Raw genomic sequence first — 72,089 nt, forward strand, 5'->3', positions numbered from 1 at the left:
GTCTTCGAGGAATTGTCTTCCAAGTTTCTTCCTGCGAGTCTTGATCTCTTGGTTTAGCTAAGAGATCTATCTTCTTGGTAGATTTTTCATATCCATCTTCTTTAATTGTCATAAAATGACTCGATTTCTTTATGCATTTTTCTTTGTAACCAAGACTAGTCTTGTCATTGTATGACCATTGGTTGTTGATAAGTTCATCCAAAGTCTTTGAACTATTGGCATAGTTTTGAAATGATTTTCCATTATTTACTTCCTTTTGTAGAGCAACTATTTCAGCTTCCAATGATTCTCTTTCCTTGTTGTTTTCCCTTAATTATTTCCTAATAGATTCTTCAATTCACTTGTATTCTTCAACCTTGATTTTAAGGTTGAGGACATGTTCTCTTTCTATTTTTAATTCCTCTTCAAGAGCGTTGACATGCTTCTTCTTGGATTTGAGCTCTTTAATAACCCTGATCACTTTGTTTTGAAATTCAACCTCAGTCATTTCTTTTTCTTCGTCTCTTGCTTCGTAAGGTGCCTCTTGCTTATTGTGCTTAGTCATAAACAATACTCTTTTATTTAATTCTTCTTCATTATCACTAGCTTCCTCAGATGAGGAACTATCTTCCTTGGTGAAGAAACTTTTCTTAAACCATTTCTTCTTGCCTTGTTTCTTGAACTTCCTATGGCCTTTCTTTCCATTTGTAATACCCTCTTTTTTATGAGGACATTTGGCTACAAAATTCCCAACCTCACCACAGTAAAAACATATTAATGGAAGTTTACCTTTGCATTTTCCTGTACCTGTTCTCATTTTCTGCGTGAAGTAGGCAAATTATTGATCTAAAAATTTTTCATCCTCTTCTTCCTTTTCTTCATCCTTAAAACTAGAAGTTTTTTCTTTTTGAGTCTGCTTGTCCTTACCATTCTTCTTGGATGTAGCAAATGTTGTTTCTATGTGAGATGTGTCGTCCTCTTCTTAAATCCTCATTTCAAATTCCATAATAATTCCATGCAATTCATCTATGCTAAGATTTGTTAGATTCAATCTATCTTCCACGACAGATACCTTAGGGTTAAATCTTAATGGTAAGGTTCTGAGGATCTTTAGCAGTTTTGCAACTCAATACCTTAAGATAAAAAAATTCGATCAACCCACTAATAATAAGATATTTAGCCTTTGCATCATATACCATATTTTTCTTACCTTGTTCATCCTGGGTCGGTGTGAAGCCTTTGTCAATGATTTCCCATACTTCGTATTCTTGCACCAGCAAATGAACTTGCATTCTTCCACTCCAAAGTGCATAGTTATTTCCATTGAACAAAGGAACTCTATTCATAGTATACCCCATGATATCCTTCCCATTGTTAGACGGTTGTTGAAGGAACCAAGCTCTGATACCAATTGTTGCAAATATTAAGAGGGGGTGAATTAGTATTCCTTAGAAATTAGAACTTTTAAATATTTTCATAGCATTAGTTAGTATTCAATTATTATTAATGTTTATGCAATAATAACAGTAAATAAAATAACATAGTAAGCACAATAAATTTAGGTGGAAAACCCCCACTAGGTCAAAAACCACTGAACGCTTTTCTAATAAATTCTTTAATCTTCAACCCCAACTGAAATGAAAGCAATAACTTCCTAGAATTCTAAAGAAGCATTCTTCTCTAGCTACCACTGGAAGGACAACCTAATGCCCTAGTTTCTTTAATAATGAACTAAATGGATTCCCTAACAACCTAGCAAGCCAAAACTTGCCCTAGCATCACCCTACCACCCTGAAGTGTTCACAGGCCCCAACTTGTAGGCAACATCATATACCTACCTAACACCTCCCTACCACCCTATAATGACTGAAATAAGACAAGACTATGGATTCCCAAAATAGGGACTCCTATACCTCCCAACACTCCCTCTTCAACTCTAGGCATAATGACTCTTTCACAAATGACTCTTTTACAATCTTTACAATGATGACTCTTTTACAACTTTACAATGATGACTCTTTTAGAAATGACTCTTTTACAATGATGACTCTTCTATAAATGCCTCTTTTATGATGATGACTCTTTTACAAATTTATAATGATGACTCTTGGCCTTAAAAATACTTCATGATATCTGGATGGCTATCATGTCTTCAAGGATGTCCTCCTACAATGCTTCCTTTGATTTGATACTTCTTCTCTTGAATTCTTGCTTGATGTTGTACTTGAACGATCTTCTACTTGCATCCAAAACTTGCTCAGAAAAACCAATCCCAAAACAAAACAAAATACCCTTCAACCTACCGCTGCCTACAAAACACATGTAAGTGCATAATAATGAATAAATACAAATTAAAATTACAATATGTACCTGAAGTTTTCTTGTCACTTTTGTTGTTGACTTGTTGCAGCGGTAAACAAAGACTCCCACTCTTGATATAGGCCTTGATTCTATGAAAGACTATGTCTAAAATTGACTTAAAGATATATACAATAAAAACTGATGACAGACACTAGACTTGTGATGTACCATGTTCTAAGTACACCAATGGATATCATTCTCTCAACTATGATAAGAAAAGTAACATGAACATACAACATCATATAGATTTAGAAGACTTGGTGTATAATCAAGAATATGTAGCATCAAATGTGCAGTATCAAGAATAGGACATCTGAAATGTGGTATCAAAACTAACTATGACATATAGAGACATAGAGATATAATTGATACCCTGCATATAATTACGTTTCCCTGCAAAAAAATATGTGAAACATGATACTAAAAATTCAAATGTAAAAACTAATCATGCATACCTTGTTGTAGGAGACTTACCGTTGACTATTGATGTGTGTTCCTTACTGCAGTGATCCTTGAATGCATGATTTTCTTGCCTTGTAGGAGATCGATATTGAATCTGCTGTATATATGTAATTTTGGATCTCCATGGTAATAAATTTCATCCTGTGGTATCCCTTTGAGTCCTCTTTCCAACCCCATAGGTCTAATCAAGATTGGATTCTTCAAGAAAGAGTTATTCCCAATCTCCCATGATGACCTGATTATAGACTGGTTCCATAGATTTAACTTCTACAAAGTGTCATGTGTCACTGTTCTGACCTTCAGCCCTCAAAATGATACCCAACAAACTAAATTTCATCCTCCTTTTGTCACTATTTACGAAATTTGAATCCAATTCTCAGATAGAAAGTGATGACGATTTTCCCAACATCACCTGTTTGACATGGAATTCAGGAGCTTGCAAAAACTCTAAATTCCTCAGATCATATCTCCAAAAATATAGCAAACCAATATCGGAAATTCGGTCACGAGGTTCAGCAATATTTTTGCTCAAATAATTTTAAATTTCAGCTTTTGAATCTTCGCAGAAAAAGAGCTATAGCAAAAATTCCACGATGACCTGTTTGAAGCCAAAATCTCTACTAGAGGAGGATATGAGGGTGACTATTTATATGAATGTCTTGACTTGAAAGGGTCTTCACCAAGTGAACATTGGATAGATTTAAGGATAAAAAAACATTATTAATTATTTACTATTCAATGACCACAACCAATTATAACTTTCATGCCACAACCCCATAGGGTTTTAGCCCACTAACTAGTGTTACTAACTTCAAACACGAATATCTCTCAAACCATGAAGAAATACGTGGTGTACCATATATCAACGAAAAAATCTCAAGGATTAGAATCCATATAGAATATCCTTGACTCATAATAGAGTAAGTTTTCAAGTCAAAATTCCCATGCATGATTGTGATATCCCCTAGTGCTACTTGGGTTGACATCAATGACAACCACTGATCAACAATAAGTGTGATGAGAAGAAATTATTTTACATAGATTGTGAAGAGGATTAATAAAAGGAAAAAGAAACAGGAAAATAAGAGGATATACACCAATAACCAAACCCATATAAATAAGAAATGAATCTGACCATATCTTGTAATGCATTTGAGAAATTACCACTCCTCAAACTCTCAAAATAGAAGGAAATATCAAGAAGAAAAGGGTAATAGTGTTGATTGATTTGGTTACTACCCATCATTTTATTCATTATAAGATAGCCAAGGAATTGAATTGCTTCCTATATCTAGCACAAGAGTGTCAAGTGATGGTTGCAAATGGAGGAACCATAAATTTCTCTCGAAAGTGCCATAATATCAAGCTATCCATGGGAGAATATGTATTGAATAGCCCAATGGTTACAATCTTTGGGTAAAATAGCTTTTAATTTTCAAGAAAGTCTTTTGAAATGTTTTTGGAAAGGAAAGGAAGTTGAATTAATGGGTTGTTGGGCATGGGACCCCCCCGCAGCATGTTTTGGGGCTCAAAGCCCAAGTTTTGGTCAATTGTATCATAAGACTCCGCGAAGTGCGGGCGCGAAGTGCGGGCGCGAAGCGCGAAGTGTACAATCGATTCATAGAATGGTATGCCCTAAGCATTGTATTGTAATTTAATGTAAAGTTGTGTCGGCCTACCCATGGTCCATTGTTGGGTAGCAGATCCCCCCCATAGCATGTTTTTGGGGCTTGAAGCCCAAATTTTGGTCAAGTGGAATGTAAAGACCCCGCGAAATGCAAGTGCAAAGCATGAGAGTCTAGGGTTGTCCGCCCTAAGATAATGTAATTTAATGTAAAGTGTGTCGGCCTACCCATGGTCCATGGACCATGGGATTGTATAAATAGAGTGAGGCTCTAAGTGTAAAGGAAGTCATAGTTTTGAGAAGTAACAGATAGATGCAAAGGCATGGTTAGAAGATAGAAGTGAATCTGAAGTTAATTGGGTCGTAGTGGTAGGTATAGGCTCTACAGCTAAGTACGCAGAGGCCTAGTAGAGTCCACAGCTAAGCGCATGGACCACTGCAGCTAAGTGAACAGGACAAAGTTGAGTCTGTAATTGAACTTGAGTTTTAATAAATATAAGATTGATTTAGAATATTGAGCGTCTGTTTGTAGATATATATCTCTATATTCTTGTTATCTTTATGCATTTATCTTGTTTTCAAGTACTCGCGCTAATTTGGAACTTGAATAAGTGATAAGAATATTGGGCCCGCACAAACTAATTTAAGAACTAATATAATAGCACAGTAAGGATCAGATTGGAATAATACGAAGGTGCGCACGGGTTGCGTAGAATAGAAAGCTGCGCAAAGCAGCACAACACACAGGTTAGAATCACGAACCCCCAGAAACCTCATCAAGATATCCCTAGGGTGTGGAAACCTGGTTCCAACAACCTCCCATACTAGTTCAAGTGAGACCTCAGTCTGCACTCTGCGAACTTTTGCCGAAAGGGCTAGTAGTACTGGGATTTGCTTGGCTAAACTCACTACTGAACCTGGGTGAGGCCCTACGTAGCCAACAAATGGTTCTATTGTCGGGACCAGGATCTACCTAAGGGATGTCTGATGTCATGCCACTGGAACCGAACAAACAAGGAAATTGAAGAGTGGTTGGACAAGAATATTCACGAGTTCATGACACAGCAAAAAAGAAATCCACAGGTATCTGAGAAAAGGTGGTTGGATCGCTACGTGTATAGAGCAATCCATGAGATATTCTTTGCATCCTTTCCTTCCAATATATACAAGTGGATCGCGAGGTTAGCCGACAGCCAGGGAAGATGTAAGCTTCACCAACAGATAATGTGGACTCTGGAACTAGTGCGCAGACTAGAGGCATCAGAAGATAAGATCGCACGAGTTGTGGACCATTAGCTCAACCAGAAAATAGGGTGATTTATCACTGATTTTTTGATAGACACGACCATGAGCTATAGCAAAGCAGAACGAACTTTTCTCAAGGGACCGCATGGTAAGTACATTAAATCTTTAAATACCTAGATTAAGATGTTGTTATGTGAAAAGCGGGTTATGTGAATACATTAATGTTTGGAATGACATGAAGTAGAAAGATCTACAAAGGTAGCGAGGGATTAGGAAATAGTCCCTTAATTTCACCTTCGTGAGAGAGTGAGGAAGAGCTCGCTTGGGTCTCTTCGAGAAGTGTGGTCAGTTTGATAGGGTAGCGCATTCTGCAGTTACCACCCTCAACCATCCCACCACCCACTTCACCTCCCTCACCTCCATATCCACCCACTCCACCTCCACCAACCCCACAGTTCAGCATGGTGAGTGCGATCAAGCTACCCGTATTCAGAGGAGTAGGGAATGAAGATTTGGACCAATACTAGTTCATGGTAAGAGCAGTGTGTGAAGTGCAAGGGGTTACGAATGACAACATTAAGAAGTCTACATCGGTGAGAGCGTTGCAGGATTGCGTGTTGACATGGTATATCAAGCACTCTAATGATCACCCAAATGTAGGAATTGCAGAGATCCAGAATCCATTGAACGGAGAATTTTGCTGGTCGAAATCAAAGACATAGTCAATCATCAGGTTTAAAGAGATCATGATTCTTCTAGGAGAAACCCCCTGGGAACTGGATCAGTGACTAAAGAGTACGATTCATGAGGCTAATATGATGCTCACGGATGCGCAACATCGTGTATAGTTTGTGGCATCTCTGACACCGCAACTGATGGCACTATCACAAGAGAAACTTTTTACTTAGGAAAAAGCGTTTGAAATGGCAATGAGGTTGCATGAGACACCAATACAAGATCTAGGGCTGGAATTTCAACAAATCCACACGTAACTATAGAATCTTCGCCTGGAAATGCAGAGCTTGAAGTAGGATAGGGCACCATGGCTAGAGGCGCATTAGGAAGTATGGTGCATAAAATGCAAGGACCAGGGTCATGAAAAGGATCATTGTACAGTATTCACGAGCTACTTGGCAAGAGGGGGACAAATGTTGTTAAAACTGGAGGAACAGGCAGGGCCAAGTGCGACGTCCATGTTATGGTGCCCGATCTGTCAGATAGGAGGAAAACACATGACAGATAATTGTCATTTGTTGCAGAAGTATACGCAAACTTCCTAGCAGTTGTTTTGTAATTTCTACAGGATAGTAGGACATGATGAGTGCACTTGTCATAGTTACGAATTAATGATGAACCAGACCCCAACATATAGGATGCAGACAGAAACCCAAACCCACGACCCAGCTGCGGGGATGGTGCGCGCTGGATTTTAGGGGCGAGGTCGAGGACGAGGAGGAATGGGACCCAGAAGGGACTGCAAATAGTTAATTTTTTACAATTGTGTAAGACCACGGCACTACACCCATGATTGTACCAACCTGACGAGAATATCATGTTCATACTATGCTCAGTTTGATCATGAAATGGTAGATTGTCTTACGTTGATCACACAGATGCACGAAAGAGGGGTACTCCAGCCTCCTCCAACTCAAAATATCCAAATGATGAGATCTGAACCGTGTGAAGAAGACCCAAATGTGAATATGGTGCTCAGAAGCGGTGCGACCCCAGGGGAGGATAAGGGGAATCAGCTTGAGGAAGATACATGGGTTCACAAGGCTCCTACAAAGGAACATGAGTTTAACTTAGAACGCACAAAGGAGACGTTCGTGGAAGCTAAGAAGAGCTTCGCGGAGACCTCCACTTCAAGTAGTAAGTATCAACCAGAGCCAAGGATGGATCCTTATATGCTTGCTACCTTTCTGGAGACATGCATGAAACTATTGCACGACAATAAGGTAGTTAAGAGACTACAGGAGTTGATCACTAGGTGTGTAGGGTCAGGGGAACTACGCGTAGTCCAGAAAATAGGAATGCATGCATTGCACACCAGGAAGGAAATGAGATTGATGGTGCAGATTGGTGAGTATGAAATGGATCAAGTAATCCTAGACCTAGGTTCAGATGTGAATGTGTTACCGAAGCAGATATGGAAACGTATGGGCAAGCCCACATTATAGTGGTGACCCATTCAATTACAAATGGAAAACCAACAAATCCCATGGGGAGATTGCAAAGGGTAACAATTGATATCGAAGGTGCGAGCACACAGATGGACTTTTAAGTTATAGAGATTGTCGATTATAGCAATCCTTATCCTGCGTTTCTAGTGTTATTGGGAAATCTAGTGTCCACTCAGAGCTGCTAGTCCCACTAAGACTGGTAGCTATCTTAGAAACAAACAAACTCAAACTACTTTCGTTTTCCTTTATGACAATTAGATAAGAGTGGAATGAAGGACACCAACCTCAGTCTTGCGCTTGGTTCCTTGCTCGATTCCTCTCCATCCTGAAAAATCTTTGTCGCTTCTCCTTCGTCTACCCAGCTTCAAAGAGCACCTGTAGAATCAAAGTAGCATAATACTATCGAAGAACAGAGATCTACAATCATAAACAATATAGGACCAGATATATATTTACCACACAAATGCATATATCATCAAACATACAAGAATTTGGAGGAAAACTTGAATAGCTTTATTAATAATCAAGAATAGAAAAGAGGATTACAGCCAATTGTTCTGACCTAGTGTCATCCTCCAGCATGAAAGCCCTTCTTTCACCTCATGAAAAGCTTAGATCACCCAACACTATGATATTCCAATAAGAAACCAACATCACTTCCTTACAAGATACAAAATTCCAGCCTCTGGATCTCTGGGATGAGGGATCCATATATAGATGATTACAGGGGGGTGAGTCCGCTTCTGGGATTTTGATTAGTGTCCTCTCTCTGATATTTCTTGATTCCACTTGGAGATTGATGATCTCTTACTAATCCCTGGGCGACTTCAGAGAGGCAAGTGTCACAGGAGAAGTTTCTGGAAGATTCCATGATCATCCACCTTCCAAACTGTCTTTGACATTTGTCCACTCTCACCCATCGCACCCCATAGAAGGGCTTTTCAGTATGCATTGCACCTCCTGTGTGAACTAGGTGGGATGCATCGCACTTTGACCATGGAGTAGGTGAGATGGTCCAGTTTTGACCAGTTCTGAGCAGTTTCCTGTGGAGAACTTCTGGGAGATAATGTAATCAGCTGACCTTGTTCCTTTAGGGTACGAAATAACACTTTTAGGGACTTAGGAGCCCTTGGTTTATGGACATGTTTGATTGGGGTTGCAGTGCCCAAAAATGTTTATAACAGTTGCCCCCTAAAGCATGAGGTCATTAATCTTTTGATGTCGGGTGAAATGCTTTTTCATGAGGATATGAAGTTTTTTTGAGCTGGAAGGCGACCTGTAATAAGATAAAATACAATACATTATCTTCATAATATTTTTCATGATCTAGCTGAGGCGGGAATTCCCATGCTCAGCTTTATAAATTCATTTCATGTACATAAGACAGACAACCGTCTGCGCAGGAGACTCTGATAGATTCATCATCCTTTGATTCGGATGATCATCTGTGCAGCAATAATGTACATTTGATGTCTTTATTTTCCTGAATATATCACATCCCGGATGGATGAAACTAGATCCGGAGTCTTCAAACTCATTCAATCTTCACTCGGAGTACAAGTCGATCCATGTGAAAGATGTTCTAGAGTCAAACATGGAAAGACATCGCTTGATTACCAGCCAATGATGTAAGTTGTTAACAGACACGAGAGGAATCATTGATAATGATGATGACCCTCAAGGTACTACAGTAAAATTCGCATGGTGTGAAAAGGGACTTGGCGTCGAACACCATGCAAAATCTTTTGGTCGAAGGCCAATGATGTAAACCTGTCGCCAGAAGTGAGAAACTTGCCATTGAGGCATGCAAGCTTCAAAGTACTAAAATGGTTGTTCCTAAGTCGACTTCTTGGATAATGAGCTGATGTCGACAAGAGGTGACCCATCGTAGGAGGGCCTTAATGAATCTCACATCTACGACATGGAATGGAGTAAATGATTTTGGAGGTGAAAACGATCTGATGATACAAGGTTCAGGGTGGCAGTCATGAAAGAATGGAGCGTGAATGTATTGCAGCAGATGAGACATAGGTGAATTCTTTGAGTGACTTCTCTTGAACATACCGGCGACACTAACATGGATTGGTAGTGTTAACCCAAAATATAGATGGTGTGGTGGACCAATGGTGATATGACAGGTGAACGGAACAACCCAACCCGACTCGAATGCGGAGTGAAAGTGTCATGTTCAAGAGTGACTTGCTACCAATAAAGTTTCTTCAAGTTTTCTTCCCAATTTTTCCCCAGTCATTGCTGACTAGTACCTCTTTATTTTTTTCAAGCTTGAGGAGGATAACATATGCTTGTCCTATAATTTTCCCTTCGAGCAAACTCGTCGCTATGTTTTAATGAGCCCAGCGACAGTGAAACTCGTTCTTGTCTGTATGGACAAGTTTTTCACTATTTGGTTTTAACGAGTTTAACGACAAAGAAAACTCGGTCCTTTTCAATTTTAGAGAGTCTGAAAGGGACGTAAAGGAAACTCCAATAATCCTTTTTCGTCATATAATCACTTAAGTCCGAAAAAGTATAAAACAATACGAAAGGGATGAATTTTCGGTAATTTTAACGAGCCGAAAAAAACAAGCACTCGATATTTTTGTGTAATAATCCCTTAGGTCCAAAAAGATTAAAATCTAGAGGAGGGATAGCACTTCCGGTCGTTTTAACGAGATGGAGAGGCCAATTTCTCGACAATCTTTTCATATTTTATGAGTCAGGTGAAAAGAGCTTAAAGGAGACTCATTTTTGAGGAACGAGTGATAATTTCAGGTAGCAGCTGATTCCAGGTAAGGTTTGGAATTTTCCAATCACGGAAATGTCACAAGGATGGCTAACAGGATCACTCTTCGCAGCTGTTCCTCAAAAGGGGTAAACAATCAAATGGAGGTGAATGATCGGCTAAAACAAAGTGGAGGTGATGATGAGAACATGACCAGGGCTCAAAAGTTGATGATAATGCATTCACAATGGTAATTTACTGGAAATGGGTTCATTTTTTAATGAGCTGAAAATCTGGGGGAACGTTTTCTCATTGCTTATTTTTAATTTTAAACGATCTTGAACTCCACATAAAAATTGTTCGTGCCAGTCGTATAATAAGGATGTCTCATCGATAGGTTCAATTTTCAGGGAGCTTGCACTATTCGAAACTATACTCTGGCACCTCTCGCATGCAAGCTAGGAATGACCAACTAAGCCCCTCTACTTAACTACCAAGATCACTACCAAGGTTAGGTAGGCAACTTTTTCCTTTACTTTGTCGGTGCCATGGTGGCCCCTACGAAGATGAATGGTCGATTTGACCACTCACCCGACCTAGGCGGTTAAGTCAACTGAATCATATAGTTAACATTAGTTGGTCATTTCTCACTTGCTCACAAGAGGTTTGCATGCCCCTAGGTATAGCGAAGTAGAGTTTCTAGGTTACCCCTCAATTCACAGACAAAATGTTTGTTCTATCGGGAAAGGCCTACCTTTTCACGAAGGTATCTTATCCAGTCTAATCCCCTCTTCCTATATGGACAGTGATCAGACCAGTCATATATCCTTCACGGAAACCTACCCTATATCTAGAGTTTCCCTACCGAAGTAGAGCAGGGTGCATGCCCCCTAGGTTTCAGTCATGTCCTCCTGAATCACTCGCGCTCTTCAGGTGGGTGGACTGGGGACTGATGAGACATTCCTTGCATGAAAAGACCATTTAGGGATGGTATTTGACTATTAGCCATGTGTGAGCCGAGAAATGACAGTTGGTCTACGAGATTGACCACTCTACCTTCGTGTGGAAAACACATTACTCTAAAGAGTGAGGAGACAATGGCTCCCATGTAATAAATATAGTCATGCCCAAGGAGTAGATTATAATCCAGAGGTCCTTAGACTACCATTACGTTCATGTGAACATTTTTCCTTCTCAATGTCATTGGCACATTGGGAAGGATCCCTAACGGTCGACTGATTCCTTTGTCAAAGCCTATCAGATTTCTCATCTCAGGCAGAAGCGATGGCGAACCAAGCGCTTTCCAAGTAGTTGAGGAAAGGATACTCACAGAAGCTCCTTCATCTATGATGGTGTTATCACAAAACCAGTACTAGGGGCTGCAACCAAGCAAAGTTTCATGTAACTGTTTCAGACCATACTTTAGATTAGGAATTAGCCTTCCTAATCAGAGAGGGCTCTCTCACAACTCTTGATAAAATCCTTCAAACACTAGATGGCTAACTCTTTATTCACTTATGAAAGCATAACTGGTTGGAAACACATCAAACTGGCTCTCATTGGGCTATGGAGTCTATAATATTAAGTAAACAAGGAAAACACAGTGATCTCATGGAAATCAAGGCTCTTAGCATTACATGTCAAACATACTCCACCAAAACATAGCTTGCTGAATACACAGGAAGTCAGAGCATATAATTATGAATTCTGAGTGATTGCATACAACAAGACTATAAAATAACATAAAGTATAAAACACCATCACTACATTTGAACATGACAATCCTTCGAGAATCTTGAGAAGAGAATAACTCTGTTTTACTATTACTGTCAAAAAGGTCTTACAATGGCCCAAAACAACACTGTTTTTCTATAAAGTATCCAACCTTTTTTACATAAAAGTTATTCCTATATATAGCCAATCAAAACACTACTGCACGAGACTCCTCAACAAGCATGAAGGGAGCTCGGAATTTTGACATTAATGACCTTAACTATATCATAAACAAACTAATTGATTACAAGAGATATGGTGCTACGAAAACAGAGGACTCTGTCACATTGGCACTTTAAGTCTTTCTCCTCGTATACTTTGCTGCGTTCTCAGAGCTTGCCACCTGTAGCATTACAATAATAACCAAACCCAAACTGAAAGCAGATTCAATGTATGGACAGCTCCGGATACCTGATGCATAGATGATTCATCAACCAATAAGAAAATGAAGCCTATATTCTCGGTTGCTGCCTCCCATCGGTGTTCATGTATTAATGATCCAGTTTCAAGCCATTTAATCCTTGGATAGTCCCGTGTGACTGAAGAAAACTCATGATCTGGCCATCCCATAACTAGACAAGTGTATCACTTAACACCTCAGCAGCTCTATCACAACCCTAAAAACTCGGACATAAAGTGAAACTTTCAATAAGAAACAAAACTTCACCTTTTCTTCGAATATTTACACCTGGCAACCTTTTTAAATATCTGACTGACCTTCTATAACCTCCATGCTGGCATTAAGTCATCTTCTTTAAATATTTGCTGACCTCAGCATTCAAACTCAAGTTTTTAACATAACCAGTCATCTACAGCAGTTTCGTAGCGCGCTACGAAACTGCTGTAGGTCATCAAAATTAAATACATGAACCTTAAAGCAACAATAACTCAAGTCTGTGATTTCTTCAGTCATTCTATACAGGTGTAAAGACATCAAAAAGTCTCAAAAAGATTTTAAAAAGACGATGGCCAAAATATATCAAAATTTGGAAAACACATCCCTTCTTGAATCATTTAGCTAGTTTGTCTAGCTTCTCTTTCAGGCTGATGACTTCTTCCTTCAACTTCTTGTTCTCTGCTCTTAGACCTGCATTTATTTGTTTCATAGTCTTCGCCTGCTTCAGAGCTGGCACTGTCCATACATAGGCATCAGATACTGAGCTAGCTTGACTGATCAAACTTGTTTTACCTTTCATTACAGCTTTCTTATAGCTTGTATATCTTACTGCCTTTTCTTTAAAAACATTTTGAACCTGAGGTATTTCCTTACTTGCTTCAGCTTGTTTCTTAATGGCAATCACATTTCCACTTTGACTGATAACAACCTTATTATCCTTGTTCTTGTTTTTAGCTGCTTGGACTATTTCAGAGAAGACTTCAAGTGCCTCTGTCCTAGGCATCTCTGAAGATGCTTTCTCTTTCTGAGCGTTTTCCACTTCTTTCATTTGCCTTCTAGTCATTGGTCTGCGTGGTTTAAAGGCATACTCTTCACTTGGTTCTTCAAACTTTAATCTTTTAGAAGCCTTTGACTTCTTAGAACTTTCAGGTGAGGATTGTGTTAGATCAATATGCATTGGTGATACCAATTGATCTTGCTCAATTTCAAGTGGTTCAATTTGAATTGGATGGTCTTGCTCTAATTCAATGGCTTCCAGTAAGTCATTTAAACTGCCCTTAGAAATAGGACTCTCTTCCACAGGGGCTGACTTTCCTTTTTCTTTGCTTAGCTGGCCTCTAGTTCTCACCCTTGAAACCCTTTCAACTTCACTAGATTTAATTTCATCCTTTCTTTTGTGAGTCTTCTGTTTTGATGACTGAGGTGTTTCTTTAGGAGATGACTTAGGGGTTTCCTTTTCAGATACTCTAGATGATTTTGAAGTTTTATCTACTGATGCTTCAGGTGTTTCTTTGACTGTTACAGACCTCTCTGATTTCTTTGTTTTAGCTTTGGGCTTCTTATGGTCTGTTATTTCTTTCCTAATCTCAGCCAAAGTAGTTTCCTCACTCTTTTCTTCTCTTTCTCTTACAGGTAATGGAGTTAGGCCCGTTTTACTTGGGAAACCGGCCATGAACACAAATGAATCCCAGTCTTTACCAATTTTATGTAGGCTATCCAACACCAGTAATTTAACCAGACCATGATGAAAAAGAGATGTTTCATAAGCTTCCTTCTTTAACTGAATCTTATCACACATCTTGCTAATACTTCTGAATAAGTAAAAAGGTATGTCTATTGAGCTCTTACCAGTGAAGTGTAGCAGCAGCTTAAAATGGTATGAGTAGACTTTGTTGTACCGACCCTCAGACGTCAGGTACTTCTGGATACATGTCAATAGCATAGCATAATTCTCCTTTAGATAGCTCCTTGGGACAGCTTTAGTAAGATCTTCGTCTACATATGGTGCCTTCAAGAACTCCTTGCACGGACCCATGTCAAACTTGAAATTCTTGAACCACTCTTGGCCACCCCTCGGGATTTCTGTGACAGAAGAAATGACTTCAGGGGACACCGGAAACTCCAACATGGCCACCTTCGAATTCAGTCCAGTGAAGTTCAATGCAAATGCCTTGGTCACTTCTGCATGTCCACCCTTTAATTTTTCACAAAATTGCCAGCAACCAGCACTTCTAAACGCCTTTGCTACCTCCTCATCCCTGAGGGTTACATCTAACCCCTCCGGCTCTGTTCTCACACATTTACCCGAACGATGTTCCCTTCTTTCCATGCTTCTTTGGGTAATTTTACACAAGGGAATGACGGTGGTTTGCAGCACGAAGACAATCTTTAGCTGTAGAGAGCAGGCTCACTTGCAGTAGTCCGTTTAAAACAAAGCTCAGGCTTTTCATAGAGCAAAAACATTCATATGATATGAAGAACTCATTATGGAATGACCACCCCCTATAACGTCCTACAAACTGACACACAACTATATGACTTCGGACCTTATGGCAAAATAATGGCTAATCATGACATAGAAAGGGTGTGAAAAGACAATCATAACCAGATTTGTGACTCACTACTCTTGGATTAGACATTCAGAGAAAAACGCTGCAAAAAACCCTGAAACTCCGATTTCGTAGCGCGGGCAGTTCAAATTTAAGAGGATGCGCTACGAAATCGCTGACAAACAGAGCGCTACGAAAACACGCAAACATTATTTCGCAGCAAAACTGACCAATCACACCCGCGCTGCGAAACTGCGCTGCGAAACTGCGCAAGTACCAAAGACATCATACCCGCGCTGCGAAACTGCGCAAAGTACCAATGACATGACATGACATAACTAACAATGATGGAGGGTGTCTAATGATCTTGCCTTTACACGAATTCTCATCCACAACTCTTGAATTTCAAATTTGAAATTGACATCAACTAACAAACCTATTTACAAGACCTCAATACTTTATAAAAACTTATGGACACTCTTATATACATGAACTATAGTTCCTAGTGATAACAGATGGTACCGACCATGATAATTTTGTAAGCTTGTAAAATGATTTGGAATGGTACATTGGTCGGTACCCGAGGTCTGCCTAGTAGATTCCAATCGAAAGAAATGACTAGGTTGCTTGGAGGGACCGAATAGACAGCCGGATATGACTCTGACGAACTTCCTTCCTGCGGTAAAGGAACGGGTAGACTGCCCCCATGTTCATCAGAGTCTGTGTTTACGAAAAGAATTTGGACGGTGTCGTTCTCATTCTCTTCAGTGATTGTGTCATCTGAAGATGGACCTTTCGAAGACAAGACCGGGTCGACTGCCGCCTCAACCTTTTGACTTTAGTCTAGTATGGGTTTAACGGGTGTATCTTCAATTACAGATGCTTCAACCGACCACAATCGCGTGTCAGTCAGATTTTCAACCAGTGACGGACTCGGAAAGAGTTTCTTATATCTAGGAGGAAGCCATAGCGGTGAAGCCAGACGGTCATCCAAAACTCTTTTAGCTTCATCTAGGAAGGGACAACAGTGGATAGCGTGATCACCTTCACACAATTTACAAGGAAATTTACATTTCCTTTTTTGTCCAAATGCTTCGCTTTCACTAGTTGATGGTGTACTTTCAACATGGTCTTCCGAGGTTGACGACACCAGGTTGTGCAAATGAGGAGACCAGTCCCTTAAGATCTGAGGGATGCAGGGACAATCTCGGTGATAGTGGTCTTCTTTGCAAATGACACATGGAGATTTAGGCTTGGATGGTACAGTGTGTGGATTTTCACTAGACGATGCCTGGTTACTCCTTTTCGCCTTTGGCTCCTTATTCTTCTTCTCTTTCTTCTCCTTCCCTTTCTTCTTCTTCTCAGTTACTTGATTTTTAGTTTTACCGGCTTTATCGAGTGAAGAGGAAGAAGGAGAGGGAGAATTGGATGAAGTAGAAGGTTGGGGGGTAACTTTAGTATCATCTAGTTGCTGACTTGATTGCTTAGGAATCACAGTGTTCTAAACAACAGAGGTCGAGAAGAGCCATACGCGCAAGCCGATTGTCAATCCTGGAAGTGACAATGTGGCCATATGGGGTGCACCAACATCTCCCCAAGAGGAGAAAGAGCTAGGATTTCCTCCAAGGGGAAATCCTTGGTTGGTGGACTCCATTTTTCTCAACCTAAGACCAACGCGAGAAAGGTGGTGTTATTTTGATTAAAATAAATTTTAGACGCTTTGAAACAACTTGTTTTTTCAATTTTTAAGAGTCGACAAAAAACAAAAGATGACTCTACTCGCCTTTAATTTTTAATGAGCCTAAAGTGACAAGTGCTTAGATGGAAATTTTCCTTTGAGTCTGAAAACGAATGAAAGAGACTACTCTGGAAATCTAGACAGAGGGATTTCCAAACCAATCGCAAAACTGCAGAATACTTTTTACAGTACAGTAGTCAATCTTCCTGAATGGTGTGTTCAGTGCATTCTGATCGATAGGGCAACAGACACAGCTTCCTATGGATAAAGGATATATCCTATTGTTGTCTCCCAATATATACTCGACGGTACGTGGGAGCACAAGTTCGTACTGTCACTTGTTGTCTCAAAGAGGAGGAATCACCCAACCAATAGTGAAAACAATAGTTACCAGGCTTTACGACGCCGGAATACATCTCTAGCCCAGACTTCTAGATGTTGTGCGTTAGGTTCCAAAGCATTTTTAGGTTCATTAAATTTAATTTACAATTGATCTTTCTTAAGAAATTTTCCTTTCAGGTTCACCGTGTGATGTAGATTTACAATTCCTAAAATGCAATTTAAGATGATAAACAATCGTTTAATCTTCTTTTTGCAATGAAAATTCTAGCTACTAAAGAAAGAGAGATGATATTCTTTCAACATAGAGCAGAGAGCACACACTAGATGAATTGTCCTAAATCAAACCAACAAGCAGTCTAAATGCAAATGCACCTGCATGTCTTTGTTTTTAGCTTTCTTAATGTGTGAATGACAAGAAGAATGCTAAGTACAAATCTGAATTATCTTTTCAAAGCGACAGTACTAACAAATTTCTCTTCAAAAGCGAAAGGAAGATAATGATGACACTTTACTATTTTGAACTGAAAACTACTTTCGACACTTGAAAAACTACTAATTCAAACCAAATACAAGAGTAATTGTATAATTGACCATCAAGAACAATATATTTCTTTTCTTTGAATGAAAATGACACTTGCGACACTTTCAAATCAAAATACGACAGTTCAACTATGTTACTACTTTGTAAAAGAGAACTGAAAATGGCGGAAAATACATTAAAAAAATTCACAGTTCTTTGCATAATGGAGGCGGAATGATTGAAAGGAAGAGGGTTTCCACAGTGGTATATTTATCACAGACAGCAAAACTCCTGAATAGAGCTCAAGAGAGTGAACACAGAAACCAAAAACTGAGAGCAGAAGAGGTCTTGTCTAATCAGCACACCTGTAACACAAGGAAAGTGAGATGTAGTGCACCTACTGCACACGGGAAGTGCGATGTATCCAAATTCTGAAGAGGAGAAGGTGCGATGATCCAGGGACAAGACTTCAACTGGGTTCTGGGTCACAGTTTACAGCTCAGTTTAGGGATTTTGGCTGAGCAAGTGATGTTCAGTAAACATAAATCAGAGGGGTTGATCTAATGAGGTTACTAGAGCCACCACTAGGGAAATTAGAAGGTTTGAAAATCGATTGTTCAGTTTATAACCAAAACCTGGAGATAGACTGAAGCAACATTGATCTACTTTGTACTTGCATAGCAAATGCAGTTCGAAGGCTAGATGGCTTGACTTCAGGCTCCGTCTGTAAGTTTATAAAACAAACAAATATAGACAAACAAACAATCTATTTGATACCCAGTATGGTCAACATTTTGTTATCGAGAAATCTAGTGTCCACTCAGAGCTGCTAGTCCCACTAAGACTGGTAGCTATCTTAGAAACAAACAAACTAAAACTACTTTTGTTTTCCTTTATGACAAGTAGATAAGAGTGGAATGAAAGACACCAAACTCAGTCTTGCGCTTGGTTCCTTGCTTGATTCCTCTCCCTTTTGACAGATCTTTGCCACTTCTCCTTCATCTACCCAGCTTCAAAGAGCACCTGTAGAATCAAAGCAACATAATACTATCAAAGAACAGAGATCTACAATCATAAACAATATAGGACCAGATATATATTGACCACACAAATGCATATATCATCAAACATACAAGAATGTGGAGGAAAACTTGAATAGCTTTATTAATAATCAAGAATAGCAAAGAGGATTACAACCAATTGTTCTGACCCAGTGTCATCCTCCAGCATGAAAGCCCTTCTTTCACCTCATGAAAAGCTTAGATCACCCAACACTATGATATTCCAACAAGAAACCAACATCACTTCCTTACAAGATACAAAATTCCAGCCTCTAGATCTCTGGGATGAGGGATCCATATATAGATGATTGCATGGGGGGTGAGTCAGCTTCTGGGATTTTGATTAGTGTCCTCTCTCTGATAGTTCTTGATTCCACTTGGAGATTTATGATCTCTTACTCATCCCTGGGTGAATTTAGAGAGGAAAGTGTCACAAGAGAAGTTTCTGGAAGATTCCATGATCATCCACCTCACAAATTGTCTCCGCCATTTGTCCACTCTCGCCCATCGCACCCCATAGAAGGGATTTTCAGTATGCATCGCACCTCCCATGTGCATTAGGTAGGATGCATCACACTTTAACCATGGAGCAGGTGAGATGGTCCAGTTTTGACCAATTCTGAGCAGTTTCCTGGGGAGAACTTCTAGGAGATGATGTAATCAGCTGACCTTGTTCCTTTAGGGTACGAAACAACACTTTTAGGGACTTAGGATCCCTTGGTTTATGGACATGTTTGATTGGGGTTGCAGTGCCCAAAAATTTCTATACTAGCTAGGCATAGACTGGGCCACTAATATGAATGGAGTTATTAACCTGAAGAAGCAGAAGATGATATTCGAGAAAAATTCCCTACGCATAGTAGCTCTAATAGACCCAGCCAAAGGAGCACGCTACACTGAACTAGTGCATGATGATGAAAGTGATGATGAGCCACATTGTATTTACCAAATAACGACGTGAGACTAGGATCGGATGAACTTGACTATAGATGGGAGAATCTCAAGGGAGTGCGACAACTCCTGTACTTCGGATTCAGACGAAGAAGTGGAATGCTAGCAGAACTGGTTGCACAAAGTGACAATGCTGAATTGCAACATGATGATTAGATAACTATGTTACATGATGACAGATGCAAGCGAACTACCAACATAATATGATGGAGTGACAACAGTGGATGAATTACTGGACAGATTTGGAAGTGCAGCAATGAAACAGCAGCGGTACGGTGTGCTAGAATGGGCATTGTGCACAACACCCAAACGATGGTGGAGTACACATCAGAAGACCATTATAAAATAGTGCAAGAAGGTGGATGCACTTGCGGTTTGGAAACCCCCAGCATTGAACGAGAGCTGGGAAGCCAGGACAAAGTAGCTTACGCACCCACCTATGTTGATGGGTGCAAACGTGTGTTGTGCAAGCACATCCCAGGCTAAGGATCAAAAATTAGAACCAGACACAGAAGCAAGAAAAGTGATGCACATCGCAAATATTCCACATCGGAACATTCAAAAAGCTATGTGGAATCATGAACAAAGTTCACCAGGTGAGACGAACTAACTGGGACATGCATGTACCAGCGGTTCGATGGGCCTATAAGGCCATTAGCAAAACTCGGAGCAAAAAAATGACCCCAACACTGACGACAAGGGACGAAACCGTCAGAGAAGAGAAGAATCCCCATACCACAGCTCCAATAGTTGGGATAATACATGAGGACTCGAGTAAAGGAATTATGCAGTTACAGGAAGCCATTCAGTGAGGGAACTTGACACTCCGTGAACTAGAAGAAGATTGGGTACGGATGAGAAATAAAAGCATGATATTGGACAAAGAAATCAAAAAACTGGAAACCAAAGTCGCGCAAGCATGTTGCACCGAGGAACTAAGCATGATGGGACAAGGTATAACCAGCCATACTACTGCATTAGAAGAATTTGTGACCCTTCTACCATGGCTACGACTGCACCTTACTAGAAAAAGTAAACAGGGGAGTGCACCATGCAAGGAATAATGTGATGCACTGACAGATGCAAGGGTAATTGAGGGATGCTCATGGACCAGGCTGGCAAGTAAATTGAAGCCTTATACCAGTGGTGTGACCACCTGACTATGCGTAGGAAGCACAGTCTTATTGCTCCAAGCAGTTGAAAGAGAGTGTGGGACTATAAAAGAGTCAGTATGGGAGATACGGGACACGAAGGTTGCATGTAGGATTGGGATGTCGCAGGGGTTGCGGTCATGCATAAGGGGCTACGCTATTGCGCGGGTAGGCTGGGAGGTGACCATTGGTGTCATTTTTCATGACAAGAGGTCCAATTTAAGGCAAAAAGGAGTGGGCAGCAGGTAATTAAGACAAGAATTAAGAACGAGATTTGGGACGATCTGCTGCCAAGAAGGCATTGATGATGTAGAATTTGGGGGAAGGGTCGAATTCAAATTCAAAGGTCACTATAAAAACCCCAGGGCCAATTCCAAGGAAACACTTGTTTGTTTGAGAGTTGAGCAAGTACAAAGTATTGAGCGTCGTGTACTCTTACCATCCTCAAGTGTAGACACAATGATAGTTGCTAGAACAAGAGTGCGATTCACCAAAGTTACCACAGAGCCCCGTATGGCCCATGAGGAGCCTGGAGAGGTGGCAGTTGCACCAGAATTTCTCAAATCACCACACACGCCACGGCCACAAAAATATAAGAAAACAATGAGGCCAATCCATGTATCCCCACAAAACCCATGGTTTGGAAAATTGTCAATGGCGGAGAAGGGAAAACACGTCACCATTGAAACAGTGGAGAAGTAGGAAGACTTGCAAGCCCTGATCGCCCAAATTGAGGCACAAGACGATGAGGCAGAGGATGGTTCCCAAAAGCATTCCGTGACAAGTTTACCTCCTTACATCCCCCGGTGGAAGGGGAAAGCCAAGATACCGAAAGACCTGGAGGCCATGAAGAGTGTGCTCTAGACCCCACTCCTCCCCGATGATATAAGGTTTGAAGGTCCACCGTTGGGACGAGTACCAACTACCGAGTTTGAAGATTGGGACCTCATGGATAGTGAGAATTTCCCACAGTTTTCCGTGGAGAAGTTAATGATGCAGAAATGGTTGCGCGGTGTGGAGAAGGCTAGGTTACTCCATTTGCGATGGATACCCCACTACCACCGCGCAGCCATCACCATTTTTTTCATCAGGTAGCTATTGTGCCTAGTGTAGGATGGGTATCTTTGGCTGGAGGAGCTAATTCCCATCACAGTCGATCTAATTCACTGAATTTCATGATTGCGAGTCAAAGGAAATGACACTGTGGCCATAGCAGGAAAAAGTAGTGACTTGGCCCTCGCAGAAACTATGAACGCCAAGTATAAACTAGAAAAGAGAAAGCGGAGGTACGCAATATCAAGTATTAAATACCAAGGGGTGCACGTAGCCATCTAGGTACTGGCTAGTAAGTTAATGAGGAAATGTTTCACCGACGAAGTACCAGTGTCTGTGATTGTGTTGGCAGATAAATGCACAGAGACAGTCCAGTTCAACTGGGCGCAGTTCCTATGTGATGAATTCTTGACGAACTGTAAGGAAGCCCAAGAGTAGGGTAAGACCTTCCACTATGCATGGTTTCTCTTATCCATCTTGTTTGTTGCAGGGGAGCTGCTGGAGGATAGCCAATTTCCCACTACTGAGGGTGCCCTGCCCGAAGCTGTGAGGTACACCTTGCTCTGGGCTACAAAAGATGCAAATAGGATTTGCGAGATAATGGTGTTCTGGGTGTTTGTAGAGGTGAGCATCGAAACCTGGATCAACTGCAGACCGCGCTTGCCCCTATAGTTCATAATAGCCTACAAAGCGTGGCAGAATTCAAGGCAAATATGCACAACCTATATATCCAGGCGCGCAACAATCCAGCACGAAAATGGATGAAGCTTTCGCTCATTGAAACAAATGATACGATCTTTTCCATGATGGAGTCATGGCCTTTAGAGTGGCGTGCCCCAGTCTTGGTGGAAATGGAGAAGATCGCAGCTTAGAAACGAAATAAGGACACCAAGTTGCACCTTGTGCAGCTAGCTAAGAGGAAGCGCCAGGAACAAGAAGCAGCCACACGACAAAATGTGACTGATGCAGCAACATTAGCACAGATGGCAAAGGCCACAACCTATAGGTTTTAACCCCGTACATAAATAACCTATAAATGAATTCTAAAACATAGAGAATAAACAATGAGAGAGCATAACACATAAAACACATATACACAGAGATTTTCCCCTAGATCCAAAAACCAGGACTACCAGCTTGATTTTTCATTATGTTCCTTTCAATGTTATAATACATGTTTATACATGCCAAAGCATCCAATGCCATGGACCGAAAACCATCACATCCAATACCATAGACCGAAAACCATCGCGTCCAAAAACATGTGCAAAAATCATGCAAAAAACCATAGGTGGGTCCGCCCAACCTAACATTGGTTCCAAAACCAAAATTTTCTAGGGTGTTGCACCCCTCAAACCCCCTGTGACTCCCCTCACTACGTAATCAGCACAACGAAGGGCGGCCTTTGCCCCCCTTCTAACCCTCTGGTTAACTACGTGGGCTAGTCATGGAAAGAATATAACACAACCCAACATTTTCCCACTTGTTGTTTTCTTTCCACAAGGGGACACAAGAGAGCTTAGTTAGTTATCCAGCCCTGTAATGCCCATTGTTTCTCTACACCAAGAGAACTTCTCAGAGCTCACATATTTTGTCAATGCATCTGCAATATTCTTTAAAGTGTCCACCTCTACCAGGAACACCTTTTTGTCTTCTATCATATCCCTCACAAAGTGATACTGAACATCAATTTGCTTTGTCTTTGAATGATATGCAGGGTTCTTTGCCAAGAAAGTTGCACTTTGGCTGTCACAGTCGATCCTTATAGCTCCCTATACTAACCCCATACTTGAACACAATCTCTGCAACCAAACTACTTCCTTGCTTGCATGAGTGGTTGCCATGTATTCTGCCTCCGTAGTTGATAGTGCCACTACAAATTGTTTCTTACTCATCCAACTGACTGCACCTCTAAATAGGTTAAACACATACCCACTTGTAGATCTTCTCTAATCCAGATCTCTAGCCCATTCTGCATCAACAAAGCCATGAATATCCAACACTCCATCCAATCTTGGTCTTCCTTGGTAGCACAAACCATAATCACTAGTGCCATGCAAATACCTGAAAACCTGCTTCACTGTTGTCCAGTGCGCCTTCCCTGGTTTTGAAATAAACCTGCTCAATACTCCCATTACATGTGCAATGTCTGGTATAGTACAGACCATTGCATACATCAGGCTACTGACTGCACTTGCATATGGAACACGAGACATGTCCTCTTCCTCTTCTTGTGTCTTGGGACAGTGTTTAGCAAATAACCTCACACCTATAGGAATAGGAACCTTCACCGGTTTACTATCCTGCATATTAATTCTATGCAATATTGTCTCGACATACTTCCTCTGGTTTAACTAGAGCTTCCTCTTTGCCCGATCTCTTTTAATTTCCATGCCCAAAATATAGTTTGCAGCACCAATATCTTTCATGTCAAATTTGGAGGACAATTGGGTCTTTAAATCCTAGATAATTTCTTTGTCATTTCCAACCAACAACATATCATCCACATACAAGACCAGATGAATAACATGGTCACCAATTAATTTAAAATACACATAGTGATCTTCTTTGCTTCTGGTGAAGCCAAGTCCCTGTATAAATGTATCAAATTTCTAATACCACATCCTTGGTGACTATTTTAACCCATACATTGACTTCTTTAACTTGCATACCAGTTCTTTCTTACCCTTCACCGCAAAGCCTTTAGGTTGCTTCATGTATATTTCCTCTTCCAGATCCCCATGAAGAAATGTTGCCTTCACATCCATTCGTTCTACCTCAAAATCAAAAGTAGCAGCAATAGATAAAAGTAATCTAATAGAAGTTACCTTGGCAATAGGAGAAAAAATATCACTAAAATCAATTCCCGACATCTGGGAATAACCTTTTGCTGCCAATGGGTTTCCTTCCGGCCAGCAACTCCACTAGATCCGAAGCCTCATTTTTGTGCAAAGATGCCATTTCATCAACCATGGCCTCTTTCCAGAGTTTTCCATCCTCTGAATCTATTGATTTCTTCACAGTTCTAGGATCATCATCAACAATAGATAAAGCAAACTTTGAACAAAAATCAGATGGACTATACCTTTCTGGCTGCCTTCTTTCTCGAACTGATCTTATCACACCCAAAGTTTGTGGGTCTTCATCTTTTGATTCCTCCTCTGCTGTAGAGTTTGATTCTTCCACCTTTAGCTCAAACTCTATCTTCTCAGGTTCCTTTGGTTGGATTTCATGTTTAATAACATCTTTCGCCTCTTTGAACATCACATCTCAATTGTACACAATCTTCCTTGTTACTCGGTTCCAAAGCTTATAAACCTTTAAACCATCCTTATACCCAATAAATATGCACTATTTAGATTTACTATCCAACTTGGTTCGCTTCTCCTTTGGAATATGTACATATGCATCACATCCAAATACCTTCAGATGTGAAAGAGAGGGTTTCTTACTTGTCCATACCTCTTGTGGAGTCTTATCCTCCAACGATGATGAAGGTGATCTATTGACCAAGTAACATGTTGTCTCCACTTCCTCTGCCCAGAATTCTTGTTCTAACCCCGCACCATTGAGCATGCTTCTTGCCCTTTCCATCAATGTCTTGTTCATTATTTCTGCAACTCCATTTTGTTGAGGTGTATATGGAGTAGTCTTCTATTGTGCTATACCACACTTCTTATAGAATTCTTCAAATTCCTTACTGCAAAACTCTCCACCGTTATTTGTCCTCAGCACCATTATCTTCTTCTCTGTCTGGTTTTCCATCAGAGCCTTAAATTCTTTAAACCTGTCAAAGACTTCAAAATTCTTCTTAAGGAAATGTATCCATGTATTCCTTTAGAAGTCATCTATAAATGATACATAGTACATAGACTTACCCAGTGATGGAACCTTCACAGGTCCGAACACATCACTTTGCACAAGCTCTAATATCTATTTCACCCTCTTACCACTAGAGGGGAAACTCATCTGATTTTGCTTCCCATATACACAATTTTCACAGAAATTAGAATCCAAACAGCTATTACTCATACCTTCTACCATACCTTTACCATGAAGTATTCGAAGGCCCTTCTCTCAAATATGTCCAAGCCTTTGATGCCACAACATGATCTTCTCTCCAGAGACCACTAGATTTTCTGCTCCACTTTCAAGAGCCACAGAACTGTTGCACCCATCAACAACAGTGCTACCTTTCAGCTTGTATAGAGTTCCAATCTGAACTCCCCGCATCAATACCAATGCTCCCCGAACCATCTTACAGGTATCCTTCTCAAATACTGTTTTTACACCTGCATCATCCTGTGTGCTTGTTATAGACATTTTTGTGCCTAACAGCATGGAGCATGAAATGTCAATAATCTGAGGGATCCAAAGTCCCTAAACATGTTGTTCTTACCCTTAGAGGAACAAGGTCTGCAAACCACAGCACTAAAAATCAGTTCTCCACCTGAAAACACTCAGAAACAGGCTATTTTTGGATCATGTCAGCTGCTCCACTGAGCATCTGCGCTGAATGTCAACTGCTCCTCCTTGTACCTGCGCTGAAGGTCAAAACTGATGAAGGCTACCTGCGCTGGGTGAGATTGGCCAAGTGGCACAGTCATTCTGCAAGGTGTCAACTGCCCAGGAAGCTTCCAAACTGACACTTGGGTCAAGGAATTCGCCTAGTGATGAGTAAGAGGGTCTTGATCTCCAAGTGGAAGCAAGATTCTCCAAGTGGACTCAAGAACTGAAGATTAACTAAAGTGGGAGAGGACACAAGTCAGCTTCAGGCCACTCTCAAGATGACTCATCCTTTCTCCAAAACCCTATATATAGAGCTCTCTCATGAGATATAGGGAGGCCGGAATTTTTTGCAAGTAAGGAAGTGATGTTGGTTTGTGTATAGAGCTATTGGGTGTTTTGCTTGAAGGAGGTGAAGAGGAGATTTCTTTCAGCTGGGAGGTGTTGCTGGATTGGGCCCATTGTGGTTGTAACTCTCTCAGAACTTTACTTCTATTATCGATAAAGTATTTGAGGTTCTTCTATATGCATGTGCCTTTATGATGAATAGATGCTTGTATATTTGATTTATGCTAATCCTATAATCGATTATGGATGTATGCTTCTTGTAGTTTCCTTTTCTTGTGCTTTTACAGGATCTGTGTGTAGCTGGGCCGATGAAAGGGCAAGGAGCTAGGAGCAAGCAGCAAGGAGTGAAGACTGGATCGACTATTAGCGCAAGATAACGGTTAGTAGATCATCCTTTTCTTCCCTCTCTCATCTCATAAAGAAGAAACTTTGAATAGCTTTGCATTCAGTTGTTGCTGAAGTACTATCACCTTCAGAGTGGGATAGAGGCATTCCGCATTAGATACTTTTCCCCCCAACAAATTGGCGACTCCGCTGGGGAGCGTATCTTGTTGTTTTGTTGTGTTTCTTTCTATTCATTTCATAAACAAGGAGAGTACCGAATCGAACTGTATTTGGATCCATCAAATACAAAGTAGAGGGCAGCTACTCTAGCTCAGTTTTCTGGGCAAGTTTATGATTTGAAGAGCTGATCCACAAGGACTCTAATAAGCTCTTAGTGATAGCTTTTCATCCTCCTTTACATCCCTTAGTGTGTCCTTGTCTGATAGCTTCTGATTTGAGCAAAAACTGTGAATTTTTGAGCAATCTGTGACCCGGAAACCAAGACGGACGAAAGTCTCGTTCTTCATTGCAGGTTGTACAAAGGCTGTCTGCATTTCAGCGCAGTTCCCGAAGGGGCTACCTGCACTGAAGGTCAAACAGGCAGTGTTACACCTGTGCTGGACCAGTCTTGGCTTGAGCTACTGGGTTTTCCTGCTGTGTCTTGCCTTGTTTTCACTATTGTTTTTGTTGTTTGCTGCCAGTCAGTGGGCCTATCTGAAACCATCTTCCTTTGTCATTATTCTGCCTCAGTTGTATAAAGAAACTGTATTTTTTCTTTTGTATTTCTTTTGTCATTTACAGTTTCCCATAACGAAAGCGAACCAGTCTTGCATTGGCCTCTTAGATCTAGACCTGTGATTAAGTGTCGTTTTGATCTTAAGAGTTAGTTTATTTGTTGTTCATAGCTGATTGTGTCTGTCGCTTTCGTTATATGGTTTGAATTTATAAATTTCTAAGTGTCGAAACAAGTAAATCGTAAGGTGTCTTTCGATTTTGGACGAACTTGTTTGCTTTCGCTTGAAATTGAATTCAAAGTTATACAACAGCTTTCTTTTTGCATTTCATCAGCATTAAGAAAGAGAAAAGAAATACTTGCATTGTGCATGTACATTATGACAGTTTGCATGTTGATTTAGGAAAGTGCATTAGTGTGTGCTCTATGATCTGTGTGAAAAGGTGTTATCTTCGTTCTCCCTCAGTAGTTAAGGTTTTCAAAGTTGAAAGATTGAAAAGCTTGCTTATCATCTTAGATTGCATTCAGGAGTGTTTCTATACATCTCGTGGTGATCCATAAAGGCAAACTGCTAAACAAGATCAACCTTAAAATAAATTGAATTTACATAACAACGCATTGAAACATAACGCAAACATCTAGAGGTCTAAGCTAGAGACGTGTTCCGACGTCGTTAAACGTGATATCTTAGTGTTGAGTGGTTGGGTGATTCCTCCACGGTGAAGCGATAAGTATCAATACGGACTTGTGCTCCCACGTACCGTCGCGTATATATTGGGAGACCCCTATAGGATCAAAGCCTTTATCCATAGAAAACCGTGTCGGCCGCCCTACTGATCGCAATGTAGTGAACACAGCATTCACGAAGATCGACCACTCGTACCGTAAAACGTATTTTGTGGTTTTGCGAAAGGTTTGGCACACCCTCTGCCTAGAACTCCAGAGCAGTTTCTTTTGGCCTTTTTCAAACTCTATAACTGAAAAATTTCATCCGAGCATTTGTCACTTCGGGCTCGTTAAAACATCGAAGGAGACTAGAGTCATCTTTAGCTTTTTCTCGACTCTTAAAAAGTGAAAAAGCAAGTTGTGTCTAAGCGTCGTTATAAAATTTATTTTAAACGGAACATAATCACCTCCTATTCCCGCGTTGATCTTTAAGTTGAGAACATGGAACGCCCCAACCAAGGAACTCCACATGATGGAAGTCCTAGTCCATTCTCCTCTTGGGGAGAAGTTGGTGCGCCCCACATGGCCACATTGTCGCTTCCAGGACTGACAATTGGCCTGCCTGTTTGGCTATTCTCAACTAGTGTAGTTTAGAACACCATGGTTCCTGAGCAGTCGAGTCAACAGTTAGATGAGTCTAGAGCCTCCCACCAGCCTTCTACTTCCTCTAACCCTTCCTCCAATCCTTCATCTTCAAAAGGTGGGGCTGGCAAAAGCCAAGCTCCCATGGAGAAGAAGGAAAAGAAGAAGAAGGAGCCTAAGGCGACTGGGGGCAAGCAAAAGACATCTGACAAAAACCCACACACAGCACAGACCGGGCCTAAATCGCCGTGTGTCATATGCAGAGGAGACCACTTCCATAGAGATTGTCCCTGTATTCCCCGGATACTAAGGGACTGGTCCCCTCGTCTGCACAATGCGGGAGCATCAACCTCTGATAGCCATGTTGATTGCTTACCGTCAACCAGCGAAAGTGAAGGTTCAAGACAAAGAGGGGGAGCAAGATCCCCCTGCAAACTGTGTGAAGGTGGTCACGCCATCCACCGTTGTCCCTTCTTAGACGAAGCGAAGAGAGTTTTGGAAGATCGTCCGGTTTCTCCGGTAATACTCCCTCCTGGATACAAAAAACTCATGCCAAGTCCTTCGTTGGTTGAAAATACAGCTGGCCCGCTCATGTGGTCAGCTGAAGCGTCAGTCATTGAAAATGAACCTACTGAATCCAGACCAAACGAAAGTCTAAAGGTCGATACGGCAGTTGACCCGGTTCTTCCTTCAGAGGTTTCATCCTCAAATGACACCGTCACTGAAGATTCATCTTCAAATGACATCCTCACTGAAGAGAATAAGGATGACACCATCTAGATTCTTTTCATCAACACAGATTCTGATGAGCATCAAGGCAATGCGCCCATTCCTTTATCGCAGGAAGGAACATCGTCAGGATCGTATCCGGCTGTGTATTCGGTCCCACCACCAAGCAACCTGGTTGTGTCCTTTGATTGGAACCAACTGGGCAGACCCCGGTTACCAGCCAGTATACCATTCAGAATCATAGTCCAAATTTATAGAATGGTGATGGCTGGAACTATCATTGATGAAGGGGCATCTGTGAGTATCCTTTCCTCTGTTGCTTGGAAAGCACTGGGTTCCCCGGCGCTTTTGCCTGAGATAAGAAATCTCTCGGGCTTTGATAAAGGAACCAGTCGACCATTAGGGATCCTCCCTAATGTGCCTATTACATTGAAAGGGAAGATCGTTAATATGAACGTGATGGTCGTTCAAGGACCCTTGGATTATAACCTACTCCTTGGACGTGACTATATATATTGCATGGAAGCTATAGTCTCCTCACTCTTTAGAGTAATGTGCTTTCCACACGAAGGAAGGGTGGTCAAGCTCGTAGACCAACTTTCATTTCCGGGATCACACATCGCAAATTGTCAAATACCAATCCTCAATGGTCTATTTACTCAAGAAATGTCTCTACCCCCAGTCCTCCTTCCCGATGAATGCGAGTGATTCGGAAAGATAGGACTGGAACCCAGGGGGCATGCATCCTGGTCTGCTTCGGGCAGAGGAAACCTTGGGTATAAAGTAGAATTTCCGCGAAAGAATATGACTAGTCCGTACCCCGTCCATGGAAGGAAGAGGGGTTGTTCTAGAACATGATTCTCTTGTCAAAGTTATGTGTTTGATGATTTCTAGTCATTCACCTTTGTCTAAACAGGTAGGCTACCAAGGAAAGAGATTCTATTACGGCAGCAAATGGTAACCATCTTTGGGTAAAAGGCAAGCCTCACCCATTAAAACTAATGTTTTAGAGGATAAGTAGGGGCAGCCTCCAAAGAAAGGGATTCCCTTGCTGCAACAAGTAGTAACCATCTTTGAGTAACCTAATGATAGACATCGCCGAAGAAAGAGTTTCATTTGCGGCAGCAAATAAAACCATTTTTTGGATAACCTGAAAGAGGCAAGCCTCACCATTTAAAACAAATGTTTTATCGGATAAGTAGGGGCAGCCTTGAAATTGTACTTTATACCTGGGGGCATGAAAACCTTTTGGAGTGCAAGCTAGGAGCGGTTATTTATCTATTTTTTGGGATTAGCCGTTTTCCGAACTTGCATAAAGAAAGGATGTGGGGCAAAGGTCAAAATTTGCCAAATTAGGAGCATAGCTTCGTGAGATAAAGCTCCATAAAAAATAGCTATCTCACAAGAGACATTTCTTATCTTATGACTGGTATATCGAGCAGTTTTAGCATAAAGTTCATGCTCGTTAAAAAATAAACGCAAGATCCGAGCAGTTTTAGCGTCATAGTTCATGCTCGTTAAAAAATAAACATAAGCTTTTGAGCAGTGTTTTGGCGCATTCAAGCTCTTTAAAAAATGAACCCAGTACCGGTAAATAACCATTGTGATCGTAAATTTATTAGCCATGAAAGCCTTGGTTGTGTTTGCACCCGCCACCTCCATTCCATTTGGCCGATCGTTCACCCCCATATGATTGTTTACCCATTTTGAGGAACAGCTGCGAAGAGTGATTTCACTTAGCCATCCTTGTGACACTGCCGTGATTGGAAAATTCCAACCTGTACCTGGAATCTGCTGCTATCCCTGTTTATCACTCATTCCTCAAAAGACGAGTCTTCTTTGAGCTCTTTTCATCTGACTCGTAAAATATGAAAAGTTTGCCGAGTTTTGGCCTTCCAGCTCGTTAAAAGGACCGGAAGAGCTATCCCTCCTCTAGATTTTAATCTTTTTGGACCTGAGGGATTATTGCACAAAAAGGTCGAGCGCTTGTTTTATTCGGCTCGTTAAAGTTATCGAAAATTCATCCCTTTTGTATTGTTTTATACTTTTTCGGACTTAAGGGATTAGATGACGAAAAAGGAATTTTGGAGTTAACTTTCTGTACCTTTTCAGACTCTCTAAAAATGAAAAGGACCGAGTTGTCTTTGTCGCTAGACTCGTTAAAATGATTAAATAGCGACAAACTTGTCTTTAGACGAGAACGAGTTTCCCTATCGCTAGGCTCGTTAAAACATAGCGATGGGCTTGCCCGAAGGGCAGGTTATAGAACAAGCATATGTTATCCTCCTCAAGCTTGACAAAAATAAAGAGGTACTGGTCAGAAATGACTGGGGAAAAATTGGGAGAACCTCAAAGCTTTGATGGTAGCAAGTCGCTCTTGAACATGACACTTTGTCCTCCGTACCACATCGGGTTGGGTTGTTTCATTCACCCGTCTCATCGCCATGGTCCTCGCCAAACCATCCGTATTTGGGGTAATGCTACCGATCCATCACATCAGTGTCGTTATATGTTCAAGAGATGTGTTCAGAAAGAGTCAACCGTGTCCCATCCATTGCCATACATTATCCTTCATCCACCCATGATCGCCACCCTGAATCATATCTCACAGGTTGTTTTCACCTCCACTAAAGTCATTAGCTCCGTTCCGTGTCACTGATGTGGGATTCATTAAGGCCCTCCTTTGACGGATCGCTTCTTGTCGACTTCAGCTCATTATCCAAGAAGTTGATCTAGGAACACCCCTCCCAGTACTTTGAAGCTTGCATGCCTCAATGGAAAGTTTCTCACTTCCGGCGACAGGTATACATCAATGACCTTCGACCAGAAGATTTTGCGTGGTGTTCGACGCCAAGTCCTTTATTCACACCACGTGAATTGTACTGCAGTACCTTGAGGGTCATTGTCATTATTGGTGACTCCTCTCGCGCTTGTTAACAGTTTACCTTATTGACCGGTAATCAAGCGATGTCTTTCCATGTTCGACTTCAACGCAATTCTCACATGGATCGACTTGTACTTAGAGTGAAGATCGAACGAGATTGAAGACCCCGGATCTAGTTTCTTCCATCCGGGCTGCGATATATATTCAGGAAATATAAAGAGATTCGATATGTACATGATTGCAGCAGATGATCATCCTACTCAAAGGATGATAATTTCAGCAGAGAATTATCAGTCTATCATCAGACGGTCGTCTGTTATATGTACCAAAATGAATTTATAAAGCTGAGCATGGGAATGCCCGCCTCAGCTAGATCATGAAAGCAGAATGAAAAATAATGTATTGTATTGTATTTTATTGCAGGGCACCTCTCAGCCGATTGAATGAACTTCGGATCCTCCTAATAAAGCATTTCACCCGATAAACGACCTCATACTTTAGGGGGCAACTATTATAGACATTTTTGTGCCTAACAGCATGGAGCATGAAATTTCAATAATCTGAGGGATCCAAAGTCCCTAAACATGTTGTTCTTACCCTTAGAGGAACAAGGTCTACAAACCACAGCACTAAAAATCAGTTCTCCACCTGAAAACACTCAGAAACAGGCTATTTCTGGATCATGTCAGCTGCTCCACTGATCATCTGCACTGAATGTCAACTGCTCCTCCTTGTACCTGCACTGAAGGTCAAAACTGATGAAGGCTACCTGCGCTGGGGGAGATTGGCCAAGTGGCACAGTCATTCTGCAAGGTGTCAACTGCCCAGGAAGCTTCCAAACTGACACTTGGGTCAAGGAATTCGCCTAGTGATGAGTAAGAGGGTCTTGATCTCCAAGTGGAAGTAAGATTCTCCAAGTGGACTCAAGAACTGAAGATTAACTAAAGTGGGAGAGGACACAAGTCAGCTTCAGGCCACTCTCAAGATGACTCATCCTTTCTCCAAAACCCTATATATAGAGCTCTCTCATGAGGTCTAGGGAGGCCGGAATTTTGTGCAAGTAAGGAAGTGTTGTTGGTTTGTGTATAGAGCTATTGGGTGTTTTGCTTGAAGGAGGTGAAGAGGAGATTTCTTTCAGCTGGGAGGTGTTGCTGGATTGGGCCCATTGTGGTTGTAACTCTCTCAGAACTTTACTTCTATTATCAATAAAGTATTTGAGGTTCTTCTATATGCATGTGTCTTTATGATGAATAGATGCTTGTATATTTGATTTATGCTAATCCTATAATCGATTATGGATGTATGCTTCTTGTAGTTTCCTTTTCTTGTGCTTTTACAGGATCTGTGTGTAGCTGGGCCGGTGAAAGGGCAAGGAGCTAGGAGCAAGCAGCAAGGAGTGAAGACTGGATCGACTATTAGCGCAAGATAACGGTTAGTAGATCATCCTTTTCTTCCCTCTCTCATCTCATAAAGAAGAAACTTTGAATAGCTTTGCATTCAGTTTTTGCTGAAGTACTATCACCTTCAGAGTGGGATAGAGGCATTCTGCATTAGATACTTTTCCCCCCAACAGTGCTTACAGAAATCAAATTTCTGGCCAATGCAGGAATACGTAAAACATCCGAAAGTGTTCTAACCCTTCCACCTTGCAACTTCAACTTTACTTTTCCGCGACCAACGATTCTATACTTCCTATCATCCCATAAGAAGACATCACCACCATTGTAATTCTCATACTCGTAGAACCACTCTCTATGCGGAGTGAAGTGAAAGGATGCACCTGAGTCAATCAACCATGCCTCATGATCTACATGTGTACTTGAAGAAGCCAAGTACACATCCCCACCTTCATCTGAGGTGGTTTTCACCTCTGCAAAAGGAGCATCATCAGATCCATTTCCCTTTTAGGAGCTTTAGGTTTACAGTCCCTTTTGTAGTGCCCTTCCTTTTCGCATTTCCAGAACATCACATTTAGAGGTTTTCTTGGAGATTTAGATATCCCTCTAGATTTAGGTCTCCCATTTGATAACTTATTTTTGTTTCTATTCTGGGATCTTCCTCGTACAGACAAGGCATCACCATTCTGGCTCTCCATATGTTTCCGTCTCATCTCCTTCGTAAGCAAGGCTAAGACAATTTCATCAAATTGTAAGGCAGTTGCATTGTTACCTATTGCAATAACCATATTATCCCTTGAATCTAGTAGAGAACACAACAAACTGATGCACTTATCTCCATCTAAAATTTTGATATCAACAGATGATAACTGACTTACTATGGTATTAAATGCCTTCAGATGCTCTGTCACTGAATCTCCATCTTTCATCTTCAAGTTATAGAGATTTTTCCATAGGAACAGCTTATTCACTAGAGACTTATATTGGTACAAAATCCCTAACTTGTCCCACAAATCCTTCGTCGTAGCTTCCCCTGATACATTCATCAATATTGAATCTACGATAGACAATCGTATTGTGCTCTTTGCCTTCCAATCCTACTTCTTCCATTCTTCAACAGATACTCCCATTGGTTTAGTACCCGAATCTACCATGACCCATTGATCTTTATCTACCAATAGATCCTCCATCTTGAGTTTCCACAACTCAAAACTCTGACCATTAAATTTCTCCATCTCTATCTTTCCACTGCTCGTCATCTTCTTTCACCACCAGAATTGATCCCGTAGATATCCTAGTGAATAGGATCTACCACAGGCACGAGAAAAACCCCTCAGCAACAAAGGCATCCCCTTGGAGCCAAAATAGCTCCGATACCAAATGTAGGTTTTAACCCCATGCAAAAATTACCTGCATACGAATTCTAAAACATAGAGAGTAAACAATGTGAGAACATAACACATAAAACATATAGACACAGAGATTTTCCCCTAGATCCCAAAACTAGGACTACCAGCTTGATTTTTCATTATGTTCCTTTCAATGTTATAATACATATTTATGCATGCCGAAGCATCCAATACAATGGATTGAAAACCATCGCGTCCAAAAACATGTGCGAAAATCATGCACAAAATCATAGGTGGGTCCGCCCAACCTAACATAGGTTCCAAAACCAAAATTTTCTGGGGCGCTGCCCCAGACCCCATAAAGTGGGGTTACCTGCACCCCTCAAACCCCCTGTGACTCCCCCACTACGCAATCAACACAATGAAGGGGGGGCCCCACCCTCCTTCTAACCCTCTAGTTAACTACGTGGGCTAGTCGTGGAAAGAATATAACACAACCAAGCCAACCAGAGAGGCCGAGAAAGGCCAGGAGATGTCCTCGAGGCAGCAGACCAGGGAAGTGGATAGTGAGGAGGATTGCGCGGACCCCAGTATGACATCAACACAACTCAAGTGGCCACACAACCTAGAGAAATAGCCCCTAGGAAGAATGGGAAAGCCACAAAGACGTCCGTTGAGCCAATCATGCCCACAGAAGGTGATCTATTAGACATCAGCAAAATGATTTGGGAAGTCATGGGGGATGCACTCAAGGATTGTGGATGGAGTAGAACACTGTGTTGGGGGCGCTTAGCACGCAGCTATAAGGTTTACAGGTACAACACCCCCAAACAAGCACAATGGCCCAGTATGTCGCAGCAGGAACCACTGAGGCCGAACAACTGCTACGCACCCATATGGGTAACGCTTTCATCTTACCCAAAGGCGTGTTAGAAAAAAAGCGGGGATGACTGGGCTACGATGAGCAACATGAAAGGTGTCGACTTGAACTTGGCCACCCTACCATGCGAAATACTATACCAGCTGCAGGATGGGGTCATCGCCGAACTCTGCGCCCAGCAAGGCCGAGCGATCCAGGTCCTGCATGAGTAGAAAATCAACATGGAGCAGTTAAGCATCTAGAGGGATGAGTTGGTTACATAGGCTAGCAGATTGAAGAAGGGTCCATAGATTGGCGGCCGGAGTCCGCGAGGCCCGGGAGGAAACGGCAAGGGTTCAGTTGGAGTTGAACCTGCAAAACATCGAGCTGTGATTAAAGGCGCAGCCCTCCACACCCCCAGAAGTCAAACAGTAGTGCGCCCGCGCTATCTAGATGCGGTTGGAACAAATTGGCCAGGCAACACAGGGGTGCACTAGGATGCTAGAGCAAGCACTAACCATACTTATGCACCTACAGGAAGAGACGAACCTACAGTGCCTAGAGACAGAGACGCACGAGTTGCAGTAGGGGTATGATAGTGTTTGGAGCACCGTGTAGACGGTTTCCCTTACTCAACGACTTAAAGCACGCATCCAGCCATGGATCAATGAAGCGTTCACACTCACAGCTACCATTGAAGGCAAGTTGGCACAGATGCAGAAACTGTATACGGTTGAACAGGAATGTGACCCTGCTCATGAAAGTTCAGAGATATGCATGAAACAAGTACAATAGGCAGCGGAACAGTGTGTTTTAGACACCCAAGCTGCATGAGACCTACTGCATGGACTTCACACAAAGATCACTGCACCAGATCACAATTCATGATGATTGTGTTGGGGGCCTGTTGGGCAGCGGATCCCCCCATAGCATGTTTTTGGGGCTTGAAGCCTGAATTTTGGTCAAGTGTAATGTAAAGACCCTGCAAAATGCGGGCACGAAGTGCAAGAGTCTAGGGTTGTCCTACCTAAGCTAATGTAATTTAATGTAAAGTATATTGGCCTACCCATGGTCTGAGGACCGTGGGATTGTATAAATAGAGTGAGGCTCTAAGTGTAAAGGAAGTCTTAGTTTTGAGAAGTAATAGATAGATGCAAAGGCATGGTTAGAAGATAGAAGTGAATATTAAGTGTATTGGGTCATAGTGGTAGGTAGAGGCTCTGCAGCTGAGTGCGCAGAGGCCTAGTAGAGTTTGCAGCTGAGTGCGTAGACCCCTATAGCTGAGTGCGCAGGGCAGAGTCGGGTTTGTAACTGAACTTGAGTATTAATAAAGATAAGATTGATTCAGAATATTGTGCTTCTGTTTGTAGATCTATATCTCTATATTCTAGTTATCTTTATGCATTTATCTTGTTTTCAAGTACTCACGCTAATCTGGAAGTCGAATAAGTAATAACAATATTGGGCCTGCACAAACTAAGTTAAGCACTAATATAATAGCACTGTAAGGATTGGATCGAAATAATACGAAGGTGCGCATGGGTTTCGAAGAATAGAAAGCTGTGCGTAGCAGCGCAAAACACAGGTTAGGATCACGAACCTCTAGAAACCTCATCAATACATCCCTAGGGTGCAGAAACCTAGTTCTAGCACCCTCCCATACTACCTTGGGTGAGACCTCAGTCCACGCTCTGTGGACTATTGTCGAAAGGGCTAGTAGTACTGGGACTTACTTGGCTAAACTCACTGTTGAACCTGGGTCAGGCCCCACGTAGCTATAAGTATAAATAGAGTGAGGCTTTAAGTGTAAAGATAGCTTAGGAGATAATAGAGATATAGAATAGCAAAGGCATGGTTAGAGCATAGAGTGGAACCTGAAGTGTACTGGGTCGTAGTAGTGGGAAGAGGCTCTGTAGCTGAGTGCACAGAGGCATAGTAGAGTCCGCAGCTGATTGCGTGGACCCCTGCAGCTGAGTGCACAGGGTGGAGTTAGGTCTGTATTTGGAATTGAAAGTTAATAAAGAGAAGTTTACTCTATGCATCTATTCTCGAATCTGTGTTTTGATATATGCATTAGTTTTATCTTGGTTATTTACTATGCGCACTTGATGAATACTCGTATGAATGCTTATATATGAAAATAATCTAAGTAAACAAGTTAACAGAGCCTAACTAAGGAAGACTTCGGTAAATAACCTGGGTCGTGTTGCGACTAGTACTGTACAAAGACAATATCACAAGGTGCAGGGTGCTCGCAGGTGCACGTAGAGTAGTAAGTGCGAACGTTAGATTGCATACCAATCACCACATATCAGACATCCCCAGGGTGTGACACCTAGCTCTAGCACCATCCCGTACTACTTCGGGTGAGACCTCAGTCTGTGCTCTGCAGACTATTGCCAAAAGGGCCAGTAGTAGCGGGATTTGATAAGCTAAATCACTTTCGAACCTAGGTCAGGTCCCACTGAGCCAAAAAATGGTTTCATTGTTGAGATCGAGATCTGCATAAGGGATGTCTGAGGTCATGCCACTAGAACCCAACAAAGAAGGAAATTGAAGTGTGGTTAGACAAGAAGATTCACGAGTTCGTGACATAGGAAAATAGAACTCCGCAAGTATCTAAGGAAAAGTGGCTAAATCGCTACATGTATACGGAAATCCACGAGATTTTCTTTGCATCCTTTCCATTTGAGTTGTATGAGTGGATCGCAAGGTTAGCCAACAACCAAGGAAGGTGTAGGCTTGACCAACCGATAGTGTGGACTTTGGAATTAGTGCGCAGACTAGAAGCATCAGAAGATAAGATCGCGTGAGCTGTGGACCATTGGCTCGACTGGAGAATAGGAGGATTTATCACTGAGTTTGCAAAGACACGACCGCGATCTACAGTGAGGCAGAGTGATTCTTTCTCAAGGGACCGCGAGGTAAGTATATTAAATCTTTGAACACCTAGATTAAGATGTTGTTATGTGAAAAGCGGGTTATGGGAATAAATTAATGTTTGGAACTACGTGGAGCGAAAAGATCTACAGAAGCGGAAGTAGAGAAGAATTAGAAAACATTCCCTTAATTTCACCCTCACAGGAGAGCAACGATGAGCTCGCGAATGTTTCTTTGAGAAGCATGATCAGTTTGATAAGGCAGTGCACCCTGCGGTTACCACCTCCACCCACATTGCCACCTGCTTCACCTCCCTTACCTCCATCTCCACCCACTACACCTCCAGCACCTCCACGGTTCAGTATGGAAAGCGTAATTAAGCTTACAGTGTTCAGAGGAGTAGGGAATGAGGATCCAGACCAATTCTGGTTCGTGGTAAGAGTAGTATGGGAAGCACAGGGCATCACGGATGAAAATATTAAGAAGGCTACATTGGTTAGCACACTGCAGGATTACGCATTGACATGGTATATCAAGCACTCTAACAACCACCCAAACGTAAGGATAGCAGAGATCCAGAATGTGCTGAACAGGGAATTTAGCAAGCCAAAGTCAGAAACACAATCAATCATCGGATTTAAAGAGATCGTGATGCTCCTGGGCAAGACTCCCTAGGATCTGGATCAACAGCTGAAGAGTACAATCTGTGAAGCCAATATGACATTGATAGATGGACAGCATCGCGCATGGTTTGTAGCATCTCTAACACCGCACTTGAGGACGACGCTGTCACAATAAAAACTTTCCACTTAGGCCGAAGCGTTGGAAATGGTGATGAGATTACATGAAACACTGATACAAGAACCTGGGTTGGGAGTTCAACAAATCCATGCGCAACTTCAGAATCTGTGTTTGGAAATGCAAAGTTTGAAGTAGGATAGGGCACCGCAGCAAGTGGCGTGTGAGGAAGTATGGTGCATAAAATGAAAAGGCCAGGGCCATGACAAGGATCACTGTCTAGTGTTTGTGAACTAATTGGTAGGAGGAGGGCCAATGCAGCTAAGACCGGAAGCGCAGGCAGGGCCGAGAGTGACACCCACTTTATGGTGCATGATCTGTCAGATAGCAAGGAAACACATGACGAACAATTGTCATTTGCTGCAGAAATTTATATAGACACCCCAACAATTGTTTTGTAATTTCTCCAGGTCAGTAGGCCATGATGAGTGCACTCACCGCAGTTATGAGCTAATGGTGGATCAAACCCCAGCCTATAGGATGAAGACTGAAATGTGAGCCCTCGACCCAGATGCGGGGATGTCGCACACTAGATTTCAGGGACAAGGTCGAGGACAAGGTGGAATGGGACCAGGAAGGGGCTGTGGGCAGTTAATTTGTTACAATTGCGGAGGACCAGGGCACTATGCCTGTGATTGTACCAACCTAAAGACAATATCCTATTCGTATTGTGCTCATTTTGATCATGAAACAATAGACTACCCTACGTTGATCACAAAGATGTGCGAAAAAGGGGTATTCCAGCCTCCCCCAACTCAGAATATACAAATAATGAGGTCTAAGCCATGCAAATAACACCCGAATATAAACATGATGCTCAGAAGTGGTGTGACCACGGGAGAGGATAAGGGAAAGCAGCAAAGGAACCCAAGTTTGACTTAGAATGCATAAAGGAGATATTCATGGAAGCTAAGAAGAGCTTCGCGGAGGCCTCCACTTCAGGTAGTAAGTATCAACCAAAGCCAGGAATGGATCCTTCAATGCTCACTACCTTTCTAGAGACATGCATGAAACTGTTGCGCAACAACAAGGCAGTTAAAGGACTACAGGAATTGATCACCTAGTGCGCAAAGTCAGGGGAACCACGCATCGTCTGGAATTGTGGAAGCATGCATTTCACACTGGAAGGGAAATGAGGTTGACTGCACAGATTGGGGAATATGAAATGGATCAGGTAATCCTAGATCTAGGTTCATATGTGAATGTATTACCGAAGCAAACATGGCAATGCATGGGCAGGCCTGTGTTACAATAGTCCCCTATCCAATTATGAATGGCGAACCAACAGAATATTTTTCCCATGGGGAGGTTGCAAGGAGTAATAGTTAATATTGAAGGCGCGAGTGCACAGGTGGATTTTGAAGTAATAGATATTGTCGATGACAACAATCCCTATCCCACACTATTAGGAATAGACTGTGCCACTAATATGAATAGAGTCATCAACCTAAAGAAGCACAAAATGATCTTCGAGAAAAAGTCACTACGCGTAGTAATGCCACTAGACTCAGCCGAAGGAGCGCGCTACACTAAACCAGTGCATGACGACAATGGTGACGATGATCTTGATTGTATTTACAAGATAACTACGCGAGACCAAGATTGGGTGAATCTGACTACAGATGGGAGGATCTTGTGGGAGAGCAAAAGCTCCTGCACTTCGGATTTAGATGAAGAAGTAGAGCAATGGCAGAATCAGTTGAACGAAATGACGATGCTGAATTGCAACATGATCGTTAGATCATTGCATTTCGTGACAACAGAGGCAAGAGAGCTACAAACATATGATGGATTGATGAAGGTGGATGAATTCCTGTGCAAATTTTAAAGCATAGTACCGAAACAGCAGTGATTTGATGCGTTGAAATGGGCACTGTGCGCAACACGTACACAATGGTGGGGTACACATCAAGAAATGTTTAAGGACTGACACGGATGTAGAAGGATGATGCGCCTACGATTTGGAAGCCCCCAGTTTCAAATGAGAGTCAGGCAGCAAGGATAGAGCAACTTGCACACCCACCTGTGTCGATGGGTACAGACGTGTGCTATGCTGCCCACTCAAGCCCACCCCAAACTAAGCATCAAAAATTAGAACAGGACGTAGCAGCAGGAAAGGCGATGTGTGCCACAAACATTCCATGTGGAAGCATTCAATAAGGTATGCAAAGTCCTGAACAGGGTTCACCAGGCGAGACAAATGGATTGCGACCTACGCATGCCAGTGATTCGATGGGCCTATAGGGCTATGTGAAAAAACTTGAGCTCAGAGACAATTCCGAAGCTGAGGAGTAGAATCGAGACCATAGATTGAAGGAAAGGAATCCTCATGCAATAGCCCCCACAATTGAGATAGTACGCAGGGACTAGGATGAAAGAATTATGCAACTACATGAGGGAAAGCATATGCAGATTCATAAAGTAGTGTGGTGAGGGAACCTTAAACTTTGTGAACTCGAAGACAATCAGGTACAACTGAGAAAGCAAAGCATGTTAATGGATGCGGAGATCAAAAAACTAGAAAACAAAATCACGCAAGCATGTCGCATCGATCAACTAAGAATGACAGGATAAGATATGGTCATTCATACTACTGCATTAGAAGATTTTCTTCGAGCATTTGTGACTCTACTACCATGGCTACGATTGCACCTTACCAGATAAAGTAACCAGGGGAGCGCACGACATAAGGAAGAATGTGTGGTGCTAACTGTCGTGAGGGTAATTGAGGAGTGCTCGTGGACTAGGCTGGAAGGTGACTTGAAGCCTTACACAGGTAGTGCGACCACCTGACTATCTGTAGGGAGCACAATCTTAGTTCTCCAATCAGTTGAAAGGCAGCGCGGGACTATGAAAGAGTCTATGAGGGAGTTGCGCGATAAGGAGGTTGTGCACAGGATTGGCATGTCACAAGGGTCACAACCGCACAAAGGGGGCTGCGCTACCACGTGGGTAGACTGAGAAGTGACCGTTGGTGTCATTGTTCATGACAAGAGGTCCAATTTAAGACAAAGAGGAGTAGGCGGTGGGCAATTAAGGCACGAATTAAGAGCTAGATTTGGGATGATCTACCGCCAAAAAGGCATTAATGACTCAGAAGTGGGGGGAATGGTCGAATTAAAATTCAAAATATGTTATAAAACCCCCAGGGCTAGCCACAAGACAACACTTGGCTGTTTTAGATTTGATTGTTACAGAGCATTGATCATTGAGCACTCTTACCACCTTTGGGTACGCGACAGAACATATCTCGCGTAAACATGATGACTACTACCAGACCAGGAGTACGATCCACTGAAGACAACACTGGTGAGGCTGCGGAACCCCATATGGTCCACATGGAGCCCGGAGAGGTGGTGATTGCACTAGAAGTTCCAGAATCACCACGGATGCCGTAGCTGAAGAAGGATAAGCAGACGATGGGACCAATCCGTGTATCCCCAAGAAACCCACGGTTCAACAAATTGTCGATGGAAGAAAAAGGCAAATCCATCACCATTGAATTAAAGGAAGAGGAGGAAGACTTATAGGCTCTAATTGGTCAAATAGAGGTGCAACACGATGGGGAGGTGGATTTCCCACCAATGCCATCCACAAAAAAGTTACCCGTTTACATCCCTCCATGGAAAGGGAAAGTTAGGGTGGCCAAAGACCTGGAGGCCATGAAGAGTGTGCTCCAAACCCCGCTCCTCCCTGATGGCATTACGTTTGAAGGTTTGCCCCTCGGCCAAGTGCCTACCATGAAATTCAAAGATTGGGACCTTGCAAACAATGAAAAGTTTCCGCACCTGACGAAGGAAAGCTTGATGAACCAGAAGTTCGGGGGATCACTGATCACTTTGGAGGTGTGAAAATGGCTGTGTAGTGTAGAGAAGGTCGGGTTACTTCATCTACGATGGATACTCCACTTTCACCATGCGCCAATCACCATTTTCGTCATCAGGAAGTTGTTGTGCCTAGTTCATGATGGGTATCTATGGCTGGAGGAGCCTATTCCCATCACTGCAGAACTTATTCACAGGATTTCTCGGCTCCCCTATAAGGGAAGGGAGCCCAGGGAAATAGTTGATAAAAGAAATTTGGCTCTTGCAGAAGCCATGAAAACCAAGTACAAGCTGAAAAGAAGAAGCGTGTCTATGCAATTGCAACTATCAAGGAAAAAGGCGTGTGCGTAGCCACCCAGCTCCTGGCCAGCAAAATAATGCAAAATTTCCATGTCGATGAAGTACCAATGCCTATGGTTGCATTGAACGAGCAGTGCATGGAGGGGGTCCAATTCAACTAGGCTGAGTTCCTCTGTGATGAATTTTTGGTAAACTGCAAGGAGGCCCAAGAGCAAGGTGAGACCTTCCACTACTTGTGGTTGCTCTTACCCATTATGCTCGTAGCAGGAAAAGTAACGGTAGATAGCCAGTTCCCGCCGATCAATAAGGAAATTCCTAAGGCCGCGAAGTATGCTTCACTCTCGGCCACGAAGGACACAAATCAGATTCACGTGGTCAAGGTGTTTTGGGTGCTGATGGAGGCAAGCATCCGTATATTGATAAATAGAAGGCCATGATTGTCTCCCACAGTGTACGCTACTCTGAAGAGATTTGCAGAGTTTAAAGTGGACATGCACAAAATTCATGTCCAGGCATGGAAGGACCCAGCGATGGAATGGACAAAGCTTCCATTTATTGCTACAGATGACGCCATCTTCACAGCATTGGAAACATGGCCTCCGAAGTGGTGCACGCTGGACTTGGCAGGAATGGAGAATGCCACAGCCCAACAAAGGAAGAAGGACACCAAGTTGCGCATTGCGAAGCTATCCGAAAAGAGGTGCTAGGAACAAGAAGCAATCGCACAGCAGAAGATGGCCAATGCAGCAACAACAGCACAGACAGCATAAATAGTGCCAATCAAAGAGGTAGAGGGGGGCCATGAAATGTCCACAAGGCAGGAGGCTGAGGACATTGACCTGGATGGAGAGTGCGCATATCCAGAAACTACCTCGCAATAATTGAAACGGTTGCATGTCCATGATAAACTAGTCCTCAGAAAGAAGACGGAGGCATCTAAGACGTCCATTGACCCAATCACGCTTACAGAAGGTGATATGTTTGACATTGGCGAGATAGTTCGCAGTGTCACTAAGGACATGCTCCAAGAAGTGAGGATGGAGCAGAACACTATGTTGGGGGTGCTACAAACGCAGTTACAGGGACTATAGGTGTAGCCCCTGCAAATAGGGATGATGGCCCCATATTTCGCAGCAGGTACATCAACGACAGAATAGATTTTGCATGCCCGCGTAACCAACACGTTCGTGTTCCCTGAGGGTGCGTTAGTGGAATCAAAAAAGGTTGACCAAGCTACGATGGGTAGGATTGAGGTGTTGAGTGTAAACTTGGCTTCCCTTCCACTCCAGAGAAGGTTGTACGCTACCAGTAATGAGCACGCAAAATATCAATATGGAATAGCTTAGCCGATAGTGTGATGAAATCATGGCACAGTCTCAAGGACTAGTGCAGGCAGTGGACGATGCTTATAGAACTGTCCTGGAATTTGTTGTCCCAGCGGATCTACCAGTAGGAGAGCGAATTCACAGATTGGCCAGTGGATTCTGCGAGGCAAAGAAGGAAGCAATGAAGATACGGTTGGACCTCAACCTTCAGATTGTCTAACTATCATTGAAGGTGTAGTTATCAACACCCCCAAAAGTTTGTGAAAAGTGTGCTGACGCTATCCAAAAAGAGATGGAGGAAATAGGACAGAGAGTGCAGACTTGTACGAATACGTTGGAAGAATCCTTCGTGGTCCTTACTTCCTTACAAGAGGACCCTACCATACAGAGCCTAGAAATAGAGGTGTGGGAGCTTCAAGTGTAGTATGACAGTGTGTGCAGAATGGGGCAAACAGTTGTCCTGACCCAGCGGTTGGCGAAGCTACAATAGGCGAAGGCATTGAAGGAACAGGTGGATGTCGCATGACAAAAAGAGGCAATACTTAAAGCATCTATCCATCCTTAGATTGACGAGGCCTTTCACATCACTACCGATATCGAAGGAAAGCTCACACAATTGAAGGTGATGCATGCCTTAAGATAGGGGTTTGCCCCTTAAAACAAGCATTCGGCAGAAAGAGTAAACAAATCCAGCAGCGAGTAGAGCAGTGCACTACGGACATTCGCACAGCACAAGCACAGTTGGAGGGGCTTCATGCCAAGATCGTTGCACTAGCAGAGTGACTCAAGATGAGTCATGATGATTATGGTGGGGGCCTGTTGGGCATGGGATCCACCACAGCATGTTTTGGGGCTCAAAGCCCAAGTTTTGGCTAATTGTATTGTAAGACTCCACGAAGTATGGGCACGGAGTGCGAAGTGTACAATTGAGTCATAAGGTTGTCCGCCCTAAGCATTATATTGTAATTTAATGTAAAGTTGTGTCAGCCTATCCATGGTCCGTGGACCATGGGATTGTCTAAACATAGTGAGGCTCTAAGTGTAAAGATAGCTTAGGAGAGCATAGAGATATAGAATAGCGAAGGCAGGGTTAGAGCATAGAGTGGAACCTGAAGTGTACTAGGTCGTGGTTTTAGGAAGAGGCTCTGTAGCTGAGTGCAAAGAGGCCTAGTAGAGTCTACAGCTGAGTGCACAGACCCCTGCAGCTGAGTGCGCAGCGTGGAGTCGGTTCTATACATGGAATTGAAAGTCAATAAAGAGAAGTTTACGCTGTGCATCTATTCTTAAATCTGTGTTTTGATGTATGCATTACTTTTATCTTGGTTATTTACTACGCGCACTTGATGAATACTCGTATGAATGCTTATATATGAAAATAATCTAAGTAAACAAGTTAACATAGCTTAACTAAGGAAGACCTGGGTAAATAACACGGGTCACGCTGCGGCTAGAACTGTGCAAAGACAGTATCACAGGGCGTGGGGTGTCCGCAGGGGTGCATAGTGTAGTAAGTGCAAAGGTTAGAGCATGTACCAGTCACCACATATCAGACATCCCCACAGTGCAGAAACCTGGTTCTAGCACCCTCCCATACTACTTCGAGTGAGACCTCAGTCCGCACTCTGCAGATTGTTGCCGAAAGGGCTAATAGTACTGGGATTTGCTTAGCTAAATCACTTCCAAACCTGGGTCAAGCCCCACTGAGCCAACAGGGGTATTGTAGGGAAAAATGAAATTTAATAAGCTCTAATGGCATGAGAAATCTTCTAAAGAAAGAACAATGAGGCGTAATTTCACAATTATGTTCACTAGAGTTTTCCACATCTAAATCATCTATTTCTCTAGAACTCCAAAAATTATTGGACAATCATTCCAAGGTATTTGAGACTCGCAAAGGCCTTCCACATATTTTTTATCACGATCATGCTATTCATTTGATTCCAGGAAGTGTTCCTCCAAACATGAGGCCTTACAGATATCCTTATGCCCAAAAGAGTGAAATTGAATATATGGTTGCATAAATGTCAGAGACTGGTATAATTCAACCTAGTCAAAGTTTTTTCTCTACTCGAGTAGTATTGGTGCACAAGAAGGATGGATCATGGTGCATGTGTCTGGATTATAGGGAGCTCAACAAGCTCACTATTAAAGATAAATTTCCCATTCCTGTCATTGATGAATTATTGGATGAGTTACATAGAGCAATTTACTTCACCAAGTTGGACCTCCATTTAGGATATCATCAAATCAGAATGAATACTAAATACATTTTGAAAACAACATTTATGTCGAGCCGTAAAAAGGGTCTTTTTCACCTCTAATTACCTCACATTAACTTGTCAATCCAGGAACGATTTGTTATCTCAAAAAGTGTACTCAATTTGAGGCTGTCATTTGTCAAAGTAATGCTAGTAATATAATGCTCAAGGAAATACAAGAGTAAATGGATGCTTGAAAGAAAATCTACTTTCAGCAAAATACTTTAAAACCTAAATCATGCACTTGGAAAACTAAGCAATTTATCAGTCAAGGGTCCAGTAGCAATAACTCATTCCTTTGGAAACTGATGTAAACAAAGGTAATCAAGGAACAGATCATTAATCTCGGGACAGACAACAAATGCCAACGCCCACTACAATTTCAGATCGTTCTACACACCAAAGCAAAAATAATGCAAATAACAAGAAATGGAACAGCAATTAAGAAATGGAACAGCAACTAAGTCTGATGCACAGCAACACCTTAATCTACAGGAACAAGTGCAGTAAATGTATCCTACATAAATCAAATGACAACCTCTACTGAAAGGGTAAATCAGATAGCAAATAGAAATTGAATGACAACCAATTATCAATGGAATATAGAACAGCGCTTAGCGCCAATGATGAATATACAATATCGAAATAAATAACTCACACAGCATACAAAGATATTAAGAGAAACAGTAATCTGAGTTTGAAACCACAAATATTGATCTCAGTTAGAAAGGATAACGATCGCAATTCATAATGGAACGGTAATGTCAATTGAACGACAATCGTATGAAGTATAAACCATAGACGAATACAATAGTACCAACTTAAGAATATTACAGCTCGGTTACTCCACAATTGAACATCAATAGCATTCTGTAAAGAACAGTAATGTTACATTAATGACTTAAAGGAACAGCAATACGTTATAAGGTTAGAATGCACAATACAACTTTCCTATTGCAGAGAATGATATTGTAAATATAACAGAGTTGTGATATAAAATAACAAAACACCAGATTACTGATCAAAGCGGATAATGCAAACCACACACGAACTAAAGGTAATGGTACAGGAGCAAGTGTTCCACCAGGGTCGAGCCCTTAGCCTCCAGGGACACACCGCTTGAGATTATTCCAGAATCACAGATGGAACAGCAACTAGATTTATATTAAAGAATTAAAACAGAGTTACAACAGATCACCTCTCAACGAGAGTCGATGATCAACAAGCATTTATTCAATCAAATTCAGTGTGATCTGCAAAACTATACCTCTAAAACATAAACTTTCAAATACAAAGCAAAGTTACATAAAAATTAATAGTCTCCCCCGGGCTAGCAATGCTGCCCCTACTTATAACAGCTGAAGTGGAGATATCAAAGATGCGAAAATAGTTAAAGCAGCGATCCCTCAAGATCAAAGGATCCTGAGGGATTCGCCAAGCTATTAATCCCTAGTTATCGGGTCATTTTCTTGCGTCGAGTCGATATCTCCTTTTCCTTTCCTTGGCTGAGATGTTTTAATTTAGATCGTCTTGTTTGCATATGGTTCCCCGCCAAAGGGACAACGGTTAGCTTGGCCCTATCTTTTCCTTTGGAGTGGCAATCTTTAGTTTTTCCCTTTTCCTGCATAAGGAATGACAATTATTATTGTTTTCATGTTGCATATAAATCTTATAGATTTGTCATGATTTCCCATTATCTACCTAGTTCATGATGCAAAGATGTTACGAGTTCTAAAGAAAAGATGACAAAATAATCAATAAAAACATACCTTCTTTAGTATTCCACACACCCCCCTGCTTACCCTTTTTCATGCCCTCATGAAAACATTTTAGTTGACATGTAAGGCAATGAGAGAGTAGGCTAGAGATGGGATCTCATGTGGTGGTCTACAGCCATGATGCCTAACTAGGTGTTCAAAAAGATGGCTTGTCTGACCCTCAGGCATTTCATACAGGGCTTGGTATCCAGGTGCAGGGTGCCAAATCGAACTCCAAAACCTATATCCTATCCAAGATGGCCTTGCCCTCAAGATAATTTTACCATAGAGGTTCAAATGATTAGCAGCTAACATAAAGTTCTCGTAATTAAATGGTTCCTTGAGTTGGATGTTCGGATTAGATGTCTGATATCGAAATTTAGCAGCTGCAATAGCAAGGTCCTTAATGGTAAAGAAGTATTCTATCCCTTGTCGATTGGTTGCTGTATGAATGGGTCTTAACGTGTCAATCACACCTGGAGTCCTCATGATGCTCTTGTGTTTGTTCCATAACTGTAATGGATCTCTAGGCTCAGCTCTTACCCATAAGTCTAATCCTTTTTCTTGTCTTTGGAAGGCATTACATTATAGGCTTTAAGCCATTTAATTTGATTAACTCCAAATGAAATAAATTCCTGCAGTTGGATATCCCCAATGAAAGGGACGGGGTTCTGCTCTGTCTCTTGATCTAACACAAGGTTATGCAGATAGAATTCACACAGTAGTCTTTGAACCTTTACTCCATAATTCTTACAACATAGAATCATCAATAGTATTAATTTGTATAGGGGCTCCTGCTTTGACGGCCTTAATTTTCAATTGCAAATATCGTTCCATTAAAAACAAGGCATAATTCTTAGCAGGGGTTCTACATGCTAGGACATCAGTGTACAAAGAGCAGAAGGTATCCATCTGTCTGATAACTACATGTAATCTATGAGTTACCTTTGCGACTTTTTCTTGTTCTTTTTGCCATCCTTTAAAGGTCTGGCTTTCGGATAAATTGACAGTCCTTAGCTATTGTTGTAATTCTTCATACTTTTCTCAAGAAACTGTTTGTTCCATGAGTTTTTCTACAGCTTGCTGAGATTGCATCAAACCCTCTCGTAGGGTCACTATCCTCATATCGTTGTCCCATACAGTGGTGGCCAGTGAAAGATTTACTTGAATCTTCCTATTGTGTTGCCTTGTGTTTATAGTATGTAACTCTTCAGAGGATTGTGCCTCTGTCTAAACTTCCTTGTCACATGCCAATATATCATCCATTTGCACTTCAACATGGGCAATAGTGGAATGCTATTCCTTTTTATTTTGAACAGCAGCTTGTACTTTAACAAGGTTTTAAACGGTAGACTGTTCTTCAACAATGGTTTGAACAGCAGACTGTTCTTCGACTGGGTTTTGAATAGCAGGCTGAACAGGGGTCCTTCGAACCCTTTTCTTGGGGGGTTTCACAGGAGTGTCTACGTTTCTTCCCTCTGAAGTTGTTTTTGCTCTCTTTCTCATTCTCAAAACCCTAATTTGTTGTCGAAGTCGAGTTATCACATTTAGCAATCTTTGTTGTTCCTTTCATAATCGTTTAATTTCTTCTATTTCCTTAGAAGGAACAAATGTCTGTTTACTCGGGCCTGGATTATTATCTTGACCAATTCCCTGGTTTTCCTCATGGGGTGCTTCTTCATTGTTTTGTTCAAGTTGCTCAGGAGTAGATACCCTAGCTGGCTCTATTACTTCCTGGGTAACTTCCTTGTCCCCCTTCTTCTTCATGCAATTCTTCGGGTGTAGTCTGGCTAGGAGCAGATTGTTCCCCTTTTATATCTTCATCATTCTCTTCTCTTGCCATACTTACATCATGAACAGACCGATTCTCTTCGTTTTCTTCCTCGTCGCATAATTCCTCGGGTGCATTTTTATCCTAAGCAGAATACTCTTTTGGTTCTTCCTAAATTTGGAGGCCTAGCGGGCTCAGGGGTTGGCCATATTCACCCATATTGGCCAGAATTTTGGCCAATTTGTCCTCCTGCAATGGATTTTGCAATGGAATCTCCTCGCGTTGTTCTGCCTCTGCCTCCACCTACTCAGGTTGTTCGGTCTCTTCTTCTATTTCTCCTTCCTCATTTCCTTCCACTTCTTTCTCATTCTCTTCTCCTTCCAATTGCGGGGGTTGCTTGTCCCCTAAGTCATCTATCTCCATAGGCTAGCTGGTACTCCCTTGGGGATTTTCCAACCTCCCTCTAATCCATGCCAATCTAACTAATTTTCTCCATTTTGATGGTTTATTTGGTGTACTGGCAGTATGTTTGTGTTTTGGGGTTGGCGGAGTCGGCACCCCATCTATTGTAGCAATTAGCTCTTCCCAGCTGCTCCGTTGCTGAGCAAGACTGTGGCTAACTATCAGCCGTATCAGTCCATGGTGACTTACTACCAATTCCACATGTTGTGACTTTTTCATGCTTCGGGCAACATCGTGAAGTAATGAATTCAAAAATGCATGTAGGTTCATAGAGCATTTCTCTTTTAATATAGCTAAGAGTTTAAGGTGTCGCGGTCTTACCACATCTTTTCTGCCTTCACAGGTGATGTAGCTCTGGATGATCCTTTCCAATTCTACCTATGGCTCTCCTAATGCTGCTAGTAGGACTCCCTTTCCTTGGACTGTCAGGTTCTGGCCTTCATCCTGGAAGATCTTCATGATCTTTTGCAGTCTCTCCTTCTTTAGAGTCCACACAGGTCCACTAGCTGGCAGTCCCAAGACCTCTGCAATTACATCATCAGTAACTGCTATGTGTTTTCCCCTTACTGTGGAGTGGTATTATTGCAAGTTCTACAAGAATTCTATTGCCACAATCTTGTTGGATTCCTGTAAACGATTAAGATAGACTAACCATCCTGCCCTTGCCAGGATTTCCCGTGCAGCGTCAAAAACTGTCAATACCTATGGTTCACTTCGAATTGACCTTCCTCCCATGCTTTAGCTCACTATAAAAACATAGAAATGGCAATGGAACAGCAAGTTGTTCAAACTGTTAGAAACACAGAGAAAATAGCAAAATCACAAGGCTCGTTCAAATCTTACTAATTGTTGCAGATTATGATACAGAAATATCTTAGGAACAGCAAGGCATGCAAATTGAAAAATGAGATACCATTAAGCCTTACTATTCCCGAGTAAGAATTTACCGAATAATAGCCAAGTTTGCCGAATAATAGCCTGACACATGTGTTAGCAAATTATGAAGTCAGCCCCCCCCCCCGCAATGTGATAGGCCATCCTCAGCCGTCAAATGAAGGAGTGGTGGGCCAATCTGTTCTGGTACAAGGTCATAAAGGAATAACGTATGCCAAGATGCCATTTTTAGAAATAGAGCAGGTTACCGAAATCGAAGGGTATAATAGGATCGCTCAATAAATAATAAAGTGTGGTTACATGATGCGAGGCTGGGAGGATACGACAGCTGACGTGCACAGTGAGTGTAATGCAATCATTGTCTACTTTTTCTGTCATGATTGGTTATGATGGATTTTCATGTTTTAATGGTTCGGGGAAGTGATATGCATAATCTTATTTGATAGATTACAAAGGTATAAGACAGAGAAGGGTATTAATGATTACTATTGGTGTATAAGAAATGTGACTTCAATGCCATTAACAGAGCTCTGCTGCCAACAGGTGTCCATAACCTTGGTAGAGTTGTTTGTTTCACCCATGGAACCATGATCCTTTGTGTATTCCTAGAAAGTATTGTTGAGTGTCAAAATGGAGGTCATTACGCTGGCTTGGTAACCAGTTAAATCATAATGCCATTCACCAGGAAGGATTGAAACGTGCGCAGGTCGGCTCGTGATGAGACCTCCTGTTCCAAGGACTCTTTATTTTTTTCAGATATGCCTCTTGGACCATATCCCTAGTGTGGTGGCCATAGTGGGAATGCCACTTCACTTTCTTCCTTATGATCATGGTAGGTTGGCTCTTGATGAGACCCCCTATCCTACATTTGAAAATTCAAAACATTCTTCTTTTTTCCTTTTCTTTTTATAAAATGCTTTCCTATTTATACACAAAGGGTGGTTCATCCCTCCTTAAGAGTAGGAATGGTGGAAGAAGTCTTAACATCTCAATAGAAAAATATAAACCCTTTTTTCTTATTCCTTAAAAATGATCCAAGAAGATTATGGCAATTTAAAAAGAACCAGCATGATAAAGATGACCAACCATGTCAGTATTAGTAGGGTAATGACAGCAAAAGTGATGAATAATTGTGTCCTTCCTTTATTCCTCTTTATCAATTCACAACAATTTCTTGTAAAAGTAGAAATTTTATATAATTTGTTGATTTCAGTATGCTCTAGCTTTGTATACATTGCATGAATGTATAGTTGTGCTCCAAAAGACCTAAAACAAAAGGGACAGTAGGTATCTTTAGCCATAAGTAAAAGGAATACAAGAATGTTGTTGTTTGAAAAAGGAAGGGTAAAGGAATACAAGAATGTTGTTGTTTGAAAAAGGAAGGGTAAAGGAATACAAGTGTTGTTCCTTTGAAAAAGGAACAGCAAAAACCGAAAGTGCCATTCCTTTGGAAAAAGGAACAGCAAAAACTGAAAGTGCCAAAAAGTGATGTTCCTTTTGGAAAAAGGAATAGCAAAGACGCAAATGATGTTCCTTTGGAAAAGTAACAGCAAAAATAAAAAAGTGTCGTCCCTTTGGAAAAGGAACAGCAGAAAACCCAAATGTCGTTCCTTTGAAAAAGGAACAGCAAAAATCAAAAGGTGTCATTCCTTTGGAAAAGGAACAGCAGAAATCACAAGTGTTGTTCCTTTGGAAAAAGAACAACAAAAAATTCAAATGTCGTTCCTTTGGAAAAGGAATAGCAAAAATCAAAAGTGTTGTTTCTTTAGAAAAGGAACAACAGAAATCAAAAGTGTTGTTCCTTTAAAAAAGGAACAGAAGAGCACTCAAATGTCGTTCCTTTGGAAAACGAACAACAAAAATCAAATGTGTTGTTCCTTTGAAAAAGGAATAGCAGAACACTCAAATGTTGTTCCTTTAGAAAAGGAACAGCAAAATGAAAATGAAAAAGGAACGGTAACAACGACAAAAGTGTACACAAATGTTGTCCCTTCAGAAAATGAATGGTAAAATGACAACGTTGTTTCTTCTAAAAAGGAGCAGTAGAAAAAAATGCAAATACAAAAATATATACAAAAAAGTATTCAACAAAACAAAGAAATTATGTAAAAGTATAAAAATAAGTGAATCACTTAACAAATCACAAGTGAGGTAGATTTCTCTTCCTCCTATAGAATTTGCATATCAGAGTCCTCGCGAAGTTGCTGACAGAAGGATTCCCGAGTAAGTGGTTTACAGTATAATCGAACTCGGTGGCCATTTACTTTAAAGGTATGTCTAGATCCATCAATAGTGACTAGAGTTAGGGTGCCATTACCATGTACCTTCTGGATTTCATATGGCCCCAGCCAACGAGTCTGAAGTTTCCCGGGAAAATCCTGAAACCTGGAATCGTATAAGAGCACCCAGTCTCCTTCATGGAAGACTTTGTTTTTAATGAGAGCGTCATGCCATTTAGCTTGTTGTTGTTGGATTAATGCAGTACGTTGAAGGGCAGAGAGCCTGATTTCATCTAGCTCATTGATCTGCTGTAATATATTAATTTGTGCCTCATTTAGATCTAGGCCTACTTCTTGTGTTATTCGCAATGTTTGGATTTCAAACTCTATGGGGAAAATAGGTTGCTTTCCAAACACCAATTGGTATGATGAATAGATAGTAGTGCTTCTCCACATTGCTCTGTAGGCCCATAAGGCTTCTGGTAGTCTTGTAGCCCAATCGCGTCTATGTGACAAAATGGTTTTTGTCAAGATTGCTTCTATTATTTTGTTGTTGCTTTCTACTTGACAGTTTGCTTGTGGGTGGTATGGAGTAGTAATTTTATGCTGGATATGATAGTTCTTAAGTATTTCAACAATCTTGTTACCAGCAAACTGTGGTCCACCGTCTGTAATTATGTCCCTTGTAAGCCCATATTGCACAAATATATGAAATAGAAACTGTATGACAGAATCCCTGTAGCTCTCGGTATGCTTCTGCTTCAACCCATTTGGTGACATATTCTATTGCCACCAGAATATATGTTTTCTAGTTCGAGGATGGGTTAATTGGACCAACAAAATCAAGTTCCCATTGCTCGAATGGTTCAATAACCAGTTGTGGGTTTAGGGGCATTTCATTGGCCTGACCAGGGTGTCCTGCTCTTTGACAATTGTCGCAAGATTGAACGAACTTCTTTGCATCTTTGAAGATCATAGGCCAATAAAACCTTGTTTACAACACCTTATGTCTAGTTCTCTTATCGGAAAAGTGTCTGCCACATGGTTCGTCGTGACAAGATTTAAAATTATCAAAAATTTCATCCTCCCGGACACATCTCCTGATGTGCATATCTGCTCTTGTATGGAACAGGTAGCCCCCAATCCAGGAAAATCAAGTACTTCGTTGGACAATATGTTTTCATTCATTGGGGGTCAAATGTTTTGGTAATTTACCTACTGCCAAGTAATTCGCAACATCATCATACCAGGGTGTTTTAACAGTAACAGCAAACAAATGCTCATCTAGAAATTGATGTTCAACAACTGTTGCATCCACTGGTTTTGGCATTCGTGAGAGAAAGTCAGCTACATGATTTTCTTTTCCAGGTCTGTTTTTTATTGTAATATCAAATTCTTGCAATAAAATCATCCATCTAGTTATTCTACCATTTGTGATTGGTTTATTCGCTAAATATTTTATGGCAGAGTGATCTATGTACAAAATAATAGGATATCTAGTAATGTAATGCCTGAACTTATTGACAGCATGTATTACAGCTAGAAATTCTTTTTCAGTAACAGTATAATTTAATTCAGCAGGGGATAAATTATTGCTAATATAATAAATTGCATATGGTTTTTTATCTTCTTCCTGCCCAAGGACTACTCCAATGGCTATATCTGAGGCATCTGATGAGATTTGGAATGGCAGGTCCCAATTTGGTCCTCGAAGGACTGGATCTGTGGACACAAGCTTCTTCAGATCCTGAAAAGCATGGTCACATTTTTCTGTCCAAAGAAAGTCAACATTACCTGTAAGTGCATATAGAGGTGCAGCAATATGTGAAAAATGTTTTATAAACCTTCTATAATAACCAGAGAATCCAAGAAAACTGCTTACCTCTGTTTGAGTAGTAGGAGTGGGAATTAGCAAAATTATTTGAATTTTGGTGGGGTCTACTTGTATGCCAACTGCTGAGATATAATGCCCTAGAATGAGTCCTTCAGTCATCATCATATAAAAATTTTCATGGCTTAAGCAAAGCCTGGTGGCAATGCAGCGTTGCAAGACTTTTTCCAGTGTGTCCAATGCTCGGTCAAAATCATCGCCATATGGTGTAAAATCATCCATGTAGACTTCGAGCCCCTCATTTATTAGGTCTGAAAAAATGTTGAGGATAGCTCTTTGAAATGTGGTAGGAGCATTGCATAAGCCAAAGGGTAGAACTCTGTAGGCAAATGTTCCCCAGGGACAAGTAAAAGTGGTTTTGTCTTGGTCTTCAGGGGCAATCTGAATCTGATTGTATCCACTGAAGCCATCTAAGAAAGAAAATAATTTCTTTCCTACTAGAGTTTCTAATACTTGATCAATGAATGGAAGGGGAATGTGGTCTTTTGTGTTGCCTTGTTTAATTCTCTAGAGTCTACACAAATCCTCCACTTTCCATTCTTCTTTGGTACCACAACAAGTGGAGAGACCCATTTACTATCGGAGATAGGGTAGATGAAGTTAACATCTAAAAGTTTTTGAAGTTCAGCTTTTACAATGTCTTTTAGATGGGGATTAAGTCTCCTTTGTGGTTGGCGAATAGGTCTTGCATCCTTTTCTATGTAAATGTGGTGTGTACATAACTAGGGATCAATTCCTTTCATATCAGGGTAGTCCCATGCAAATGCTTCTTTATGTTTCCTCAATAATTGGATGAGCTTCTTTTCTTGTTCAAAAGTCAAGTTGGCATTAATGTTTAAAGTCTTCCCTGGCTCAATTTCCACAATCTTGTTATTCGAAACAGAGGTAGTAGGTATTGTTTGATCATGCGTATCTTTAAGAAGATCCTCTTCTAATTCATTATGAAATGCTTCTTCTATCATGTGACATTGTATGTGGGATCTGGGTTCAGTTTAAATAATGAAATTATTAATGGCATCGTCTTCTGTTTGGTCTTTGAAATCAAGGGCCTCTTGTATGGTAAATGGAGATCTAATATTTTCGGTGAGGTATGATACAGGACGCTTGTTAGTTTTTATTATTGTGACACTTGGCTGCGTTGGGGGGTATAAAGTGAGATTCTTAATATTTGTCCCCCTTGTAATGGTTATATTACCTTGTCGGCATCCAATATACGCATCGGCAGTTGCGAGCCAAGCTCTGCCTAAGATCAATGGATGTCCATCAAGTAAGTTTTTGGGGTTTATTATCAGAAAATCGGCCGGATACTCCCAGGAATTAACAGATACCATGACATCCTGTAGTGTGCCCTCTGGCCTAACTACAGATCGATCAGATAGTTCTAATAAAGTGGAGGTCGGTTCTACTGATGTAATGCCCAGTTTTTGGCAAGTTGTGGTTGTTAGGATGTTAATTTCAGCTCCTAGATCAACTAAGGCATTTGGGAGCGTCGACCTCCCAGCCACCAGAAACAGCTCCAATAAGCACAACAGCTCCTCCTACAACTACTACAGCAGTCCCTCACTCTGTCCCAGCATCAATAGTAGGTACCTCAGCTTCAGCAACAACTACAACAGCAACAACAGTGGTACCAGATACCAGCATGAGCATGGAAGAGATGATGAAGGAAATAAAAGCCTTAGAACTCCAAATGGCAGAGCTAAAGGAAACTAAAGAAAACCTAGCCAAGTTAGAGGTGAATTATGATAAATCAAAAATGATTGTGGTTGAGAAAACAAGAGAATTAAAGGCCTTGGAAAGTAAGGTAAAATCCCTGCAGAAATACCTTACTCTTCATAAAACTCTGACCGAAATCAAAACAATTTTGTGGACAAAAATTAGCCAGTCCGTCACTGATCAATGGAGATCAATATAGACTATCTATGAACAAATTGAATTGATAGAAATAGCTCAAACTGAGATTCAAAAGGCCAGAGAATTATTAGCAAACAAGCCCGAACAGGCCAATAGACTAATTCATTTTTTGAACACTCATACCAGGGAACAATTAGCAGCTCTGAATATCAAGGATAGAACAGGCACCATTTTGACAGTGAAAAAGGTGTTGACCATGAGGAATTTTGTACAAAATCTAGAAATAAAGTGCCAAGAAATGCAAGCAGAAATAAATACCTTCACAGAGAATTTCACAGTCCTGCAGAGCAAAGGGTTACCCAGCTTATTGACCAGCAATCAAAGATTGTTGACACATGAAAAATATGCTCACATGGTAAATGCCTATGTTACCAATCAAATTACATCATCCTCAAGCATTTCAGAAGACACAGTAGCTCCCTCTGGATAGAGCTTATATGACAAATTAGAAAAAAATTTCTACATTGAACATGAGATGACTCATCTTTTTGAAGTCCAACCCAATTACTACAGGTATACTGAAGCTGATGAAACGTTAATAAAACTACAAAAACACCAGTTTCCAATAGATCAGTGGTGGCAGAGCATGTTGGAGGTTTTACCACCAAGGTAGTGTTAGTGCTTTTTCTTTTTGATCATCTGCATTAAATCAAATTCAATGCACATGCCACCTATCAGAAAAAATGAAAATAACAGAGAAAGGAATTCACGATAAAAAGCATTAAGGCAAAATCGGGCACAGATGGAAGGGTCGGGACAACAACGCAGGAACGCGGAATAAAGAGACAGCTACCTGCCGACTGGCTGAGTCAAGAAGTCAAACATATCAGACCACCTAAGGCAGCCAGCACAACGCAAGTTACTCCTGCATTGATTACGCTTTGTTTTCAATGTCATTTATTGCCTTTGAAGAAGTAGATGGATGAAGTTAGTGCTTGATATTTTCTCTATGAGATATTTTGTAACTCTTTTTATAAATACCTCCTCAAGATATGTATTGTTTTTGGTTGGTGAATATCATCTGGACCTGCGCTATAATTTTTAAGAACTCTTCTGAATAAAGATTGCTGGAATGCTTTGCTGATGAACCTACTGGTTGTGGAATTAATGGTTGAAGAATATGTTACATAATTCTCGTGTTACCTCATGGATCGATAAGTCTTTTTAACTCTTGTTTTACTATTCCTATTTTTTATATATCATCTATATATCATGTTCTGAATTGCAGGAAAAACGAATAGCCCAGAATTTACTTTGTTGTACTCTGTGTTCAATTCCTGTCAATTTTTATGTTTTCTTCGGGACTAGCATAGGCAGGAATTCTTGACTACTCCTGTCTCCCTGGTTCGCACACTCTAAATATAATTAAGGAATTCTTAACTGCTCCTTGGTAATATTTATTCATTTTCCCTCTGTTAGCATAATGAAAGATTCTTAGTTGCCTTTCATTTCCCTGACTTCATTTCATCTTATTCCAGCTTGAAAATTGTTCTATGTTTAACTATCTTGCTCTGTAGTTTCTCCTTTTGCCAAAGAAACCATACCCAGAAAGTTTATTTTCACTAGACTCCATTAACCCAATGGTCTGAACTTCTCTTATTTTGCAGCCCTGTTCTATTGAATGTCACCTTCCAAACACCAAACAAATACTTGTGCTTCATAACTAGCCTAACATATTGTTATAGACATTTTTGTGCCTTACAGCATTGAGCATGAAATGTCCATAATCTAAGGGATCCAAAGTCCCTAAACATGTTGTTCCTACCCCTAGAGGAACAAGGCTAACAAACCACAGCAATTCACAAAAGTTCTCCACCAGAAACTGCTCAAAAACAAGTCAATTCAGGATCAATTCAGTGGCTCCACTAGCTGTCTGCGTTGAATGTCAAAGCCAACACTAGCTACCTGTACTGCAACGCGGGTAGAAGCACTACCAGGGTGCGTTGAGCGAGTTTTGACAAATGGCAAGTTCATTCCAAGAGGTGTCAAGACCCAGGAAGCTTCCAGAATCTTCCTCAATGACACTTGCCCCAGTGAATTCGACTGGTGATGAGTAAGAGGTTCCTAATCTCCAAGTGGAAGCAAGAACCTCTAAGTGGAATCAAGAACTGACAAAGGGAGAGGACACTAGTCAGATCTCAAGCTGACTCATCCTCTCTCCAAACATCTATATATGGATCTCTCCTCCATGAGATCTAGAGGCTGGAATTTTGTTATTGCAAAGAATTGTTGTTGGTTTGAGATTGGAATCATTGGGTGCTTAATGCTTTGAAGGGGGTGAAGATAGGAATTCCATTTGCTGGGAAGGAGATGCTGGATTGGAGCCCTCTGGGTTGTATCTCTTCCTGAACCTTGTTATTCATCAATACAGCTATCTTGGTTTCTCCTATATACTGATGTATCTTTGATGTATGATTGCATTAGTATGTTTAGTTTATTTCTAATCCTGAACTAGTTATGAATATGAATCCGTGTCTTGTGTAGTGTTCTCTTCTTGTGATCTTGCATAAACCTCTTGAATTTGGGCGAGCGAGAAGGCAAGTAGCTGGGAACCCTCAAAGAGAAGAGAGACCGGATCGAGGGACAAACGGAAGACACCGGTTAGTCCATCTATCTCTCTTCATTCTTAATTCATAAAGGAAGAATACTAGAATAGTTGTTTCTGTTTGTTGCTAAGGCACTGTCACACCTTAGGTGGATAGGATCGTCCTGCATAGGCATTTTTCCCCATAACAAATTGGCGAGTCCGCTGGGGAGATCTGTTTAGTCTTTTTATTTGTGTTTTCCATCATTTTTTGTTTCATAGACTCAACAGCAACAATCGAACTGCATCTGCTATTCTCAGATGCAAAGTAGACAGTTGCTGCTTTGATCCAATCACTGGATTTGTCTATGATCTGAACAATGGACTCACAAATGATTTGATGATCCTTTGTGATAGATCTTAGTACTCCCTCAAATCATCCCTTTGATTGTACCTTGCTTGTTGCTTTTATTTGGCCTAAAACCATAGATTAAATAGCAATCTGTGACCCAGAACCTAGTGAGAAACTCTCATTTCTCCTTCAGCGCAACCCCTGTGAAGAGGTTCTGCATTTCAACGCAGGTCCCGTGAAGGCTACCTACGCTGAATGTCAAAACCCCTGTGTTGAGGTTGCGCTGATCCAGTTAGGCCTTGTGCAGCTAGGGTTCTCTACTCTGTTTTGCCTTGTTTTGATCTCTGATTTTTGCAGCCTGTAACCAGCATAGGTACCAGTCTGATAACTCCTTTTCTCTGCTTAAATTCCACCTCCTTTTGTACAAAAAGACTGTGAGTGTTTTTATGTTCTTGTGGCGTCATTCGCAGTTTTCCTTTGCATGAGTAAAATAATCATCCTGTAGCCCTTGATTCAGATCTGTTGATTGTGATCTTAGGAGAGATTTCATTGGTTGTTTACAGTTGATTATACATTTGCTTTTGCTTATTGGTTTGAGTTTGTCTCTTTTAAGTTTCGAAACAAGTGTTCGTTTCGGAAATCATTAAGTGTTGTAATCTCTTCTACCCTCTTTGATTTCGAAAAAGTGAACTTGTTTGTATTTTTCATTTAAAAGCGAATTCAAAGTTGTACAAAAAGCTTTCTTTGTAGGCATCAATACTAAGAAAGCGGAAAACAAACACCTACATTGTGCATTTGCATTTTGATAGTTTGCATGTCTGATTTAGGAAAAGTGCATTAGAGTGTGCTGATTGCTCTTTGAGAAAAGATGGTGTCTTTCTTTTCCCTTAGTAGCTAGCATTTTCATAAGTTTAAAAGATATAAAGCTTGCTTATCATCTTTAGACTGCATTTAGGAATTGTATCATACATCTCGTGGTGAACCTCAAAAGGAAAACTTCTAAAAAGATCAACCTAAAATAAATTGAATGAACTTAACAACGCTTTGCAACATAACGCACAACATAGAGGTCTAGGCTAGAGACGTGTTCCGGCGTCGTAAAGCCTGGTGATTGTCGATCTCGCTGATGGTGGGTGATTCCTCCTGAGGGACGATAGCGCCAGTACAGATTGTGCTCCCACGTACCGTCGCGTATATATTGGGAGACACCTATAGGCATAAAAACTTTATCCTTAGGAAGCCGTGTCGGCCACCCTACTGATCGCAATGCACTGAACACAGCATTCAGGAAGATCGACCGCCCGTACCTTAAAAAGTATTCTGCGGTTTTGTGAAAAGTTTGGCACACCCTCTACCTAGAACTCCAGATCAGTTCCTTTTGGCCTTTTTCAGACTCTATAACGGAAAAAGTCCATCCGAGCATTTGTCACTTCGGGCTCGTTAAAACATCGAAGGAGACTAGAGTCATCTTTAGCTTTTTCTCGACTCTTTAAAATTGAAAAAGCAGGTTGTGTCTAAGCGTCGTTAAAATTTATTTTAAATGGAATAATCATCACCATTCCCTCGTTGATCTTCGAAGTTAGTCTCTTTTCATCGTAAGTTCTTGTAGAATCGCTAGAAAATCTTTTGGATAGACTAGATATGTCTGAACAACCGTCGACATCCAGGACTGTGTCATCCGACACAGCAGCGGGAGAGCCTCCTGCTGCTACCCCAACGATGTTCGATGGTATACCATCTGTCCCAGCAAGTTATCAACAACAAGCTGGGGTCCCATCAGGGACTGCTTCGACGACATGGTTAGTTCCTATTTCTTCATCCGGATTATCATTTGGTATTTCTTATGTTGAAACTCAACAAATTGATCCAATGTGTCTTCAAAGGCCAATCTTCCCTTTAATTACTGGATTGCCACCATATGGAGGGCAGTATGCCTTTTCATTGTTCCCTCCCGGAGAACAAGCATATGGGAGTTTACAACAAAGTTCAGGTCAAACTGGAATTACATCCAGCGGTTGGGTACCAATACTGCCTCAGCAACCAAGGGTTGTATATTCAATGCAACCAGTCCACCCTGTGTCGAATATTCCCACTATACCTGCTATGGTTACCGCGTCGCAAGTACAAGCGCTACCTGTTGTATGTCAACCCCAACAGCCTCAAGTTGCAATACAATAGCCTCTTGTCTCAACGACTCAATCACAAGCTCAGGTTAGTGCCTCCTTATCTGGAGCGACTCAGGATCAAACAAGTATTGTGACTCCTCATCTTGGTCAATCATCCAGTATTGGTCAACAGAAAATGGTTCAACAACCAGAGCTGGTTCAAACTCAACAAACCCCATTCCAGCAATCATATCAAGGACCTGAGCAACAAGTCTTTGTAAGTAATGGGCAATCGCATTTCCAAAGCAGTAATCAACAACCATATTATAATGGTTATGCCCATCAACCTTGTCAAAGTTTCCAGCATCAAATACATTATGCTGGTATGCAAAGACCCACTGCTCAGGCGATTCTATCTTATCCTGGGTATGCTTTGCCTAACCTGAATCAACAGTTGCCCTTTGTAGCAACTCTAGAATTACCAGATCTAAACCGGCTGACGAATGATCCAATTGCTTATGCCCCTTGGTGGCCAGCGATTCCGCATAAACTTCCGTCAGATATTCCTAAATTTAATGGAAATCCGGGTGAAGATCCGTCGAATCATGTGATGAAATTTCATCTGTGGTGTTCATCAAACACCCTAAACGATGATTCGATTAGGCTTCGCCTTCTTCAGAGGACGTTAACTGGTCCAGCGGCAAAATGGTATATTGAATTTCCTAGAGCTTCATTCAACAACTTCAGTACCTTAGCCACGACTTTCTTAACCCATTTTCAATTACCGATAAGGTATGAAACGGGAACGAAACTCCTAACCAACTTCAAACAGACAACAACCACTCACATATCTGATCATATACATTAGTGGCGACGTCGTCATAGGATGGTAAAAACGTACGTTCCCGATCAGCTATTAGCTGAATGGTTTATCAAATCCTTACTTCCTACAATCACGAAAGATGTGGCAAAGGGGGGAGTCATAACAGAAGAGCAAGTCATCGCTCGTGCGCAATATCTGGACATGGTCTATACTCAGTCTGGCACGCTCTACGACAAAATACCTGACGCCCCTAGACCAGAATTCTCAATTCCTCCTCCTCCTAAATCAAACAATGATTCTCATGCCATCAATGGCGTGATTGGCATGATAGACACGAAATCGACGAAGGCTACATCTAAAAGGGCCCGTAAGATTTCCAGTCAACATGCAAATGAGGAACTTCTTGCCTGGGAAGTAAATGTCGTGTCGACCAACAAGGGCAAACAACTGAAGCAACCGGGGGGACAAGAAGAAAAAGAAAGGGAGAAAAAGGAAACCCCCTGCAGGGTGTCATATATGGGATGAGGATCATTGGACGAGAGATTGTCCACATATAGCTGAAGTTAAGAAACTCTTTAAGAGTTCAAAAACCTCCGCAGTATTGACTGATCCGTTTCCAAGCCCGGGTACCAAACTGGTTGCTAATCAAAATGCTTCTCGATCCCAAGTGCTTATGTTGTCTATCTCAAAGCAGCAAAATGATGCTTTGGCAAGGAATAAAGATTACGGGAATCCACAAGTGTCGAATAACAAGGCTAATGAACAACCTAGTAGTTCGACAACAACTTTGACCAAAGTTGTGCCACCCACCATTCTTGAACAAATGATAAAGTCGCCAAAGGGAGTAGTGTACAAGTCGACATTTAATCCTCGTGCAAAAATAGCACAGAATTATAATATAATAGAGGACCTGGCCCAATCGCCGTCCGCTATGTCGACACTTGAGGTACCGCAAAATTGCCTCTCCCAAGAGCAAGCTTTATTATCAGCAATAGGTGAAATTGACCCAATGGACTCCAATCTTGTGGCCTTTGATCATAAAGGATATGACCCTCAGTTACCAGCTCAACTAGCTTTCCTTATTCAAGTGAAAGCCCTCAACAAAACTGTTCATCGAACAATTATTGATGAGGGGGCATCTACGTGTATTATGTCGATGAGTTGCTGGAAGAATTTAGGCTCACCACCCTTGTCGAGATCGTCAACGACGTTAAAAGCATTTGATGGACGATCATACACTCCATACGGGATTTTAAGTAACTTGCAAGTTGAACTAGGGGGCAAAACAGTAGGAATTGACGTTGAAGTAATTGATGGAAACCTCGATTACAACATCCTACTGGGAAGGCCCTGGATATATGCCATGGCCGCAGTTGTGTCGACCTACTTCAGGAAGATTTCATTTCCCTTTCAAGGAGGAATTACAGTCGTCGACCAACAAGCTTTCCTCCCCGACAGTTCACAAGTTACGGGAAGCATTCCAATGATCCATGGAAGCAATCATTCGCTTCAAAATATTGGAGTAGGTCTCCTAAAAGACCCTGCCTTAATGGGTACTTTTGCCCTACTGCCTGCAAGTAATCTGGCGGAAGTGGCCACAGTGGAAACCTACAATATGAAATCTTCTATATCTAATGGATTCGGAAGATTCCTAAACATTTTTTCAGCTTGGATCATCGCCCTAATAGAAATACTGTAAATACAGTGGGCTCCGAGGACGATTCTTATCTCATGTCAACCTCGTTAAAAAATGAAACAAGGAGTCGAGTATGGTTCTTATCTTATGTCAACATCATTAAAAAATGAAACAAATCCCCTTTCCTAATCTCAAAGGTAAACCTTCATTCCAATCACCGAGTTGAATGCAATGAAGCTTGGGGGGCATGCACCTCGATTTGAGTTATTATGCCAGGGGCATACACTCCGATTTGCGTTATTATGCTGGGGGCATGCAAACTTATCATCGAGCAGTTTTAACACACAGTTCATGCTCGTTAAAAAATAAATGCAAGATCCGAGCAGTTTTAGCACATAGTTCATGCTCGTTAAAAAATAAACATAAGACCGAGCAAATGTTTCCACCCGCGTTTAAGCTCGTTAAAAAATGAACTATCCCGATAAATAACCACAGTGAATGTAATATCATCAGTCGTTAAAGCCTTGGTCATGTTTTCCCGTCACCTCCACTTTTCCATTGGCCGATCGTTCACCACCATATGATTGTTTACCCATTTTGAGGAACATCTACGAAGAGTGATTTCACTAGCCATCCTTGTGACACTGCCGTGATTGGAAAGTTCCAACCCGTACCTGGAATTAGCTGCTAACTCGTTTTATCACTCGTTCCTCAAAAGACGAGTCTTCTTTAAGCTCTTTTCATCTGACTCGTAAAATATGAAAAGATTGCTGAGTTTTGGCCTTCCAGCTCGTTAAAGGCAAACTTCTAAAAAGATCAACCTAAAATAAATTGAATGAACTTAAAAACGCTTTGCAACATAACGCACAACATAGAGGTCTAGGCTAGAGACGTGTTCCAGCATCGTAAAGCCTGGTGACTGTCGATCTCGTTGATGGTGGGTGATTCCTCCTGAGGGACGATAGCGCCAGTACGGATTGTGCTCCCACGTACCGTCGCGTATATATTGGGAGACCCCTATAGGCATAAAACCTTTATCCTTAGGAAGCAGTGTTGGCCGCCCTACTGATCGCAATGCACTGAACACAGCATTCAAGAAGATCGACCGCCCGTACCCTAAAAAGTATTCTGTGGTTTTACGAAAAGTTTGGCACACCCTCTGCCTAGAACTCCAGAGCAGTTCCTTTTGGCCTCTTTCAGACTCTATAACAGAAAAAGTCCATCCGAGCATTTGTCACTTCGGGCTCGTTAAAACATCGAAGGAGACTAGAGTCATCTTTAGCTTTTTCTCGACTCTTTAAAATTGAAAAAGCAAGTTGTGTCTAAAGCGTCGTTAAAATTTATTTTAAACGGAACAATCACCCCTATTCCTGCGTTGATCTTTGGGTTGAGAAAATGGAGCACACCAACCAAGGAATTCCCCTTGGCGGAAATCCTAGTCCCTTCTCCTCTTGGGGAGATGTTGGTGCGCCCCATATGGCCACATTGTCGCTTCCAGGACTCACAATTGGCCTGCCGGTCTGTCTCTTTTCAACCAATGTCGTTCAGACCACCACTATTCCTGAACAGTCGAATCAACAGTCAGACCAGACCAGAGTTACCCACCAGCCTTCTACTTCATCTAATTCTTCCTCTCCTCCTTCCTCTTCGCTTGACGGAACTGGAAAAACAAAAAACCAAGTTCCTAAGGAGAAGAAGGAAAAGAAGAAGAAAGAGAAGAAGAAGAAGGAGCCAAAAGCGACTGGGGGCAAACAAGTGGCGTCTGACAAAAATCCACACACAACACTGACTAGGCCTAAATCGCCATGTGCCATATGCAAGGGAGACCACTTCCACAGAGATTGTCCCTACATCCCTCAGATACTAAGGGACTGGTCTCCCCGTTTGCACAATTCGGTGGCGTCAACCTCTAATAGCCATGTTGACAGCTCACCGTCAACTAGTGAAAGTTAATTCACAGGACAGAGAGGGAAAGCTAGATTTCCCTGCAAACTGTGTGAAGGCGACCATGCCATCCACCATTGTCCCTTCTTAGATGAGGCTAAAAGAGTTTTGGAAGATCGCCCGATCTTACGAGCGCAACTTCCTCCTGGATATCAAAAACTCCTGCCAAGTCCTTCACTAGTTGAGAACCCGGCTGGCCCGCCCAGGTGGTCAGCCGAAGCACCTATCATTGAAGATGAACCGTCTAGATCCATACCTGACGAAAGTCAAAAGGTTGAGGCGGCAGTTGACCCGGTTTTTCCTTCAGAGGCTCTATCTTCGAATGATACCATCACAGAGGAGAATAAAGACGACACCCTCCAAATTCTCTTCATCAACACAAACTCCGACGAACAAGGGGGCAATTTTCCCATTCCTTTATTGCAGGAAGGAACATTGTCAGAGTCATACCCGGCCGTCTACTCGGTCCCACCACCAAGCAACCTGGTTGTGTCCTTCGACTGGAACCAACTAGGCAAACCCCGTTTGCCAGCAAGCATACCATTCAGAATTATCGTTCAAATATACAGAATGGTAATGGTTGGCACTATCATTGATGAGGGGGCATCTGTGAGTATCATTTCCTCTATTGCTTGGAAAGCGCTTGGTTCGCCAGCGCTTTTGCCTGAAATGAGAAATCTATCAGGCTTTGATAAAGGAACCAGTCGACCTTTAGGGATCCTCCCCAATGTGCCCATAACATTGAAAGGGAAGACCGTTCAAATGAACGTGATGGTCGTTCAAGGACCCTTGGATTATAACCTACACCTTGGATGAGACTATATATATTGCATGCGAGCCATCGTCTCCTCACTCTTTAGAGTAATGTGTTTTCTGCATGAAGGAAGAGTGGTCAAGCTCGTGGTCCAACTTTCATTCCCCGGATCACGCATCGCAAATAGTCATATACCATCCCTAAATGGTCTCTTCACGCAAGAAGTGTCTCAACCCACGGTCTGTCCTCCTGATGAGCGCGAGTAATCCGGGAGGATATGATTGGAACCCAGGGGGCATGCGTCCTGGTCTGCTTCGACAGGAAAACTTTGGGTATAAGGTAGGTTTCCGCGGGAGAATATGACTAGTCTGTACCCCGCTTGTCTAGGAAGAGGGGTTATTCTAGAATAAGATTCTTTTGTCAAACTCATGTGAGTTGGCGGGCTTCGTCGCTCACCTTTGTCTGTTTCGGTAGACATTGCCGAGGAAGTGTTTTGTTTGAAAGATTAACGAGACAATCTTTGGGTAACCTGAAAGAGGTAGGCCTCTCTCGGTGAAACAAATGTTTTGACGGAAATGAAGTAGAGGTAACTTTGAAATCGTACTTTATGCCTGGGGGCATGTGAACCTTTTTTAGTGCAAGCAAGGGACGGCTATTTATTTTTTAAATTTTTAGGTCCTCCCTTTAAACCTGTAGGTCTAACCCTTTAAACTCGTAGGATTAGTCGTTTCCGAACTTGCATAACGAAAGGATGCGAGGCATAGCTTTGTGAGATGAAGCTCCATAAAAAATAGAATCTTGATGACACATTCTTATCATATTACTGGGTTATTCGAGCAGTTTTAGCACACATTTCATGCTCGTTAAAAAATAAACGCAAGATCCGAGCAGTTTTAGCACATAGTTCATGCTCGTTAAAAAATAAACACAAGATCGAGCAAATGTTTCTACCCACGTTTAAGCTCGTTAAAAAATGAACTATCCCGGTAAATAACCATTGTGAATGTAATATCATCAGCCATTAAAGCCTTGGTCGTGTTTTCACCATCACCTCCACTTTTCCATTGGCCGATCGTTCACCTCCATATGTTTGTTTACCCATTTTGAGGAACAGCTGCGAAGAGTGATTTCACTAGCCATCCTTGTGACACTGCCGTGATTGGAAAATTCCAACCTGTACCTGGAATCAGCTGCTAACCTGTTTCATCACTCGTTCCTCAAAAGACGAGTCTTCTTTAAGCTCTTTTCATCTGACTCGTAAAATATGAAAAGATTGCCGAGTCCTTGGCCTTCCAGCTCATTAAAGGGATAGGAAGTGTTATCCCTCCTCTAGATTTTAATCTTTTTGGATCTGAGGGATTATTGCACAAAAAGATCGAGCGCTTGTTTTATTCGGCTCGTTAAAACTATCGAAAGCTCATCCCTTCTGTATTGTTTTATACTTTTTTGGACCTAAGGGATTAGATGGCGAAAAAGGACTTTTGGAGTTAACTTTATGTACCTTTTCAAACTCTCTAAAAGTGAAAAGGACCGAGTTATCTTTGTCGTTAGACTCGTTAAATGCATTTAATAGCGACAAACTTGTCTTTAGACGAGAACAAGTTTCACTATCGCTAGGCTCGTTAAAACATAGCGATGGGCTTGCCCGAAGGGCAGGTTATAAAACAAGCATATGTTATCCTCCTCAAGCTTGACAAAAATAAAGAGGTACTGGTCAGCAATGACTGGGGAAAAATTGGGAGAAACTCAAGAAAACTTTGATGGTAGCAAGTCGCTCTTGAACATGACACTTTTCCTCCGTACCACAATCGGGTTGGGTTGTTTCATTCACCGGTCACATCCATGGTCTCGCCATACCATCCATATTTGGGGTAATGCTACCGATCCGTCGCATCAATTTCGCCATATGTTCAAGAGAAGTCGTTCAGAAAATTCAACCGTGTCCCATCCACTGTTGTACATTATCCTTCATCCTTTCATGACCTCCACCCTGAATCATATGTCACAGATCGTTTTCACCTCCATCAAAATCATTAGCTCCGTTCTGTGTCATTGTTGTGGGATTCATTAAGGCCCTCCTTTGACGGATCGCTTCTTGTCGACATCAGCTCATTATCCAAGAAGTTGATCTAGGAATAACCCCTTCAGTACTTTGAAACTTGCATGCCTCAATGGCAAGTTTCTCACTTCCGGCGACAGGTATAATCAATGACCTTCGACCGAAAGATTTTGCGTGGTGTTCAACGCCAAGTCCTTTATTCACACCACGTGAATTGTACTGCAGTACCTTGAGGGTCATTATCATTATCGGTGATTCCTCTCGCGCTTGTTAACGGTTTACATCATTGACCGGTAATCAAGGGATGTCTTTCCATGTTCGACTTCAGAACATTTCTCACATGGATCGACTTGTATTTAGAGTGAAGATCGAATGAGTTTGAAGACCCCAGATCTAGTTTCATCCATCCAGGTTGCGATATATATTCAGAAAAGATAATGACATTGACATGTACATCATTGCAGCAGATAATCATCCTACCCAAAGGATGATAATTTCATCAAAATTATCAGTCTACCATCAGACGATTGTCTGTTCTATGTACAGAAAAATGAATTTATAAAGCTGAGCATGGGAATGCCCACCTCAGCTAGATCATGAAAGTAGTATGAAAAATAATGTATTGTATTGTATCTTATTACAAGTCTCCTCCCAGCATTGGATGAACTTCGGATCCCCCTGATAAAGCATTTCACCCGATAAATGGCCTCATACTTTAGGGGGCAACTGTTATAGACATTTTTGTGCCTTACAGCATTGAGCATGAAATGTCCATAATATAAGGGATCCAAAGTCCCTAAACATGTTTTTCCTACCCCTAGAGGAACAAGTCTAACAAACCACAGCAATTCACAAAAGTTCTCCACCAGAAACTGCTCAAAAACAAGTCAATTCAGGATCAATTCAGTGGCTCCACTAGCTGTCTGCACTGAATGTCAAAGCCAACACTAGCTACCTGCACTGCAACGCAGGTAGAAGCACTACCAGGGTGCGTTGAGCGAGTTTTGACAAATGGCAAGTTCATTCCAAGAGGTGTCAAGACCCAGGAAGC

Source organism: Pinus tabuliformis, chromosome 9 (genome assembly GCF_031772625.1).
Source record: "Pinus tabuliformis cultivar Carrire ecotype Pingquan chromosome 9, CPIR1, whole genome shotgun sequence".
In the NCBI taxonomy this organism is placed as follows: Eukaryota; Viridiplantae; Streptophyta; class Pinopsida; order Pinales; family Pinaceae; genus Pinus; species Pinus tabuliformis.